General features: G+C 42.4%; 3 protein-coding genes and 1 pseudogene across 5 annotated transcripts in view; 3 read left to right on the top strand and 1 right to left on the bottom strand.

The window, feature by feature from the left end:
* The window catches only part of LOC311241861 (cryptochrome-1-like), a 39,580-nt gene extending 33,374 nt beyond the window's left edge, over positions 1–6,206 (bottom strand). For both annotated transcript variants that reach the window (XR_014620583.1, XM_084330794.1), the window contains exon 1: positions 5,396–6,206. Coding sequence is in view for 1 of the 2 variants with exons in the window: in XM_084330794.1 (XP_084186920.1) it covers positions 5,396–5,559 (164 nt within the window). In the remaining variant the exon portion in view is untranslated. The remainder of the gene's footprint in view (positions 1–5,395) is intronic.
* A 29,591-nt stretch (positions 6,207–35,797) lies between these two features.
* On the top strand, positions 35,798–44,962 carry LOC311241713 (dehydrogenase/reductase SDR family member 11-like; the record flags this gene model as incomplete). The annotated part of the gene is made up of 7 exons (XM_084330590.1): positions 35,798–35,929; positions 38,480–38,689; positions 41,828–41,922; positions 42,663–42,792; positions 44,079–44,171; positions 44,273–44,338; positions 44,921–44,962. 7 exons carry the CDS (start codon positions 35,798–35,800, stop codon positions 44,960–44,962), a joined length of 768 nt encoding a protein of 255 aa, XP_084186716.1.
* Positions 44,963–49,200: 4,238 nt separating this feature from the next.
* On the top strand, positions 49,201–56,762 carry LOC311241712 (dehydrogenase/reductase SDR family member 11-like; annotated as a pseudogene). Its single transcript has 7 exons — positions 49,201–49,352; positions 51,965–52,174; positions 52,805–52,899; positions 53,637–53,766; positions 55,888–55,980; positions 56,082–56,147; positions 56,721–56,762. The product of its transcript is annotated as a dehydrogenase/reductase SDR family member 11-like (transcript).
* A 4,490-nt stretch (positions 56,763–61,252) lies between these two features.
* LOC311241399 (dehydrogenase/reductase SDR family member 11-like) lies at positions 61,253–71,781 on the top strand (the record flags this gene model as incomplete). The annotated part of the gene is made up of 7 exons (XM_084330206.1): positions 61,253–61,384; positions 67,393–67,602; positions 68,252–68,346; positions 69,147–69,276; positions 70,446–70,538; positions 70,640–70,705; positions 71,740–71,781. The coding sequence occupies 7 exons, from the start codon at positions 61,253–61,255 to the stop codon at positions 71,779–71,781; spliced, it is 768 nt and encodes a 255-aa protein (XP_084186332.1).
* Between the last annotated feature and the right edge of the window lie 308 nt (positions 71,782–72,089).

Below are 72,089 nucleotides of genomic sequence, written 5' to 3'. Positions count from 1 at the left end.
TAAGGTGTGTGCGGCACAGAGGTAGGTCCGAAGGATATTTGGACGATGGGGACTTACATGATGGCCTACTGTAGTCGGGTCGGTGAGCGGAGAGACGGTATTATGTTTAGGGATGTCCGATATTATCGGCCGATATCGGCATTAAAATGTGATATCGGAAAATATCGGTATCGGTTTTCAAAAAAAAAAATTAAATAAAATAGAAAATTTAACATTTCCATAACCTTTATTTACCCAGGCAAGCAAGTAAGAACAAATTCTGATTTTATTTATTGTCAAAAGTATGCATAATGTTGTGTTAATTCCACAACAAGAGATATGTAATGTTAATTACCTGAAATTATTACGTTTTTGGGGGGGGGGACCCTGCATATATCGGTATCGGAAATTAAGAGTTGGACAATATCGGTATATCGGTATCGGTAAAAAAGCCAATATCGAGCATCCCTAGTTATGTTATGTTATGAGCTTGTGTTATGATGATTATGTCATGAGGCAGCAACCCGTCTCATGTCGGGATCACCGGCCAGGTCCCGAGGGCGTGCTCTCGTATAACGCTGTGCTTCATGGTGAAACTTGAGAAACTTGAGAAAAACGTATTCATTGATAGGTAACACGACTAAGTGAGTGGACTGCAAAGGGTCTGCTGCCGGCTGCGTGCGCAGAGAGCTATTTATAATGACGTGCAGGATACCAGCGTGGATACTGTTTCAAACCCTTAGTCAGAACCTTCTCACACCGTGTAAAGTAAACACTTGGTATTGAATATAAAAAATGGTAAATGGTCAATTTATATAGCACTTTTATCCAACACGCTTTACAATTTGTTCCTCACATTTTGACCCATTCACTCACACATTCACACCGACGATGGAGACAACCATGCAAGGTGCCGACCTGCTCATCTGGAGCAATTAAGTGTCTTGCTCAAGGATACTTCAACACACTGCCTGGGAGGGGCGGGAATTGAACCGGGAACCTCCGGATTACCAGACGACTGCTCTACCTCCCGATCCACTGTCGCCACAATAGAACTGTTTATATATATATATACCATTTTGGATGAAATAGCACTGTGACAACTGTATTACAAGATAAGAGCATAACAAATTATGTCAAATCACATTATAATTTGTACTGGAAAAGGAAATACCATCCAATACCGTCACACCAAAATTATTATGATGACATGGTCATTGGCCAGAATAAATGGGTGAAATTAAGATTAGTCAACTTTGTCCTGGAAATATTGTAGTATTTTGTAGACACAAATAACATAGCTTCTAAAAGACTTGTGGTTATTTAACCATGACGTTTTTGAATCCGTTTTGAAATCCGTTTGAAATCCGTTAATTGTAATATCCCTAGTCTCAAGCCTCAAGGGTTTAATAACTCAACTTTGATTCAACCACCGCTGAAATGAGAGTCATGTTTTAGTTTTATATTCTTCCATGTAATCTAGGGGTGGGGAAAAAAATAGATACAGCAATATATCGCAATGTTTTGTTTATTTATCTTTTTTTTTCTTTCACTTTTTCTGTATTTTGCTCCCATCCCAATTTAGTCGTTATGCCAATTCCCTTCCTGGTCGTTGCGCGCATTGCCCCACTGTCGGCCTAGGGAGGGTGTAGAATAGCACCTTTCGTGACTTCTTCTGCATTTGTGACATGCCTGCACTGTGATTGCTGGGCGCACCAGGCATATCACAAATGCAGAAGAAGAGCGCAGGCATGCCACAAATGCAGAAGAAAAGAAGAAGCGATTTTGATGCAACGCTGCCTCTGTGATGTTTACACGTTTATAATTTTTTTTTAAACGTTTATTAGCAACGCCGAGCTTTCAAACCATCACGTATCCCTGTCCGAAACCCTCGTGCAACTGTGAGTACCTTTGAAATGTCTCTGTGATACTTGTATAACGAACGGTTCGGGCAGAACCAGTTCTTCATGGTAAATCTAGGTTAGCTTGCTATGGACTAGCAAGTGACTGTGGATTCACTCGTCCAAACCCTGTTGGCGGCGTGCATCACAGTCACGAAAAGGGGCTAGGTGTAGAACTACCACATGCCTCCTCCAATACATGTGGAGTCAGCCAGCCGCTTCTTTTCAGCGAGGACTCTCATTGGGGGAATGTAACGCGTGCGGAGGTTCACGCTATTTCCCCCCAGATCCCCTCCCTGCTGAACAGGCGCCCCGACCGACCAGTAGGAGTCGTAGTTTACAACGACCAGGACACATACCCCGCCGGCTTCCCACCCGCTAACACTGCCAGTTGTGTTAGTAGGGACGACTGACCAAGCCGGAGGTACAGCTGACTGACAGCTGGATTCGATCCCAGAGTCTGTGCGGTGGTAGGCGAGTGCATTCTCCACTGCGCTGAGTGAGTGAGTGAGTGAGTGAGTGAGTGAGTGAGTGAGTGAGTGAGTGAGTGAGTGAGTGAGTGAGTGAGTGAGTGAGTGAGTGAGTGAGTGAGTGAGTGAATAAGGACACACTACTACATGAGTGAATGTTTAAGGGCATACTTTTGAGTGAATGTTTAAGGGCATACATTTGAGTGAATGAATAAGGGCATACTACTGAGTAAAGTAATGTATAAGGGCATACTTTTGAGTGAATGAATAAGGGCATACTTTTGAGTGAATGAATAAGGGCATACTTTTGAGTGAATGAATAAGGGCATACTATTGAGTGAATGAATATGGGCATACTACTGAGTGAATGAATATGGGCATACTACTGAGTGAATGAATATGGGCATACTACTGAGTGAATGAATATGGGCATACTACTGAGTGAATGAATATGGGCATACTTTTGAGTGAATGAATAAGGGCATACTACTGAGTGAATGAATATGGGCATACTTTTGAGTGAATTAATAAGGGCATACTTTTGAGTGAATGAATAAGGGCATACTTTTGAGTGAATGAATAAGGGCATACTACTGAGTGGATGAATATGGGCATACTACTGAGTGAATTAATAAGGGCATACTTTTGAGTGAATGAATAAGGGCATACTTTTGAGTGAATGAATAAGGGCATACTACTGAGTGGATGAATATGGGCATACTACTGAGTGAATTAATAAGGGCATACTTTTGAGTGAATGAATAAGGGCATACTATTGAGTGGATGAATATGGGCATACTACTGAGTGAATTAATAAGGGCATATTTTTGAGTGAATGAATAAGGGCATACTTTTGAGTGAATGAATAAGGGCATACTACTGAGTGAATGAATAAGGGCATACTACTGAGTGAATTAATAAGGGCATACTACTGAGTGAATTAATAAGGGCATACTACTGAGTGAATTAATAAGGGCATACTTTTGAGTGAATTAATAAGGGCATACTATACTACTAGTGAGTAAATTAATGAATAAGGGTATACTATTGAGTGAGTGAATTAATAAGGGCATACCACTGAGCGAAGGAACAAGGGCACAGTGGCACACGACCGGGTGAAGGAACAAGGGCACAGTGGCACACGACCGGGTGAAGGAACAAGGGCACAGTGGCACACGACCGGGTGAAGGAACAAGGGCACAGTGGCACACGACCGGGTGAAGGAACAAGGGCACAGTGGCACACGACCGGGTGAAGGAACAAGGGCACAGTGGCACACGACCGGGTGAAGGAACAAGGGCACAGTGGCACACGACCGGGTGAAGGAACAAGGGCACAGTGGCACACGACCGGGTGAAGGAACAAGGGCAGTGAGTGGCACACGACCGGGTGAAGGAACGAGGGCAGTGAGTGGCACAGGACCGGGTGAAGGAACAAGGGCACAGTGGCACACGACCGGGTGAAGGAACGAGGGCAGTGAGTGGCACAGGACCGGGTGAAGGAACAAGGGCACAGTGGCACACGACCGGGTGAAGAACGAGGGCAGTGAGTGGCACAGGACCGGGTGAAGGAACAAGGGCACAGTGGCACACGACCGGGTGAAGGAACGAGGGCAGTGAGTGGCACAGGACCGGGTGAAGGAACAAGGGCAGTGGCACATAGGGATGGGTACCGAATTCGGTACTTTTGAGGCACCGAATTTGATTTTATTACGGATCCCCATTAGCTGGTGCCATGATGGCAACCAGCTAGTCTTCCTGGGGTCCACAATCTGAATCTGGAATCTGAATCTGAATCTCGAGTCCAGTCAGAAAGACCAAACCTGCATGAGATTTAGAGCATGTAAACTATAAATTAATATATCCAGTCTGCCTTGTGTGGGACCGCGTGGAGCGAATGAGTCCAGAGGAACCCTGTGTACGTTGTCCACGTATTCAAAGCAGGGCACTGTTTTCTCCAACCTAGAATCAGCACAGCCCGGGGGAAAGCCTGTGGGTTTGCCTCACCTCACCTCCAACGCTCCAATGTTTGCCCATACAGGCAAACACTGACATGTCATAATAATAACACCCTATAGTCATTGGCAACCAGCTATCCATTACAAAAAAAACTACAACTAAATGTAAATGTGTGCAAACGGTTTAGAGCCAGTTGGGATATGTCTGAGATTATGTGTAAAATAAATCTGCGTTGTTTTTCTGCGGTGCCCCTTTAAATACCATGCAATGCTCCCCACACATACGGTTATTTATGGCGCGGCCAGGACAGCTGATACAATAACACATTCATAATGTATTGTCTTGCATGTATACACAGTTCGTTCTCTCCTTGCTCATCTGTGTATTTGTCCATCCTAGTAGCCTGCCATCACCACAATAACCTAAACAGTGTAGTGGGGGGAAGACTATTGTTGGGGGACATATTATATTTTTTTCGCATTAGACAGTACCAGGTTGACCATGGAAAACAATTATGGCCAGACGCCGTAGAATACATCATATGGTGGGAAACCATTGAAATATGAAATAAGCAAAGCTCCACCACATGTCCAATTACCATACTAGTGAGAAGCCTCGCTGAGCTCCACAAATCATGTCAAACCCAGATTCGGCTCAAACAAGGGACTAAACACGTTTCGCAATTATGCCACATCAATGTGGAACGCCCTACCCACAGCTGTAAAGGAATGTGAATCACTACCCACTTTCAAAAACACTCTCAAGGAACACCTACGGGAGACTGCAATTCGAAACTGGCCCCTGCAAATGTCCTAACACAACCCCCTCCAATGTACAGTAAATTACCAAGTATGGCTTTGTCAATATTCCAATGTACAGTGTACAGTGCCCCCCCCCCCCCCCCCCCCCCACCCCCTTGAATTGAAAATGGGGGACCCTGATGTAAATAAGACGAAAGTCTTTCTCTGGTCTGCATCCCCTTAACAATTGTATGTATTGAGCTGTACTGTACTGTACCCATTCTGCAATCTGTTAATAAAGTTTTCAATCAATCAATCAATCAATCAATCATACGTCATGTTCTCACCTCCACCTGCTGATCCCGACGTTGGAGGAGCCCGCGAACCAGGGGTCCAGGATGTAGACGCAGCGCACGGTGTCCGCTCCCCGGAGAGACGCCTCGAGAGACGGGTTGTCGTGGAGCCGCAGGCCCTTCCTGAACCAGTGGACCGTGTTATTCACGACGACCATTATTACTCAACTGGACGATTCTTTGTTTTTGTTATGTTTTATTATTCCGATACACAGCAGTACTTATTATTGTGTATATGTCCCAAGAAAAAAAGGGAAAATTAAAATAGGTCAACTGCGCAATCTAAAAAAAAATATATATATATATAATGATAATAATAATGTACAAGCTTGTGTTTTGTATTGCAGTCCAACTATTAATAACCTTGTTCTAATAAAACATTTTCCATCATGTCATATCATTTTAGAAGCTGGCGACAGATTAATAATTTGGCGACGAGACAGCCTGTTGTATAACTTGTTTTTCGGAATAACGAAACATGCATACAAAAAATATACTATAAGGCTTTGACGAGCCTACTGTCTAAGCATTCGTTAAACGATGGCCAATAATACCATTATGCCTCTGAGCTGTAGATCACCGGACACCGCGACAACCGGTTGCTCCTCGCGGCGCTGAAACGGTAAAACTGGTATTTACTGTACTATAATGTAAAATACAATTTCCCAATGGAATATTGATCAATTCGTCGTCCGCATACAAGGTGGACCAATATATACTTAGATGTCGATAAATCCCGTCTCAAGCTCTCACACGTCGTCGTCACCAACAAACAACAGTACAGTACAGTAGATGTTTAGGAATATTCTCTGTAGTATTTTCTGAACGCACTGGACATGATATTATAGTCTCGCCGCACTTACTCTCGCGTGACTCCACCTACACTCTCGCGTGACTCCACCTACACTCTCGCGTGACTCCACCTACACTCTCGCGTGACTCCATCTACTACACTCTCGCGTGACTCCACCTACACGCCGAGGCGCCTCAAGGCGCAACGAGAGAGTGAGCGTGAATGAATGAATGAATGAATGAATGAATGAATGAATGAATGAATGAATGAAAACTTTATTTAACAGATTGCAGAATGGGTACAATACAGTACGGCTCAATACATACGATTGTTAAGGGGATGCAGACCTGAGAAAGACGTTTGTCTTGTTTCCATCAGGGTCCCCCATTTTCAATTCATATAGACATTTATGACATACACAACATACATGACATTTATGGCATAGGGACATATAGGTATTTAGTACTGATACATTTGTGACATAAACGGTATTCAAATATACAGTACTGTTACCCCTAGATCCTGACAGAGTATATACATATGATGGGGAGGGGACTGTACATTAGGGGGGGGTGGGTGGGTGGGAGAGAAATATACATACGGCGGGGAGGGAATATATACATGCGGTGGGGAGGAGACTGTCTATTAGGAGGTGGTGGGGGTTTAGGGCATTTACGGTGGCCAGTTTCGAATTGCAGCCTCCCGTAGGTGCTCTTTAAGAGCGGTTTTGAATGTGGGTAGTGATTCACATTCCTTTACAGCTTTGGGTAGGGCGTTCCACATTGTTGTGGCATAATTGCGAAACGTGTTTAGTCCCTTGTTTGAGCCGAATCTGGGTTTAACATGATTTGTGGAGCTCCCTCTGGTGTTGTGATCGTGGTATTCACTGACCTTTGGGAAGTATTTTGACATGTACATGGGTACCCCGGTCGTATAGTGTATCTTGTAGACCAGGCCCATTGCAAGTTGCTGTACTCTGTCGTCTACTCTAAGCCATCCTAGGTTGTCAAAGTGGGCAGGGGTGAGGTGGGTTCTGGGGTTCAGGTCAAGTAGTAGTCTGACCAGTTTGTTTTGTGATGTTTGTAATTTTGTTTTAAGCGCCTTTGAGGTGCTTTGGTACCATGAGGTGCACGCATAGTCGTAGTACCCTTGAATGAGTGCTCTGTTTTGCCCATGTGTAATGATAGTTTGTTATCAGCGAGCCATATGCAGATTTTGCCTAGTTCCGTGCTGAGGGTTTTTTCAACCTGCAACTTGTTCTTGTCAGAGACCAGCAGGGCTGAGTCGTCCGCAAACAGGAACAAGTTGCAGTCACAGGCTGACGACATGTCATTTGCATAAATTAGGAAGAGTAGCGGTCCTAGTATGCTTCCTTGTGGAACACCACAGCTCACTGTGAGGGGGGGGGGATAGAGTACCGTTTACCTCTACCATCTGTTCTCTCCCCTCCAGGTAGGATTGCATCCAGCTCACTGATAAGCTATCAAAACCAATTGCTTTTAGCTTGTCCATCAGAATGGAGTGATTGACAGTGTCGAAGGCCTTTTGTAGGTCCAGCATGACCATGCCGCAGTATTTGCCCGCGTCCACCTCTTGTTTGATGTGGTCGTTCAAATAGAGGAGGCATGTGTCAGTGGAGTGGGACGTTCTGAAGCCAGATTGGAATTCGTAGATTAGATTTTTTTCCGCCAGGTACTTTTCGACCTGTTCGTAGACTATTTTCTCCATGACTTTCGAGATGGAGGTAAGAATAGAAACAGGGCGGTAGTTGCCTGGGTCTAATTTGCTGCCCTTTTTGTGCAGACGGGTCACTCTCGCAATTTTGAAGTCCTTGGGGACGTGTCCCTGTTTTATAGAGAGGTTTATTATGTGTGTGATGACTGGGGTGATGGCGCCTGCTGCGTCTCTGAGGAATTTGGAGGGGATGTTGTCATGGCCAGTGGCCTTGTTAGGTTGGAGGGCGCTCAATTTTTTGAGTACCTCATCAGTTGTTACCATTTCAAGTTTGAAGTCATCTTTGTGGACCCCTAGGTTTTTGTAGTATTCTACTATGTGTTCTACCCCATAAAGCCCTGAGTGGGAGGGTAGTTTGTTTACCAGTGTTGTGGCTATGTTTGTGAAGAAGATGTTTAAGTAATTGGCTACATCCAGCTTGTCTGTGATGAGCGTGTTGTCCGTCTTTATGTTTATGTTTGAGAATCTGGTTTTAAGTTTTTTACTGCAGCCTAGTTGATTATTGAGTAATTTCCAAAGTTCGCAGGGTTTGTTTTTGTTTTCCTCAGTTTTGTCGTTGATGAAATTCCTTTTTGCGGTTTTGATCATGGTGTTTACGTCATTTCTTAGTCTGTTTCTTTGAATTTTTAGTTCAACCACGTGGGCTTGGAGTTCACTGTTTGAGCTTTTGGAAAGCTTTGTCTGACTTTTATGAAGTTCAGAGCATTTTTTGTCTCTGGTTTTCATAGCGGCCAGTATTTCAGTGTGCATCCATGGCTCAGCGCGATTTTTAACCCTGGTGGTTCTTATGGGTGCCATGTTGTTGAGTATTGCTGTGAATTTGGTTTTGAATCCAAGCCATGTTTCTTCAACCTGTGTATCACTGAGTTCATCTGACCAGTCCAAGCTAGGTTAAAGGCCTCTCTAGAGTAAGTTTTGAGGTCTCTAGATGTGACTGTTTTGAGACAGCCGGCCTTCTGTTTTAGCACATTTAGAACATCTCAGAGTGGAAGAGAGGCGCCTCCAGACTGAAGAAAACATGGAGCGCCACCGCCTACAAGTACAAGCACAAATTAGGTGGATAAACCATGCCATCGGGCGTTTGGACATGGACGTGGGGGACCCTGATGCAGGGGCGTCCATTTGGTACGGCAAGGTATGGCACTCGCCATACCTTGGCAAATAAAAATGTAATTCTTTTTTTTTTTACAATTTTTTATGTTGATTTAGAATTCGAATGTCAACATTATGAACGAAGCTTCGAACTATTTGGTACAGCCCTAGCATGTTTTGATATTGTCAATTATCTCACTTTTACTAGGTGACTTTTGCTGTCCTTTATCAAAGGACAGCAGAGACAAGTGATACAGGGACACAGGTAAGGTCTGGCTTAGTGATTATAATAGTGCAGTTCAGCATTCAGTAACCCATACTTTTTGTGAATGTGTTTTTGATACTACATTCTGTTGAACACACACCTCAAAACCGTACCTAAGGAAAATTGGCTCAATTGCAAAAAAAGTAATAGACAGTTATGATATTACATTCTGCATAATTCGTATGCAAAATATTGTGGTTCCCTGCTTTAGTCTGTTGACACATTTCTATACTAAAAATGCTTGTGTAGTCCTGTGTCATACCTAAATGTCATATAACTGAATTGTATAGAAACAACTCACCAAAAGTGACTATTGCACAACTGATTTGACAAAAATAAATTCACCAAGGGGGGGAGAACCACCCCCTTGACCCCCCCCCCCCCTTGACCCCCCCCCCTCATCGCCATACCTTGCCTTTTTGTTAAAGGACGCCACTGCCCTGATGGAAACAAGACAAACGTCTTTCTCAGGTCTGCATCCCCTTAACAATTGTGTGTATTGAGCCGTACTGTACTGTACCCATTCTGCAATCTGTTAAATAAAGTTTTCATTCATTCATTCATGGAATATTAGCTATTAAACCTGCCATCGGGCGTTTGGAATACAGGAATCTGCTCCGTACGAGACCCCCTATCCAGCGACGACAGGATTATATCACATGGGTCTGCAGCAGACTCTGGAGTAGGAACTCCCCCCTCCATTCAGAGCTCCAACGATCTGGTACCATTAGTTTAGGAACTATAATTAATTCGGACATTATTGCATGTAAATTATATTAGTATAAGGAAATCAGTGTATATGATATGTGTGTTTTATGTTCAACATTAAAGTGATTATTGAACTTGGTATCACTGTCCCCTCACAGTTAATAGAGTGTCCGCCATCTTGTGTATATTTAATATCTGGTTAATTAATAATTTAGTATTTGTCAAGCGCATCATTTAAATACACAAGATGGCGGACACTCTATTAACTGTGAGGGGACAGTGATACCAAGTTCAATAATCACTTTAATGTTGAACATAAAACACACATATCATATACACTGATTTCCTTATACTAATATAATTTACATGCAATAAAGTCCAAATTAATTATAGTTCCTAAACTAATGGTACCAGATCGTTGGAGCTCTGAATGGAGGGGGATGGAGTGAATAGCAAGGGGGAGAGAGAGAGAGAGAAGGATGGAGGCAGTGGCCTCTTGCCTAACTCAGAACAGTGTATTCAACCAAATTGTGATCATAAAATTATCTCAACGAAGATTGTCAAGTAGAAATGTAATTTTGATTAATAAAAAATTCAAACAAATAGGCACAAGTCCATCATCTGTGATAAACCTTCAAAAGTAATTGAGTATTGAGGACAATAGTATCTGGCATTGAACGACCAGATACTAAGTGAGCTCATTTAGAGGGAAATAATCCACATGTGGGCCTGTATCATCAAACAGGAGCAAGTCTGTTGTTGTGACCCTATTAGATTCATTATTCTGTATCACTGTTGTTGTGACCCTATTAGATTCATTATTCTGTATCACTGTTGTTGTTACCCTATTAGATTCATTATTCTGTATCACTGTTGTTGTTACCCTATTAGATTCATTATTCTGTATCACTGTTGTTGTGACCCTATTAGATTCATTATTCTGTATCACTGTTGTTGTGACCCTATTAGATTCATTATTCTGTATCACTGTTGTTGTTACCCTATTAGATTCATTATTCTGTATCACTGTTGTTGTGACCCTATTAGATTCATTATTCTGTATCACTGTTGTTGTGACCCTATTCGATTCATTATTCTGTATCACTGTTGTTGTTACCCTATTAGATTCATTATTCTGTATCACTGTTGTTGTGACCCTATTAGATTCATTATTCTGTATCACTGTTGTTGTGACCCTATTAGATTCATTATTCTGTATCACTGTTGTTGTGACCCTATTAGATTCATTATTCTGTATCACTGTTGTTGTGACCCTATTAGATTCATTATTCTGTATCACTGTTGTTGTGACCCTATTCGATTCATTATTCTGTATCACTGTTGTTGTTACCCTATTAGATTCATTATTCTGTATCACTGTTGTTGTTACCCTATTAGATTCATTATTCTGTATCACTGTTGTTGTTACCCTATTAGATTCATTATTCTGTATCACTGTTGTTGTTACCCTATTAGATTCATTATTCTGTATCACTGTTGTTGTGACCCTATTAGATTCATTATTCTGTATCACTGTTGTTGTGACCCTATTCGATTCATTATTCTGTATCACTGTTGTTGTGACCCTATTAGATTCATTATTCTGTATCACTGTTGTTGTTACCCTATTAGATTCATTATTCTGTATCACTGTTGTTGTTACCCTATTAGATTCATTATTCTGTATCACTGTTGTTGTTACCCTATTAGATTCATTATTCTGTATCACTGTTGTTGTTACCCTATTAGATTCATTATTCTGTATCACTGTTGTTGTTACCCTATTCGATTCATTATTCTGTATCACTGTTGTTGTTACCCTATTAGATTCATTATTCTGTATCACTGTTGTTGTGACCCTATTAGATTCATTATTCTGTATCACTGTTGTTGTGACCCTATTCGATTCATTATTCTGTATCACTGTTGTTGTTACCCTATTAGATTCATTTTTACTTATTACAATTCCATTATGATTTAAAGCAAGAACATATAATTCATCATTATATCCTTAATAAATGTCTCTAAATTGCTACACTGTCTGTCTTCCTTATTGTAACTGTGGCCATTATATGGTTTCATCATTTATATGATATTTCAGTTTGTAAGTGTAATATTTGAGAATGTATTTATGTTTCATTTCTTATTTTCTTTATTATTTAATTTGCTACAATTTATAATATATTCATTTTGACGTCTGGTCATATATGGTGTCCCGTTAGGCTGCTGTCGCGTTTTTATCTTTGGAACTGACTGGGACTGATTAAGACACCTGCGAGCAAGCGGCAGGAATGGTCAGAGACGAGTTGTACAGGCTCTCTAAATTCTAAGAGTGTACCACTATCAAGACTGTTACCAAGAACAGAAGAATAAGACCCCTTTTTATGTAGCATGCAGCCAACGAGGTATTTAAATGTTTGTTTGTATTTTGCTTTGCTGACGTGTTGTTTTCATACCGTGTATATTATTGTTTGTGTTGACCTGACGCGACTTATGTTTCTGTTTAAGTTTTCACGGTGGATTGGAGGACCAAGCTTTTAATAAACCCGTCGAAAGGAAACTACTTGTGTCTGCAGTGCTTGGAAGGAGTTACACTTATGTTGTTCTTCATATCCAGTAGGTGGAGATAATAAGTTAGCCCCTTACGTGACTCTCAGCTGTGCCGCGACCAGGCAAAAAAAAAAGTACCAAGCGGTGATCGGGGGCTGGGGGTGGGTCAAAAATATATCAGATATGAATTTCAAAGATACCCAGCGTACAAAATGGGTTTAACACAGCTTTACAGTGGGGTCTGGAAGCTCGGAGTTGCTAATAAACAGTTTATATCATTGTTACAAAGCGAGTGGTACTTACTGTTCCTAATTTATGCAAATGACATGTCGTCAGCTTGTGACTGCAACTTGTTCCTGTTTGCGGACGACTCAGCCCTGCTGGTCTCTGACAAGAACAAGTTACAGGTTGAAAAAACCCTCAGCTCAGAACTAAGCAAAATCTGCATATGGCTCGCTGATAACAAACTATCATTACACATGGGCAAAACAGAGTCCATTCTCTTCGGTTCAAATAACAAACTCAGCAAGACCGACGGCTTCTCAGTTACAGTGGGTGACAATATTGTCACAAGGAAAGAAGATATTACCTACCTGGGTTCCATCCTAGAGGCAAATCTTTCCTGTGACAAAATGGCATCCAATGTAATAAAAAAAGTCAACCAACGAACTCGTTTCTTGTACCGGATCTCCTCACTGGTAAACAAGAATACCCTGAAGACTCTAGCAGGAGCACTCATTCAAGGGTACTACGACTATGCTTGCACCTCATGGTACCAAAGCACCTCAAAGGCGCTAAAAACAAAATTACAAACATCTCAAAACAAACTGGTCAGACTACTGCTTGACCTTACTCCTAGAACCCACCTCACCCCTGCCCACTTTGACTACCTAGGATGGCTTAGAGTAGACGACAGAGTACAGCAACTTGCAATGGGCCTGGTCTACAAGATACACTACACGACCAAGGTACCCATGTACATGACTAAATACTTCCCAAAGGTCAGTGAATACCACGATCACAACACCAGAGGGAGCTCCACAAATCATGTTAAACCCAGATTCGGCTCAAACAAGGGACTAAACACGTTTCGCAATTATGCCACATCAATGTGGAACGCCCTACCCAAAGCTGTAAAGGAATGTGAATCACTACCCACTTTCAAAAACACTCTCAAAAAACACCTAAGGGAGACTGCAACTCGAAACTGGCCCCTGTAAATGTCCGAACACAACCCCCACCAATGTACAGTAAATTACCAAGTATGGTCTTGTCAATAATCCAATGTACAGTGTTGTTTGTACAGTTGTACAGTGTCCCCCACCCACCCCTCCTACCCAACCCTCCCCCCACTCCTACCCAACCCCCCCCCCCACTCCTACCCAACCCCCCCCCCCCCCACCCACCCAACCACCTCCAATGTACAGTCCCCACCCACCCCTCCTACCCAACCCCCCCCCCCCCCACTCCTACCCAACCCCCCCCCCCCCCACTCCTACCCAACCCCCCCCCCCCCCAACCACCTCCAATGTACAGTCCCCCCCCACCCCCACCTACCCAATCCAATGTACAGTTTCTACGCCTAATGTATATACTCTTTTCTTTCTGGACTCTTTTTGTATCACAAACAGTACTGTAATTGCAAATCTGGTATGTCATGTATGTCATGTATAGATGTAGCAGTACTGTCTATCTGTATGTCATGTATGTCATATATGTTACGATGAATTGAAAATGGGGGACCCTGATGTAAACAAGACGAAAGTCTTTCTCTGGTCTGCATCCCCTTAACAATTGTATGTATTGAGCTGTACTGTACTGTACCCATTCTGCAATCTGTTAATAAAGTTTTCATTCATTCATTCATTCACAGAGCGAGCCGTGTATTTCCGCCATTGGTGTCACCGCGCATGCGCACCAGGCAGCCAAATGCTGAGAGTGACTGCGGTCACTAGAGAGCCCCAGGCTTGCACATCGCAGTCACGTAAGGGGCTAATAATAACTAGGATTAAAGCACTGATATTCAGGATTTGGTCATCTTGAAAAGTCAAGGTGAATTGCGTTGAAGTACCAGGACTAAATCTGTCTGAGTTGTCTGATCCTGCATCACAAAATATGGGACGAGATTCTGTCATGTACCGTATCCGTATAGCCTAATTTATATGAAGTGATTGCATGGACACACTTCTCTTTTGTGTCTCCCCTACTCTGTCTCAGTGTACTCAGTGTTCGTACTCTCTCAATAAAGTAAAAATACTAAGGAGAATAGAGACTGCCTACTCTCCTTTGGGGGGAGGAAGATAGCCAGATAGGCCTAGTATATTGTGATTTTGTTCAAGTGCACATGAAGTGAAATATGTTTGTCTTGTTACTTCACTTGCGTAGATGAACTATATGGCTATATTAAAAAAAATACCCCAAAACAATTCCATTGTTCTCTTGGAAATTGACAAATTTTTTTCACTCATCATCACAAATTTGGTCAAAATGTGGATCTTATTAGAGAAGTCGATTAAGTCTGTAAGGAAGACCATTTTCGAATGAGAACTAGGAGAATATAAAAGAAACAAGTTTTCTACCACGTGGTCAAGCGGCCCGTATCGCAAAAGCCTCACATAGATGGTGTTCAGATAAGACTTTAGAACATTCAAAAGATGTGAAAACAACATCAAATATTATGACTATGTGGTGCCATATACAGTAGCATGTATGAGATGGGCCTGCCTGCAGTACGAGAGCCATGTTATACTGAGAAGGCCGTCACCCTGATACAAAATGCCAAGTAGGTGTTTCTCAAGTCCAATTTATATGGAGCGCCAGGTGTGCTAATGTGTTTCCTTTTAATTATGCAGAACATTTTGACACGTGGTAAGAATTGCCTTGTGCAGATGTAAATAAACAGTCGTCAAGCAAATATACCCCTGTTCAGGCTCTCTGACCAATCACAACTAAAACATTAGATTGATTTGCATATATTCATGATCCATTTGTCACTGACACACAAGCTACATACTCATTTCCTGAGGGAAGCAACAGTTGTGATTGCAGGATCAAGAAAAGAGGGCGTTGTTTGAGCTATGTCATACTGATGTCCTATAGCTGTGATTGGTTGAGTGTCGGAACAGGGGGTATATTATTTATCATCTCCACACACCGGCAACTGTGCATCTGCACGTGTTATTTTATTTGAATCTGTACAAGGCAGCTCTGGCTGTTTAAATTAGTTACATTTTGGTTTTCAAATTTTTCCAGGCATAGAAATTCTAAATGTCATGGCAATTTGTTCATAATCTTCTTTTCACCTGGTCATATGATAAATGTCAAGCTTGGCTGCTGGTATAGAACAAATGACCCAAATAACACATTTCCTGATTAATTGTGTCAGTTTATTGTTGTAACTGGCCAATATAAAGCCTGGGACCTTCAATTAAACACACATCCAAAACCTCTCCTTGTGAATCCTTGTGCTGTGCTAATTACAGCTCGATTAAATGATAAGGTAACAGTCCCAGTCGCTATAGGATAATAAGGTATTGCTATTTTCTTCATCATTTCATGGAGCTGTAATTAACACAACATAAGGATCCAATGCCCCCGATGACATCACTAGTGGCCATATTCAAACTCATTTAATCTCAATAACTCTCCAACTAAATGAATGTGTGCAAAACTGTGTGCAAAATAAATCGGCATTGTTTTTTGGTGAAGTGCAATGAATGAATGTTCTAACTATAGATAATTCAACAATTTTAATAATATTTCTAAACAGAAAGTAATGATGATGGCAGTAACAATAGAGTAAGACTTGGAACATGATCACATCAAGCCAAATAGCTAAATCTAAATAGTAAGAAATGTAGTCAAAAGTCACCCTGTCTTAATATTGTTTGTTTTATTTTGTGATGTCGGCTTCCCCCGTATCAAACCGGCCCTTTCTGTCGGTGTCCCCCCTTGGGTGCGATTGCTTCGTTGGTAGTGTCAGGGTGCGATATCCCGGCTCCGCGAGACGCCCTGCTCGCGCGGTTGGCGAGTCCAGGGTTGGCAACGCACAGCGGGTGGGACCGGGCCGCCTATCTACGGTTCCTGGCGGACCAGCGTCAAGTGGCGGCGGGTGCGCTTTGGGATTATCATCACATATGGCTACAGCCGTGCCATATGTCGAGGTGGATGGAGAGAACGCTGAGGCGAGGACTTGTGTTGCAGTTTTTATTTGCACAACCCCACCCTCCATTTTCAGGTTTGGTACAGACCCTATTGTCAGGGTCAACAGCAGTGACAGCTCTGGCCGACGAGATCCAATCTCTGTTGGCGAAGCAAGCCATCGTTGTGGTCCCAAAGGAGGACGCGATGCGTGGCGTTTCCTCCCGGTATTCTCTGGTGCCCGAGGGGGGGGGGGTCAGACCCATACTGGACCTGTCCCATGGAAGGAGTAATTAGGCTTTTTCTAAGCTCAAGGTCTATATGGGCATCCCTCTCGGAGCGGCGGCGAGTGGATGGTTCTCGGCGTGCTCGGGAGGTTCCGTCCTAGGACGGTTACAGCGCTGTCCGTGATGCGCCTGCTGCTGTGGTCCCTCTTGGCCTCCTCTTCATGAGGAGGATACGGAGGTGGTTTTTTCCAGTATGGAAATGGACCCGGTGTGAGACATGTGGAAGCGGCTGAAGGTTCCCATGTCAGTACTAGGGGACCTCGTCCTCTGGGGTGGGCCTGGGGGGTCCCCGTGGGAAGCAGGCTGTCACACGTCACGGTCTTCACCGACGCCTCCCTCATGGGATGGGGGGGGGGACGTGTCGGGCCAATGCAGTAGGGGGCAGCTGGCAAGACCATGCTGCCCGGTCTGCGCTACATTCAATGTGTTGGAATTGAAGGCAGTCCTTCTGGTCCTCAAACCGCTCGGCCACCTTGTGTTGGGCAAGCATGTTTTGGTCAGGACGGACAACACGACGTCAGCGTCGTATATTGTCAGACAGGGAGGAGTGCGCTCCCCCCCCGTCTGCACCGGGTGGCGGTCGGGCTCTGGCTATGGGCGTTCTCCATCTGCGCTGCCTGAGGGCTCTCCACATCCCCGGCAGGAAGAATGTGGGTGCAGGAGTGGGGACTACATCCAGACATAGTCGGGCAGGTCTGGGACCGATTCCGTGGCCGTCCGGGATTCTGTACACATTCCCCCCCCTTACACCTGATAGCTCAGATGTTGGGGCGGGTACGTCGGGAGCGCGGGATTTGGTCCTGATCGCGCCGGGCCGGGGCTCAGCTGTGTGGTCCCCGGCCCTGATTCAGCTCTTGGTAGCCCCGCCGTGGCCTGTTCCGTGGTCACCGCTGGGGAGTGGCGTATGGTCGAGTGTGGGGGCGGAACGTTGTTCAGCCATCCTCTCGTGGAACATTCCTGCTTGGTGCTCGGCGTCTCAAGCCTGTGGGACGTTCTCTGTCTCTGAGTTGGGACCTCCAACTGGTCCTGGGCCGGTTGTCGGAGGCCCCGTTTGAGCCTCTTGAGCAGGCGCCATTGGATCGGCTGTCTTTTAAGACCGCGTTCTTTTGGCCATCACCTCCGCTTAGCGCGTGGGTGAGCTGTGTGCTCTCTCGGTGCGGCCTGAGTGCCTGTCTATTCGGCCGATAGCGGTGCGACTCTGAGGCCTAATCCAGTCTTCGTGCCAAAGAATATCCAGAGCTCTTTTCGCTCCAGGGATATTGTGGTTCAGGCCTTCGTCCGCCTCCTCATGCTAGTGAGTTGGAGGCGGGCTTTCACCTGTCGTGTCCTGTCCGTGCACTGGGGGTTTACCTCAGGACTCGGGCTCTCAGGGCTTCCGTTCAACTGTTTGTTTGTTACGGTGGCCCTTGCGCGGGTGAAGGCCTCTGCATGCTACAGCAAATTCAAAGCAACTTCGACACAACATCGACAAAGCAACGGTGTTGCAGACACTCTACCTTTATGCTTCTGCAAAATCAACGCGCAGCCTATGTAACATTGTACCCCGTATGTAGCTAGGTTCCCTAGATAGATGACGCTTCCCTTCTCAACCAACCCATTGATAAAAGCAGAAAAATAAGCATAGTTTTTACTTCCGGGCGGGGGGTTTCAAAATAAAAGAGCGAGTCTAAAAGCACCGTAAATACGTTTATTTTTTACAATATCTAACGTTACACGAACCTAAACTAATCTAAAGTTAGTTTAGGTTCGTGTTAACGTTAGATTATGTACAAAATAAACGTATTTCCGGTGCTTTTAGTCGTCGCTCTTTTATTTTGAAATTCCCCGACCGGAAGTATTATAGTGTCTGTTGCTAGCAGCTTAACCTTTGTCAGCCGGTTCTTTGCTTTTTAACGTAACTTCATTCGTTTCCAATGGAGAGGAGAGAAAGACCGGCTCACATGCAGCTCAAACTACCTATTGGAATAAATTAATTGATTGATGTTTAACTTGTCCCTGTGTGTGTCCAGTCATTTCGACTAGCAAACGTTGTATTTAACGTTAAAGTTACCTCAGGATACCATTGTATTTAGCTATGCAGCTAATGTGGATAGCATTTTGTATAGCACCAATGCTAGCTGGCTGGCTACAGCTTTATTTACTAAATTATGGAGGCTTTTTTATCGTCAAGGTAAGAGAGGATTTGTCATGATCAACTGAAGGCGTATGCTATGGAACAATATGTGCTTGGGTTTTCAGAAAAAGGCCAGCTATGTGACGCTAATTATTTAGCATCAACGCTGGCTGGCTACAACAATGGCGGATGGTATTCTCTGCGATACCTATATTATTCTATGACAGCCCCGCCCCCATTCGCTAACCAACCAATCACTGCTACGCAATATCAACGCAACGGTTGTTTAGGTTAGATTTTGGAGACATGTACGCAGATTCCTCGCAACACAGTCTACAAGACCCTAAACAACAACCGCGCTGAAATCGCGCTGATGTTGTGTTGAAGTTGCTTTGAAGTTGCTGTAGCATGTAGAGGCCTTGAGGCGCTGTCCAAGCAGCACCTCTCACATTGGTTGTGCGGGGGCGTTGCCTTTTGCTGCACGTTGGCTGGAGAGGTCCCCCCTCGGGCTGCTGCCCTGTTAGGGGGGGCCTCGGTGGAGGACATCTGTGCTGCGGCCTTCTGGTCCTCCCCGGGGTCCCTTCGTTAGGTTTTACCTCGTGGACGTGACTGGGGGTTCTGTCTCCCAGGCGGTTCTGAGGTCTGGGACCTCTCATGCGTCCCACCAATGGTGGGCTAGCAGGGGTGTGTGGGTGTGTGCCACGGGGTGCTGTGTGCCACGTGGTCCCGCCTGTGCTGTGCATTTTCAGGGGTGTCTGGTTCCCCCTTTTTTCGCACTTTGGTGGAGTTGACTGCCTCCCCCCCTTCGTTAGGTCGGGCGGGTGGACAGGACTCCCCTCCTCCCTGGTTGGGGCTTACGGGTCCTCAGGGGGTACACTTGTCGGGCCACGCGTCTGCTCTGCCCCATATCTCATAATGGCGAAGAGCGAGACGCGATTGGCCAGTATGATAATATAACGAAAGGTTATCCTATAACCTAGTTATATGAATACTGGCTGAGCGTGTCGCTCTTAGCGCCCTGAGGTCTCTTGGATGGGTTTTCAGTGTTGGAAACTTTTTCTGAGGAAGGTAGAGTGTGACCATGTCCGGCGTCATATAGTAGGACGCGGGGCGTGGCCTGGTCACGTGTATGTGAGTGCATTTGTTTGTTCGTGAGCACATTAGGTGCTAGGAGATAAGAGATATCTCATAATGGCGAAGAGCGAGACGCTCAGCCAGTATTCATATAACTAGGTTATAGGATAACCTTTCGTTATGTATACTGCACTTATTTTCAGATACATTTCCAGCTTATGTTAGAAAGAGGAAATTGATACATTTGTCTGTTACAAGCCAAGAGAGTGATAGCTCGAAACTGGAAGGAGATACAGAGACCAGGAGCTAAACAATGGTTAAAGGAAGTGTCAGAAAACTTAGCAATGGAAAAGCTAACATACATACAGAAGGGAAAAACAGAACAATTTGAAAGGACATGGACGTCATTTCCTGTGAGAATCTAAAGGAAAGGGATAGGAAAACAAGAGAGGTAAGGGATAGGAAAGGGGAGAAAAAGAAAAAGGAAAAGAAACAAAAAAAACAAAAAATAAAAAAAACAGATGAGGGTAGAGAAGCCGAAGAAAGGTTTTTATTTTTTATTTTTATATTTATTTATTCTTTATTTTTATTTTTATTTTTGTGATCTCTTATAATTTATTTAATATTTGTTTTTATTATTGTAATATGTCTCTGTGAATGTCAATTCAAATTATGATTAGGGAAGGGAGGGGATTGAAGGGTGTATTTTTTCTTTTCGTCCTGTGTTAATGTCTGTATATATGTATATACGTATGAAAAAAAGAAAAGAAACTGCAAATAAAAATATTGTTTAAAAAAAAAAATGCACTTTGATCAGGTGGTCTATAACAGGGGTTCCCAAACTTTTCAGGCAGCGACACCCAAATAACGGTGTCAGAGAGCCGCGACTCCCACTATTATAGGAGGTCAATTATTATTAAATTTTTTTACATTTATTATATATATTTTATTTTTTATAAATGGAAATGTATGGTTGAAACATGCAAACGTTCAAACGCACACACACTAATAAGCATTGGAGGCTTTTAACCAGGGCCGGACTGGGGAAATCATTCAGGCCAGGAAATATAGTGCAAAATATAGCCCCAGTCAGTCAGGTCCCCCACCAGGAAATATTTTGTTACAAAGACTTCATTTCCTGCATTCTGGTGCAGGATTTTTTTTATTTATCATAATTCTATCACAAACACTGGCATCACAAATTATTGTTAAAAAACAGGCTAGCATGTATGATTAGCAACAACACTGATTTTGATGGATTTTCAGTTTTTTTGTAATGTCAGATTGAAAAAAATACAATCTTTTATTCAACTTCAGCCCTGATCATAACACCACATATTCATTTTATAATTCTAACCCTTTAAATGCCAGTGTGTGTGATGGCATATATTTGCAATATATCAAATGCAAAGTAGATTTTTCTGGGGGGGATTATTACAGGCTAGCATGTGTCAATGATTAGCAACAACACTGATTTTGATGGATTTTTTGTTTTTTGTAAGGGTCCCGCCTCCACCAATCACATGCGGCTCCCTTTGTGTGTGTGTGAGAGCAAGAGAGAGAGAGAGATAGTTCTCCAACTTGTGTGAGTTGCAGTGATCTCCTGGTTGTTCCCCATCTAACTATTGCGCTGCTGCAACTAGAAACACTGGCCTGGCCTGCTTCTAAGTTCAGTGGCCTGACTGCATAATTTTTTTAATAAAAAAAAAAATATATATATTATCATCTGGCGACCCCCCCCCCCCCCCCCACTTTGGGAACCCCTGGTCTATAACATACTCCCAATAGCACTGGTTTCGTTTTTGTCAGGTGAATGTCCAGCTGCACAACTTCAACTTCATCAACCACGTCTGTCCTGACAGTAAAATTTATATAATTTCTCACAAAAGCACAGACCCCCCCTCCGTTACGACTGCGATCCTTTCGGACTACAGAGTAATTGGGTATATTTCCATTTCTGAATCACTGATACTGGGATCAAGCCAGGTCTCTGTAAAACAAATAACTCACACCTTTGTTTTATAAGCCAGCAGACGAATCTCATCGATCTTTGGTGGTAAGCTCCTCACATTCAGGTGCATGAAGTGAAGTCCTTTCGGCCTGAAGACTTCTTCTTGGCTCGGGCTGCTGCTGTAGCCTGGACGCGTCTATGCTTTTACCAACGCGTTCGTGTTTCCGGGTTCCCGTTTTGCGCTCTGATTGGCCACTGACCTACACTAGTACGCCCCCCCTCGCTATGAGCGTAGCAGGACGCTGAAATGCAAATGTGTATCACAGTACCGCCTCCAGGAACAGCTGTTTCCACGTGACTTTATGTGCGCTAAAGTTCTGGTAAGTTTAAAGTGCTTAGAAATGCCAGTAAATGCCGGTTCATTCATGCTTTGAGGCACGCTTCCTGACAGGATTTTATAATATTGTATTTTATAATAACAATTCATGACAGCTTGTATAGATCAACTGGTTAGTCCCCTGCCTGTGGACCATATGGTCCCTGGTTCTAATCTCTTGGATACTTCTTTTTTTTCTGTAACGTTAATTAATTTATCCACTCTGGTTCATAAGATAAGATATTCCTTTATTGATCCCCTTGGGGTAATTCAGCCATCATAGCAGCATGGGGGGGGGGGGGGGGGTACACAGGTAGTGAAAACAACACAAGCAGTGTAAACAAATAAGTCAATAGAATTGACTATCTAACCAACTGAAATATACAGTATTCACAGTATCACAGTATTCACATAAGGTGCAGTATGCATAAGGTGGTGTTATTGTCCTTTTTGGGACACCAGAGTGGATAGATTATTTAACGTTACGAAAAAATAAAAAGTAAGCAAGAGATTCAAAACGGGGACCATATGGTCCACAGGCAGGGCACTAAGCAGTTGAGCTATACAAGCTGTCATAAATTGTTTCCATCATTTATACTTTTCAAGTGCCAATTGCGGTCGTCGTCCATTATTTGGCATTAATAAATCAGATATCATGCGTGTGTGCTTTTGTGTGTGCGCTCTCGCGCTGACTCGTTAATCCTTTCCCTACGCATATTCAATCAGATATCATGCATGTGTGCTTTTGTGTGTGTGCTCTCGCGCTGACTCGTTAAGCCTTTCCCTACGCATATTCATTTCTGGAGCATTTCTTTATCCACTCTGGCGTGATGGTGTATTGTACTCGGAAATCACTTCCTGTTGAATGAATCGGTTGAGTGCAGCGCCGACTCTCTACTTACGAGGGGGATGTACTAGCGTAGGTCAGTGGCCAATCAGAGCGCAAAGCGGCAACCCGGAAACACAAACGCGTTGGTAAAAGCATAGACGCGTCCCAGCACTCCCATCTGACCATGTCCTCCACCACCAGGCCTAGTCCAGGCTAGGACATGGTCAGATGGGAGTGCTGGGACAGTTAAGTTGAGAGGGCTGTGGGAAATGTCTGCAGAGTGTAAGATTCTGATCAAACTGGCCAGTATCACATCTTCGTCTGTTTGGCCCTCCATCCAATTCCTCTGCGTTGTGTACTTTTAATGGTCCTGACGTCTCCGATACTGGTAGATAAGATCCTTATCTCCCCCCCGTTAGTGCAATCCATAAACCATAATAATTCTCCACTTGCGTAAGAATTCGACACTCCGACACCGTGAAATACCTTATGAGGAGAAGCGTTGTTTTATTGCTATAAACAGAACCTCATAATCAGATGTTATCAGATGTTATCAAATTGTATCATCCTTGGAGAGTCTATTCTAATGATCTTTCGGTGTGTTCTATTGTCCCTTTGCTGTTATGTCCAATAGTGGTCAGGCCTGGTCGTTAGCCTGAAACCCTCCTCGTGTTAGCCGAAGCTACTGTAATGATGATGTGGCATTCTCCCTTCCCCCCCCCCCCTCCGTGGTGGAGGAGGAAGAGTCTCTCCTGGTTCCTTCCCTCTTAGTCTCAGTCAGATTTTAGTCTGCCTTACACCCGGAAACACCGTTCGACTCATAGATATTCATCGTCGCAACGACGGCCCCGCCTTCTGGTTGTCATTCGACGTGTTGTCATGACAACTGCTAACCTTTCACACATTAAAATGCAGTTTCATTCACTGTTGCATTAAGATGAACCTCTCTCCCTCCTGCTCTGGGAGACAGTACACTCTAATCTCAGATGTTCTAATGAGGAATGTAAACAAACATTCTCTCGCTGGCAGTGTGGCTCACAACAATCACCCTGCTCTACTGAACCACCGTCCGCATGCACTTCGACCTCTCTGACCCGGCACCGTTTTAGCTGTGGTCACTCCCCCCAATCTATACATCACATACATTGAATAAACCCTGTTTCTCTCATTCCCCCCTTTGATTCTTAATCAACCTTCAGAATCAACAGACTACTTGGTTTTTCAATTAATTATACACAAAAATAGACTCATAACAATGAGGGCCCCGCCGTCTGCTGTTTTGCCTTGTTGTTTTCCATTACCCGCATCACACCTAAACCAGAAAGGATGAACAACGGTCATGGAGGAGAGAGAGAGAGAGAGACAGAGAAAAACACAGATTGCAACTTTCCAAACGACACACCTAAACCCTTCGGCCCCCCCTATTCGGTACCCCACGTCCAAATCAGAGCGCTCCCTTCCCTCTCTTACAGTACACCTCCCATCTCGGGCCGGTCCCGTCTTCTAGGGCAAGGGCCCCTTTCAGTGACGGCTCCTTTCCTGAGCTGGTCCCCCTCCCAGGGCGCGGTCCCCTAGGCAAAAGTGTCTCCCCTGGTCTGCTACTGCTCAGTGTCTCTGGCTGTCCTCTCCACATCTGCTCCTCCACCGCCGCCGTCTCCTCTCTCTCGTCGTGGATGATCTGTGTACCAGGCTGCCGTGCCTGGCCCCTGCGGCTTCCTCCTCCTCCAGTCTGTCTCCTGGCCATCTCCATCGCTGTCGGTGTCATTCCCCCCTTGAAAGCAGAAACACAACACCGGCAGTCGTCTGTCCATTCGACTTCCCTTGTTTTGCTATTAGTCTACCACCTTCTCCACACCCATATCTAATCCTACAGGGCTGTTCCCTGTTTTGTTGTCTTCCGGCGTGACACCAGCAGCTAAACGATACCCACTCGGCGCTCTACGTTTGTCCCACGGGTGACCCCCAGCGCGCGCCAGTTCTTTCTGGTGACGTGTCCCCTCAAGACTCTGCCTATTTATTAGGTGTGAGAAGGCCCCACTGGAATTCAAACTCCCTCTTTAATTCCATAATTAACCCATTCTAATAACTGCACCATCTCTATATCTAATATTATTATTATAATAATAATCCACTCTCTGTGCTCATTAGATTGACTATTGAATCACTCCCCCACTCCGCCACTAGATGGTCGTACAGGCCTATATCTAAATATTCACCTATGGGTAATGAAAACTCCCCAGCACTACCCCCCCTCCGCCACTAGGTGGCGACCTACTCCTCCTCCATGGTGGTTTAGTTGACGTGTCATTTCCTGATTCTAAACCCCTCGTGGCTCTGCGGCCATTTTGACTCGGTGCAAATGGCTACTCTCTCAACAAATGAACGCTGCCCTTCCTTCCAAGGCCTAAAAACACAGCTGTTTTTCCTCTCTTTCCTATCCATTATCAGGGGACGCTTTCTCAGACTAATACTCTTGCCTGATCGGACATAATACACACTGGTACAATCTCCTTTCGACTTTCCTTCTGTTATGAAAACAGTCCCGCCATCAACAATTTTTCGATCTGATTCAGCACCCCCCCCCCTCTCCTCATCTCGCATTTACCCTCCTTAAACCAAAACTGTGCAGCCTGCCTCGTTTGCTTTTCATTCTCTGTAGATAACACCCTCGATTTTCAAAACACCATGGCTCTCTGTTCATATTATTACAGCTGGCTTCTCTGTCACTACTTATTTACGGATGCACTATCTTCGTTCGTTTTTATTTGGCTTAAAAGATCAAAACAACCGTGTGCACAGTGAACTCACATTTTTGATCGGAGCGCTGTTTCCCCTACAGCGCTGGTTCGCCTCCTGACCGCTCGACTCGCCGCTCTCTCCCAGGGCTGGCCGGCCTTGCTCGATCATGATTCTCCCACACATTGATGACTGTTGTCCACTGTCGCCCCACTATTGAAAAAGTATTTATCCGTTGTTCTTATCTCTTGCAAATCCGGCTGTCATCAACAACCAACTGTTCCCGTTGTTTTAATCTCTTGCAAATCCGGGTCACGGCACCAACTGTAAGATTCTGATCAAACTGGCCAGTATCACGTCTTCGTCTGTTTGGCCCTCCATCCAATTCCTCTGCGTTGTGTACTTTTAATGGTCCTGACGTCTCCGATACTGGTAGATAAGATCCTTATCTCCCCCCCGTTAGTGCAATCCATAAACCATAATAATTCTCCACTTGCGTAAGAATTCGACACTCCGACACCGTGAAATACCTTATGAGGAGAAGCGTTGTTTTATTGCTATAAACAGAACCTCATAATCAGATGTTATCAGATGTTATCAAATTGTATCGTCCTTGGACAGTCTATTCTAATGATCTTTCGGTGTGTTCTATTGTCCCTTTGCTGTTATGTCCAATAGTGGTCAGGCCTGGTCGTTAGCCTGAAACCCTCCTCGTGTTAGCCGAAGCTACTGTAATGATGATGTGGCATTCTCCCTTCCCCCCCCCCTCCGTGGTGGAGGAGGAAGAGTCTCTCCTGGTTCCTTCCCTCTTAGTCTCAGTCAGATTTTAGTCTGCCTTACACCCGGAAACACCGTTCGACTCATAGATGTTCGTCGTCGCAACGACGGCCCCGCCTTCTGGTTGTCATGCGACGTGTTGTCATGACAACTGCTAACCTTTCACACATTAAAATGCAGTTTCATTCACTGTTGCATTAAGATGAACCTCTCTCCCTCCTGCTCTGGGAGACAGTACACTCTAATCTCAGATGTTCTAATGAGGAATGTAAACAAACATTCTCTCGCTGGCAGTGTGGCTCACAACAATCACCCTGCTCTACTGAACCACCGTCCGCATGCACTTCGACCTCTCTGACCCGGCACCGTTTTAGCTGTGGTCACTCCCCCCAATCTATACATCACATACATTGAATAAACCCTGTTTCTCTCAAGAGGGATGTGGATTCTGCACCCAGAACGGGTGTTAATAAATACTTCAATCAAATCAATCAATCTGCATGACAGACAGTACAGTGAACCGTGAATCGAATCAGTGAATCGGATCATTGGCGTGAGCGTGAATCGAATCGCTCACTCACTGAAATGATCCGTTTGGGCACATCACTATCTGTGTCGCGTTGAAGATGACGTCACGGCGCCCCAGCTACACTGACGGAGGGGGGTACCGTCTTTATATATATCTATGGGGGGGTACTACCGAGCCGAGTAGGTACTGTGCAGAACGTGGAAAAGCGGCATAAGAGAATACTTCATAATGTTTCATGCAATTAAAAAGTAAATATATATATTAGTGCTGTCAGGCGATTAAAAAAATGAACATTTGTGGTGATGTCATAGCCCAACATTCTCAATCAATCAATCAATCAAATTTATTTATAAAGCACATTTCACATGACGCGTGTCAACCAAAGTGCTGTACAGAGGGTAAATACACAAGATACATATAGACAACAATCACACTCCGTTTTATGGGAGGGCACACAGGCAAACACATAGAAAAACAGGGCATGAGTCAGTGAACGGGAAAGGCTAGTAGGTAGAAGTGGGTTTTGAGCCTCGATTTGAAGGCATCTATCGAGGGGGCGAGCCTAATGGAGGTGGGGATGCTGTTCCACAGTTCAGGGGCTGCAATAGCAAAGGCACGGCCCCCCCTGAGCTTGAGGTTAGACCTCCGGACTGTCAGGAGCCTCTGATCGGCTGACCTGAGGGACCTGGTGTTGGAATAGGGGGATAGGAGGTCTGAGATGTAGGAGGGTGTGTGACCATTAAGGGCTTTAAAAACAAATAGGAGAACCTTAAAATCTATCCTGTAGCGTACTGGGAGCCAATGAAGGGAGGCAAGGACAGGGGTGATGTGGTCTCTCTTGCGGGTTCCGGTCAACAGTCTGGCAGCAGCGTTTTGTACCAGTTGTAAGCGGGACAGGGAAGACTGGTTAATGCCTATATAGAGGGAGTTGCAGTAGTCTAATCTAGATGAAATGAAGGCGTGGATGACTCTCTGAAGGTCTGCAGGGGAGAGAAGGGCTTTGAGTTTGGCAATGGTGCGTAGTTGGAAAAAACATGCCTTTACCACTGAGTTTACTTGTCTGTCAAATTTAAATTGTGGATCAAAAATGACACCTAGGTTCTTGGCATACGGCTTGACCAGGGAGGACAGGTTGCCAAGGCTGTTGGTAAGGGTGGTGACAGCGTCTGGGGGACCGAAGAGGATTATTTCGGATTTGTTTTGATTTAGTTGTAGAGAGTTTTGTGCCATCCAACATTTAACATCATCCAGGCAGGATATGAGACTGTTAAGTAGAGACTGGTTGTTGGGTTTCAGGGAAACATAAAGCTGTGTGTCGTCAGCATAACAGTGAAAAGAGATGTTGTGCTTCTGAATGATTGGACCAAGGGGTAGCATGTAAAGGGAGAACAGGATCGGGCCAAGGATGGACCCTTGTGGGACCCTACAGGAGAGGGAGGTTGAGGGGGAGGAGCAGTTGGCGATGTTGACAGCAAAGCTTCTATTTGTGAGATAGGAGGAAAACCATGCTAATGCAGTGTCACTGACACCAACCCCATGTTGGAGACGATCTAATAAAATGGTGTGATCAACAGTGTCGAAGGCTGCACTGAGGTCAAGCAGCATTCAAATAGAGCAGTCACGGTTGTCAGCGGCGAGGAGTAGGTCATTTGACACTTTAAGGAGGGCTGATTCTGTGCTATGGCCAGTCCTGAACCCTGACTGAAATGTCTCCAGGATGCTGTTCTGGTGCAGGTAGGGAGACAATTGGCACAGAACAACCTTTTCAAGTATTTTTGACAGAAAAGGAAGATTGGAAATGGGCCTGTAATTACTGTGCAGGGTGGGGTCAAGGTTTGGTTTTTTCAATAGGGGCTGGACTACTGCATGTTTAAAGCAGGATGGAACAGTACCAGTTGCCAGGGAGCTGTTAATAATTGAGAGGATGCTGGGACCGGTTGTGTGAAAAACCTGTTTCAGGAGAGCAGTGGGAACAGTGTCAAGGGGGCAGGTCGCAGGTTTCATAGAGGAAACTATCTCTGTGAGGGTGAGTAGACTGATGGGCTGAAAGCAGGTCAGTGTGGATGAGCAGACCAGAGGGACAGCTACATTACGTGTGGGGGGTGAGATGTTCCTTCTGATATCTTCAACTTTCAAATTCTAGAACATCGAACATTCTAGAACATTTGTGGTGATGTCATGACCGAACCTTCTAGAACATTTCTATACAGTATATTCAGCAATTCTCTCAGCCAGGTCAGTGTGCATCTTTGGACCACCATTTGGATATCTTTGTTTTACACTGGAGTGGCTGTGGACATAATTCTTCTTTATCAACGAACGTACTACTCACGAGTAAGTAATTGTAACCAGTCATAGTACTGTATCTACAAAACCTTCTGTTGAATCATCTTCCATTGATTAATTTGCTTAGATTTTTCAGGTATAATAATAAACTTTATAATAAACTTTATTTGTAGACCACCTTTCATACAGAAACTGCATCTCAAAGTGCTTCACAACAGAAAAAAGACAGGCATAAAATGAGCACATATGAGACATATAAAATCTGTTTTTCACATTAGGATCTAACATCCCAACAGGCCACCTTGTTTATGGTTTGATTCAGTTTTAAATAGACAATAATAAAAAGATGCCAAAGATGTCCATCATTATCATTTAGTTGTGGTCAATGTGTTACTCATTCAGTATATATATATACATAAATTAAAATAAACACAACCATTTTATGCCTGATATTCTATATTCTATAATCATATTTCAAATTGCATGTGTCCGGATGGCAGAATTCAGTACTTGTAGGAGCCAAAGCTATATTTAGGCAGGGGTGTAAAAAGTACCCAGAAATTATACTTAAGTGAAAGTATGGGTACCGTCTCAAAATATGACTCAAGTAAAAGTCAAAGTATCTGGCTAAAAACACACTTGAGTAAAAGTAAAAAAAGTCCTACTTTTAAATGTACTTAAGTACTAAAAAGTAAAAGTACATTTTTCTTTTTAAAGGGATAGACCAGGGGTCTCAAACTCATTCCATCGTGGGCCAAGTTTTCATTTTAACTATACATTGCACCAGGTGAGTTATAGTTGAAGAGGTGAGCCAATTAGTGAAATCATCAGCTGGTGTTTAGGCAAGGTTGGAATGAAACCAAGCATACACTCTGCCCACAATGAGATAGACAATGCTGAAATGAAAGAACAGAGGACACTTTTTTTGCATTACAATTATTTAATGCACTTCTCCATTGAAGGTAAACTAACATGGACGGCATTCACATCACAGCATGAATAATATCACAATATTAAAAACAGAATGGTGTATCCTGAATAATATCACAATATTAACCACAGAATACTGGATTATCCGGAATAATAGCACAATATTAAAGGCAGAATACTGGAGTACCCTGAATAATATCACAATATTAAAGACAGAATACTGGAGTACCCTGAATAATATCACAATATTAAAGATAGAATACTGGAGTAAACAGTATTCTGGAGTGTCCTCCCTCAAATCATATGATCTTACATCATCGACAAAGGTCGTTGGACTTTTGACGAGGCCCCCCTGGTTCTGATGACCTGGCTTTAATGTTCTGGGTTATGTCATCATGTCCTGCTTTTGTACACATTCTACCTTGAATATTGTTTGATGAAGATAAACACAACCTTTCCCACAGAGGTCTGTTAATGTTAATATGTTACAGAGCTCGAAGGGAAGCTGATATCACTGATTTGTAGATCAATAGTAATTATGTAATTATGATCTTATGGTATAGAAACTATACATTTTCTACTACAGTACCCTGAATAATATCACAATATTAACCACAGCATAATGCGGATCTGACTGTCTATTCTTCTGATAGCAGGTGTTTAATCAAAGATCCCCGCTTTCTAGTGTTGCACAAGGACCAATCAGCATGGGTATGGGCGGGTTCATTTTCCATTGATGGGGATTTGATTGGCTGTTTACCTACGGTCACAGGATTAATAACGTTAACGTTAGTTCGGCCAGATAAACAATTTAAATATACTAATTAAAATGGTTGGACCTGTGAGATTTGTACTTTGTAGGTCTGCATTTTAAATGTAAGGAGTAAAAAGTATGTTTTTTTTCTCTGAAATGTAATGGAGTAAAAGTACAAAGTATACAAACCTAATAATACTAGAGTAAAGTACAAATCTCCCAAAACAGTACTTAAGTATTGTAACGAAGTACAATTACTCAAGTACTTTACACCCCTGTATTTAGGTTATTGTATTATATTATTGTCATAATAGAACATTCTAGACAGTGGCGGCTCGCCACCGGGGGCGCTAGGGCGCCGACCCACCTGTTAAATGAGAGAAGAAGAAAAAAAAACTTGTTTGTTTTTTGTTTTATAGCCCTATAAATAATATAAACATGTTTAAAATGAATAATATTTACTCATTTTAAGTATGTTTGTGTTTCCAATGCACAATATAACTTAATTTTACAAAGATTAATAATAGTTTTCCTGAACAGGAAGTGACGATTCTGTCTGATATAGACCTTTTCATTACCGTAGCCGCAGGCATTTCTCCTCGCCGTATTTCTCTCTGGGCTAGGCGCAATTGCGCCTGGAGTGCGCGTGCCCGCCGTGCACTGGTTCATCGCTGTATCCGTCGCAGCCACACGCTTTGCGTTGAATATGATGTATTATGATGGAACTCGGGCGCTGGTTTGAAACGACCTAGCAAGCAGCCGAGCGTCTAAAAGCTTTCTGATTGGCCGACGCGGTACTTTCCGTAACCGCAGTTTGCAACATGAGTTTATGCTGTTGTTGTGTTGTGTGATGCAGATATTTGTCTTGGAGCGTGATGGCAAGTTCTTTCAACGGTTAGGCTTATAGGCACTCTTTCAAAGTTGGTTAAGGTTAGAGTTTGTCTTAGAGCATGGCGATAGAACACCAGGTAGTTTGCAGGCTGTTCGAGGCGGACATGGACAAAGGCACTCACAGTACTTGTTGGCTATTAACAAGCTTTATACAACGGCATGCAAATTTCTCGATTCTGATTGGCCATTTACACGTCTTTATTGGCAACAATCCACGGTCCTGGGCTCAGGACCCGCCCACAACCGAATCACATATCACTCCCCGGCTCACTCCGGGAGAAAACAAGATCGCGGACAACAAATGGTTATGTTGAAAGCACCATAACGACTAAATATGAAGCGATTCTGTCAAGGGGAATGTGTTAGTCCTTTAAACAATGTTGGATGATGTAATTGATGGGTCTTGAGTCAATCTAGAACAAAAGAAAAATCGCGGATTGATTGATTGATTAATTGATTGATTTAAATGTCTTCCTTCCTACTTTCTACTGACTGCAGCGTTCTCTCTCACACTGTCCGACGCTGGCGTACCCACAAACACACACACACACATACACACACACACACACACACACACACACACACACATACACACACACACGCACGCACACACACACACACACACACACTGTGACACACACACACACACACACACACACGCACACACACACACACACACACACACACACACACACTCCTGTCTGCAACAGCGGGGGAGTCAGACTGAGAGAGAAGCAGCGCTGTTTTAAGTGAGCATGGTCTATTGAATTGATTGATTGGTTGATTGCTAATTTTATTACTGTACCCCTGGTTTCCAACTGGTTAAGTTTAGGCTAAAAGAAATAAATAAAAAAATAGGGCGAAGAAAACGTTTTTTTCCTATAGGGCAAAGAAAACGTTTTAATTTGTTTTACCTACTTTATATAGAAGCATCTAAGAATGAAGTTCTATGGAAAGTAGGTCTGCATTCCCTTAACAATTGTGTGTATTGAGCCGTACTGTATTGTACCCATTCTGCATCTGGTAATACAATTTTCAATCAATCATTCCAATAATACACAGTTGGATGTGTTAGTTGGTTGGATGCACTTCAAGCTGCTTCCACATGAGGCAACTTCTCTCAATCATTCCAATAATACACAGTTGGATGTGTTAGTTTGGTTGGATGCACTTCAAGCTGCTTCCACATGGAGGCAACTTGTCTTTTTTGTAGTTGTGGGAACTACTTTTTCTGGCGGATGGTTTTTTCAATAAATCTTCGATTAATGTGTGTTTATTGTATAGAAATAAGGTTGGATGAATCTGGCAGTTGTATAAAAGCTTTACACCACTTGTAGTCGTGATTTGTGACCAATAAACCATGCCTAGGGGGGTCTAACGACCACCCCTAGGCATGGTTTATTGGTCACAAACCACTCCTGCGCGTGATGTAATGCTTAAATATTATGGATGCAGTGTGGAGGGACATGCATGGACAATGGATGGACATCAACACAGGCTGGATGGACAATGCCATGGAGTGGATATAGTACTTTATCAACAAGCCCTTCTGCCAACAACAAGGTAGATTAGCGATCTCTCTCTCTCTCTCTCTCTCTCTCTCTCTCTCTCTCTCTCTCTCTCTCTCTCTCTCTCTCTCTCTCTCTCTCTCTCTCTCTCAGCCACTCAGATAACGCTTCTCTCTCTCTCTCTCTCTCTCTCTCTCTCTCTCTCTCTCTCTCTCTCTCTCTCTCTCTCTCTCTCGCTCTCTCTCTCTCTCTCTCTCTCTCTCTCTCTTTCTTTTGGATTGAAAATACGTGGATTATGGCTTGTTCAATATCGTCTATGTTTGAATGAATGAATGAATGAAAACTTTATTAACAGATTGCAGAATGGGTACAATACAGTACGGCTCAATACACACAATTGTTAAGGGGATGCAGACCAGAGAAAGACGTTTGTCTTGTTTACATCAGGGTCCCAGATTTTCGATTCATATCGATAGTTTAATAGCTAGCCTTGGCTCGTTTAACAATATGCAAAATATGTGTACAGCCCTGTACTCATACTGAAGTTATTCTTGGTATATAATACTACATATACTAGGTCTGATTGTGTAACGAATCGATTCCACGTCGCGCTGTGTGTGAGAGAGAGAAGGAGAGAGAGGGAGAGATCTGCGTGTGTTTGGAGACGGAGCGAGTTTTGTTTCTAACTTCTCTATTTATATATTGTGTTTCAAGTTGTGAATTAGACTATACTTTATTTGACTGGTTGTGTGTTGTTGTAGTAACAGCTGAGCGACTCGTTCATAAGAGCCGATTCATTGCCGTGAGCGTGAGTCGAATCGCTCACGGCTTGCCATGAGTCGGTTGCGTGGTACTGTACATGTTTGCAAAATGTTTTGGTATAGCGCCCCTAGTGGAGACAGAACCAGCAGCCGCTACTGATTCTAGAACATTTGTGATGTCACAGTATGATGTCATGGTCGAACATTCTAGAACATTTGTGATGATGTCATTGTTCTAGATTCTAGAACATCGAACATTCTAGAACATTTGTGGTGATGTCATAGCCGAACATCGAACATTCTAGAACATTTGTGGTGATGTCATGACCGAATCTTCTAGAACATTTCTATACAGTATATTCAGCAACTCTCTCAGCCAGGTCAGTGTCAGGTCTGGTCAATTTGAGCATGGTGTTATTCACAGTCAAAGATAAAAAAAAAATTTATTGATATTCTCATTTGGTTCATTACTATTTACTCAACCCTAGTAACAGACACACTGGGAATACATTGCCTGAGATCCATAGATGGCCCTAGAATCAGATACAATACCAAGCACATGCAAATGCAGGGACTATTTTAATCGTCATGTTGGCGTGACTATACTTCAAAGGGTTAAATCGGGGGCGCCCCCCAGTGGCGAACCACATAGCGCGCTCAGTCGCGGCACGGCCGACCCGGGTTCGACTCCCGAACCTGTCGTTATTTGCGGAATGTCCTCCCCCCACTCTGTCTCCCATTCCTCCTCTGTCTCTCTCTACTGGACTGCCCAGTAGAAATAAAGTGATAAAACGCCAAAAAATAAATCTTTAAAAAGGGCTAAATCAAGCATTTTTAAGGGCTTTAGAGGAAATGTCAAAATATCGTGATGTACATCGTGTATCGTAACATAGCCAAAAAATATCGTGATATCATTTAGAGGCCATATCGCCCAGCCCTAATGTACAGTCTCCTCCCCATCATATGTACTGTATATATTTTCTGTTAGGATCTCTGGGTAACAGTACTGTATATTTGCATATCATATACGTCACAAATGTAACAGTACTATATACCTGTATGTCATGTATGTCATAAATGTCATGATGTCATTGTGTATGTCATAAATATCACTATGAATTGAAAATGGGGGACCCTGATGTAAACAAGACAAACGTCTTTCTCTGGTCTGCATCCCCTTAACAATTGTGTGTATTGAATTTGAGCCGTACTGTATTGTACCCATTCTGCAATCTGTTAAATAAAGTTTTCATTCATTCAGCTTTTAGTTTATCTTCAAAGATTCCCACCTCGCTCGACTTTGGCTGACACCATGGATCGCTGGAAGGGTCGAGTGGCTCTGGTGACCGGAGCGTCGGTCGGGATCGGGGCGGCTGTTGCCAAGACACTCGTTCAACACGGCATGACCGTCGTGGGCTGCGCGCGGAACGTGGAGAAAATAGAGGTGCGTGATTCTATTCAATTCCATGGATTTTTGACATAATGTAGACTGTTGAATGTTTTTGATGAACGTATTACTACGCTGTGTGTTTTTCTGCGCCTCATTTTGGCTACATTATATGCTAAGCATTCTGTTTTATGTTGCACCCTTGAATTGATTGAAAAACTTTGAAAATGGGGGACCCTGATGTAAACAAGACGAAAGTCTTTCTCTGGTCTGCAACAATTGTGTGTATTGAGCTGTACTGTATTGTACCCATTCTACAATCTGTTAATACAATTTTCAATCAATCAATCAATTGCAGAATGGGTACAATACAGTGACTACGGCTCAATACAAACAACTAGCCAGTAAGAGGATGCAGATTGCAGACCAGAAAAATACTTTCGTCTTGTTTACATAACTTATCATAAGGGTCCTCCATTTTCAAGTCATCAAGACATTTATGACATACACAACAATTACAACTATACGGTACTGATACCCTGGTCCACCTGGGGGCCGTAACATTATTCACTTTTCATGTAATTCACTTCAGATAGTAACAAATACATACAAAGTAAGATATTGTTTAGAGATGCAAGAAAACATGCTTAATCCCATTTGGAAGAGTAATGCTGCAAGTTCCGTTTTCTCATAATGGTACAGCGTGGAGAACTAGCAGGTAGCAGGTGTAATCTTCTAAGCAGATATAAGCCTACTTCAAGTGTTACTGGACTGTGCCAAAGTGCAGAAGGAATAAGTAACTCAATCATATGATACAATAACCTATAACTCCTCCAAGCAATGGAACTGCCTGCCATTGCTATTGTGAAAGATTGATCACCCAATAGCCTCTTTTATTTAGCTGCTTATCCTATGCCTATTGCATAATTCTTCTAATTATTTTCATTGGATGATTTAGATTTTTGAAATTATATGTGGATAATAATGTATCTTTAGGGGTGATACATGTTTCCTATAAGGCTTTTACAATCTTGGCAAGCCAAAACATCTGGAGTGAAATAAAAGGAAGATTTTGGCCTTATATTATAGGATCAAGAAGACAGATGCAGTATGTCAATTAACCTCTTGATGGAAGGAAAAAGGAAAAAAACATGGTCTGGGTGAATACTCCTTTCTGAATGGCCGGCAGGTGTGCATTAAAACTGTTTAATGTACACATAGTTTGGCTCAAGTTTATCATCTAAATTCACCTGCTACCCAACCTGCAACCATAGCAACATTAACACTTTGCCGCCCAACCACGAGTTAACTCGTGTTTCGATTCCACCCGTTGAGGACCAGTTAACTCGTGGCAAGTTGTTATTGTTTTATTCCATATTAATAACGGTATTAACGTCCCCGATCGACTTGCAGGATCTACCCGCATATTTGATTTCCGAAACATGCAATACCGGCCAGATCCTCTTAGGGGCGCCATCGCTCCACTGCAGTATCATTGAGGCCGAATGGGGAAATTATTTTTTTTATTGTCTAGGGGCGTTTCATATGAGCCTGGATCCCAGCCGAACATCCTCCATCTTTGATCACGTTACCGAACGCAGATTTCAGCCTGGAATAATGGGATTTATGATCAGCCAATGGACATATCGATCTACCAGATTCCGATGAATAATGACGAAATGATCACATGGGCTGACGGTAGGATACTATTCACCCAAATTACAGCCGGATTGGACATTGTTGTTGCTAATCAATAATAATATTAATCGGCGTCCCCCGCCGCCCCCATTTCATCCATAGATGCTCTGTAATAGTCTGGATGCTAAGCAGTTTGTTTTATTTCATTCGTATATATACAACAGAAATGGCGTTTGATATAACGTGACTAGCCTTTAGCCTCATATCTAGCTTCCCAGAAAAAAGACGAGACGAAAACTGCGATAAAGCTTATATTCACGCCGCTATAAAATGACAACCAACCGATGGATTTTTATTTTCTTTAAGCCATTATGAAGGCACGGTTTATGCACTCAAGTGACAATGAGAATGGACAGATAGCAATACTATAAAGTATATATATAGCTGTTAGAAAGTACATCGGTTTGTTGACAAACCCTGGTCGTCCAGAACCATATTACACTGCAAACCGTGGTTGCCAATGTGAAGAGCACAGCTGTCAACGCCTACTTGTTCTCAACTACGGCGAAGCACAGCTTGATAAACTAACAACCAGGAAGGAAAACGCACAATGGCAAGTGCAAAACTTTCACCAAAAATGTACAAATGCTTTTATTTTATATTGTTGGCAAATTACCATGGCATAAACAGAAGGAATCAACTTGTAGATGTACGTTTTAAGGCACTTGGCTGCATCCACGTTGTGCCTTAAAACTTAACTTTATTCTGAATACATTTGTGAATACCTCTCCTACCTAATTTGAGCATTTTGTGCATTTTAGTTTTGTATATATTATATATGTTTTACGTATATTGTTTCTGGTCTTTTGCTGTTTTGTGAAGCACAATCTCAGGAGGGTCACACAGAACCAAAGCATTTCACTATAATGTACATGTACCTTATATGTGACAAATTAAACTTGATTTCAGAAACTGGCAGCAGCGTGTCAAAGTGCCGGGCACAGTGGCACCCTGGTTCCCTTTAAATGTGACCTCTCCAACGAAGAGGAGATCCTGTCCATGTTCTCTGCCATCAAGACCCAGCACCAGGGTGTGGATGTCTGCATCAACAACGCTGGCCTGGCTCACCCAGAACCACTGTTGAGCGGCAATACCAGCGGCTGGCGGAACATGATGGATGTAAGTGTGGATTTCTTTTTTTTTAAATAACAAGGACATTTTTAAGTATGTCGCTTGCAATACTTGCAATGGGGAACTGCGACACTGGATGGAAGTCTCTGTGATGGGTCAGTCTACCAGGAGTCGTCACTTGCCCATTAGGCTGAGAGGGAGGTTTGCCCTGAGAGGTTATTCTCGAGGTTCGAAGGGGCAAAGTGGGTATCGAACGGGAAGGAAGACTGTCAGGTTTTAAACTGTGTGGATAATCAAAACGGGGAAGGTAAAGGCGGTTTTAAACTGTTAAACAGTAATTCAGAACGATTTTTATTGCACTATTTTACTCAGTCTACTCTATTTTACTCTTTTTATTGTCTATTTTTAAACTGCAATATAATCAAACCAGAGACAAGGTGGCCAACAAGGGATGTTGGATCCTAATGTGAAAAACTGATTTTATATGTCTGCACTTTATGTGCTCATTTTGTTCCGTTGTGAAGCACTTTGAGCTGCAATTCTTGTATGAAAGGTGCTATACAAATAAAGTTTATTAGTATTATTAGTGTGGGTGACCTGGCGAAGCCAGGTCGCCACCCACACTATAGATATCTATACTCTTTTTTATTCTTTCTTTATTCCACCGATTTTGCCAACACCACTCGTGCCAGAGCGTTCGCGCCCCATACACGTGAAAGGTATCAAAACGAGCGGCCTGCCTATGGCAACAGCGGTATTCGAACTTGTAAAGTTTCACCGCACCGTCTGGCTACGAATCGACTTTAAACGGTAACATTTCGGAAATGCATTGCAATTTAGAGTGCGAGATCCACCGAATTTGCAAACACCGCTCGTGCCAGAGCGTTCGCGCCCCATACACATGAAAGGTATCAAAACGAGCGGCTTGCCTATGGCAACAGCGGTCTCCGAACTCGTAAAGTTTCACCGCACCGTCTGGCTACGAATCGACTTTAAACGGTAAAATTTCGGTCCCATTGGAAATGCATTGCAATTTAGAGTGTAGCAGCTGAAATAATCTTTTTTCCCCTACCTTGGGTGAATTGCGAGTGTGATCTCAATTTTGGACGTAGAAATAAAACAAACACATCAAAACGATGACACGGCTGTCAGCCCGCTCACAAAAGAAAAATAAATGGAATTGGACATTTCTATCTCAACTGACGACCATTTGTTTGAAGGTTCTCCTCTGCATTGACCGCAATCGCACTCTAGAAATCTCTTTTTTCACACTATTTTTTAGCCTTCTGTTCCGATCGCCGAAGGAGTGCCACAATATCGCACGAATGCCACAATATCGCCTACTCATTGTAGTGCTTCTGTGCGAGTCACAACGCTTCATCTCTTATAGTTTTCTTTTAATCAACGTGACAATGCAGTCATGTAAAGAAAATTCAGAATATGCAAGTCATTGTGCTCACGGCTGATTGGTTCAGCCTTAACAGCTGTGAGGCTCAGGGCTCATGGCTGAGCTGACCTGCCAATGACATCATCCACTTAACCCATCATTGCCCATCACTGTGTTGCAGTACTGAATTGCTGGACAGCGCCCTCTGTCTTGTGGGTTGTGTCATTGTACTCAGTAGGGATATCCTCTTTCATTTTTCATTGGTCGATGTTGACCACCTTTCATTGGTCGATGTTGACCACTCCCCCGATAATTAGACCACGCCCCCTTAGGCCACACCCCCTCAGTGTATCTCTTGAACCGTTTGTCGTAGAGACTTGCGGATTGTGCCATTGGTCGATGTTGACCACCTTTCATTGGTCGATGTTGACCACTCCCCCGATCATTAGACCACGCCCCCTTAGGCCACACCCCCTCAGTGTATTTCTTGAACCGTTTGTCGTAGAGATTTGCGGATTGTGCCATTGGTCGATGTTGACCACCTTTCATTGGTCGATGTTGACCACTCCCCCTGTTGACCACCTTTCATTGGTCGACGTTGACCACTCCCCCGATCATTAGACCACGCCCCCATTAGGCCACACCCCCTCAGTGTATCTCTTGAACCGTTTGTCTTAGAGACTTGCGGATTGTGCCATTGTACTCAGTAGGGATATCCTCTTTCATTTTTCATTGGTCCATGTTGACCCCCTTTCATTGGTCGATGTTGACCACTCCCCCGATCCTTAGACCACGCCCCCTTAGGCCACACCCCCTCAGTATATCTCTTGAACCGTTTGTCGTAGAGACTTGCGGATTGTGCCATTGGTCGATGTTGACCACCTTTCATTGGTCGATGTTGACCACTCCCCCGATCCTTAGACCACGCCCCCTTAGGCCACACCCCCTTTCAAAAACTCGGAAAAATCCAAAAACTCGGAAAAATCCAAAAACTCGGAAAAATCTAAAATCCGAAAAAGTTCAAAAACTCGGAAAAATCCCAAAACCCGAAAACTCGGAAAACTCGGAAAAATTCGAAAACTCGGAAGAATCGAAAAAGTTCAAAAACTCGGAAAAATCCAAAAACTCGGAAAATTCCGAAAACTCGGAAACATCAAAAATCCGAAAAAGTTCAAAAACTCGGAAAAGTTCGAAAACCCGAAAAGTCGGAAAAATCCAAAAACTCGGAAAATTCCGAAAACTCGGAAACATCAAAAATCCCAAAGTTCAAAAACTCGGAAAAACTCTGAAACAAAAGATCCGAAAAAATTCAAAAACTCTGAAAAGTCCGAAAACCCGAAAACTCTGAAAAATCCAAAAACAAAAAAAATTCCGAAAACATCAAAAATCCGAAAAAGTTCAAAAACTCGGAAAAGTCAGAAAACCCGGAAAAATCCAAAAACTCAGAAAATTCCGAAAACTCGGAAACATCAAAAATCCGAAAAAGTTCAAAAGCTCGGAAAAGTCAGAAAAAAAATTAAAACTCGGAAAAGTCCGATCTTCAAATGGTCTATGTTGACCACTCCCCCGATCCTTAGGCCGCGCCCCCTTTTTGTATCCTTTGAACCGTTTGTCATAGAGACTCACGAGAGACCCTCTCCCCCATTGGCCGGCGGTGCACAGGCGTCACCCACACTTTCACAATTTCCCCCGTGCGGAATTGTCTAGTTAATACTATAATGCATTTCCCTGAAGGTAATCTATTGCACAGTGTTGTTTCTAAGCTGGATGTCTTTGGATAAGTGCATTGCATCTTGCAGGTGAATGTCATCGCATTGTCCATATGCACACGGGAAGCATACCAGTCAATGAAAGATAGAAAGGTCGATGATGGACACATCATACACATGAACAGGTACAATGCCACAACTCTTACCTAACTGAGAGAGTTATCTTATTCTGGGTTCCCCTCCGGCCTTGAGGACCGCTGAATAATTGTCAACTTTACCCGCACTCCACCTCTGCTTCCAAAGAATGCATGTCGATTTCAAATCTCACTAGTCTCAAACTTACTTACAGTCATGTCTTAATATTAATAGACCACCGGTGATCGGGGCTCAACCAAAACAGGGTTTTTGGATCAAGTACTAAGACTAACGTTCTGGGAGCAAGATTACACACTGTTGACTTCCTCGCTCACATCCTTGCTTGCATAGAATCTTGCTTCCAAATAAAAATTGGGGTGACAAGATGCTCTGATAATTGAGCTGAAATCTGATGTTGATTTTCACAACAAATTTATTTTAAAATATTTAAATTCATGGCACAATTCATAATTCTGTTAGAGCTGAAAATATCTGTGGGTGTCACTATAAAGTCACTGTTACACCGTTGCCACACAGTAAGTGTAAAGAGTAACTAGAACCATATAATTATAACCATGTCGTTTCTCAAGCATGTGGCATGTGTTTGTTTGTTATTGCAGCGGGAGCGCCAACATACCATTCTATATATTACCAATATTTGTATTCTTATAATTATCTTTATGTTTATTATCCTAGGTGTCAAGGATAGATGGTAGACTGTTATTTGACAATAATACTGCTGTCCCTGTTTGTCTGTCGGTCATAATATATCTCTCTCTCTCTGTTGTAGCATGAGCGGACATCAAGTAAGCGCACATGCCGATGTGCATTTCTACTGTGCGACCAAATACGCCGTGACAGCCCTGGCGGAGGGCCTGAGACAAGAGTTACGCGAGGCTAAGACCCATATTAGAGTCACGGTAAGAATTGTTATTAATTCCCCGTCTTTGTTTATAAAAAGTCAAAAGAATAATAAAGACTTACCGTCCCCACTCAAAATATTGTCCAATCGAAGCATAAGAGAATGAAGAAGTCGTTATTAGTCATGCAGCAACACACACGTGCAACATGGGCGACACACATGCAACATGGGTGACACACAGGAACACATGCATTGGGTCGTCACTGAAATGCCTCTCTGCGCTTGACCCATCCCGTCGTCCTTCCCCCCGAGGGCATCCGGGAGCAGATATGGGCTTCGGCATGGGCTGTGGCATTGGCTTCTGCGTGCACCGCACCCCGGGCACCAATCCAAGTGCTCCTGTCCCGTCTTCGTCAGGGACGTGGCAGCACTGGTGATCTGTTCTGCATTTTGATTGGCTGTACATTGGAGGTGGTTGGGTGGGTGGGGTTGGGTAGGAGGGGTGGGTGGGGAACACTGTACAACTGTACACGCAAAGCTGTACATTGGAATATTGACAACCATACTTGGTCATTTATTGTACATTGGAGGGGGTGGGTTAGGACATTTACAGGGGCCAGTTTCGAATTGCAGTCTCCCGTAGGTGTTCTTTGAGAGTGTTTTTGAAAGTGGGTAGTGATTCACATTCCTTTACAGCTTTGGGTAGGGCGTTCCACATTGATGTGGCATAATTGCTAAACGTGTTTAGTCCCTTGTTTGAGCCGAATCTGGGTTTAACATGATTTGTGGAGCTCCCTCTGGTGTTGTGATCATGGTATTCACTGACCTTTGGGAAGTATTTTGACATGTACATGGGTACCTTGGTCGTGTAGTGTATCTTGTAGACCAGGCCCATTGCAAGTTGCTGTACTCTGTCGTCTACTCTAAGCCATCCTAGGTTGTCAAAGTGGGCAGGGGTGAGGTGGGTTCTAGGAGTCAGGTCAAGCAGTAGTCTGACCAGTTTGTTTTGAGATGTTTGTAATTTTGTTTTTAGCGCCTTTGAGGTGCTTTGGTACCATGAGGTGCAGGTCGTAGTACCCTTGAATGGGTGCTCCTGGCAGAGTCTTCAGGGTATTCTTGTTTACCAGAGAGGAGATCCGGTACAAGAATCGAGTTCGTTGGTTGACTTTTTTTTATTACATTGGATGCCATTTTGTCACAGGAAAGATTAGCCTTAAATGGATTTGTAAAATGGCACTGTCGTGGCAGTGTTAGGCTACCTGTTAACACAAGTACACTGAAGACAATGACAATGAAGTGTGCACATTGTAAGCGTGGTTGTATTTTGTTCCACTCCTGTTGCAGTGTGTATCTCCGGGTATGGTGGAAACGGAATTTGCCAATCGGATGTACAGTCGGAACCCGGAGAAAGCTGCCAATGCATTTACTACAATAAAGGTAACCTATGTAATGCTTCTGTTGTGGTCTACACGGGAATCTAGTAAATTCTAGACACCAACCCGAAAAAGGAAAAATCCATCCCCTGTCTTCTTTTTCAGTGTTTGCAAGCAGAAGACATCGCAAGCGATGTCGTATATGTGTTGAGTGCCCCTCCACATGTGCATGTAAGCAGCCGTCTTGCCTTCTGTAATGAGTTAACACAAGATAAGATAAGATATTCCTTTATTCATCCCCTTGGGGAAATGCAGGCATCGTAGCAGCATGTGGGAGGGGGGGGGGGGGGGGGTGGTACAGGTAATAGTAGAAGACATAAATACAGGCAATAAAATTAGAGTACAGTAAGGTTAAAATAGGTAGCGTAAACAATATAATTAACTCTGAATATACGCATCAGAGCAAGTAGGCAGTGTGATCAAAGGTGCAGATGATGGTCTGTATCAGTTGTATTATACATTACAATATGGTTACAATAAACACTAGAGTCTAAATATATACTGTGAGTAAGTAAAGTATACAGTATACACAGGTGCAGTATACATGAGGTACCCTAACTGGCGTGATATACATAATTCGTTATGTGTTGTAGTCCATGCAGTTTAGGTGGGAGTCGGACACTCATTGGTCAGACATTCCTAGTAGTTCTCGAGTTCTGCTGCCGTTAGTAACATGTGGGCCAGACTAGGTTTGTTGCTGTTTTACCTGAATATTAATGTTAACCATTTATTAATTGAACTTTCTTTGTGCAGATTGGAGATGTTCAGGTGCGACCTGTGGAGCAGGTGTTCTAACGGAAAGAAGTGACTCACGCTACGCACCTGGAAATGATTGAATTAATGCAATTACGCCTCATCGGTTTGGGATTTATTTCTAGCAAACAGTTTTTTTTTAACTGATTCTCTTTTTCTTCTTTTTTATCTGATCATATCGATGAGATTTGCACAGTGTTATGGTATTTCCTAGACCTTTTTGCGGATGATTGATGACTGACATTTCTATACATTTCACTTGAATCCTAATAAAGATTTCAAAGTTAGTTTTCGACTCCTCTTTCTCTAATCTGTGCCGGTTTAATTATTGACAAATGCAAGCAGTGGTAAAAATGAAAAGTGGATAAACTATGAACTCCAGTCAGTGGTCACAATAATGTTAACTACCAGTGTAAAAGGTGGCATCATTAGAATAGACTCTTCAAGGACGATACAATTTGATAACATCTGATAACATCCGATTATGAGGTTCTGTTTATAGCAATAAAACAACGCTTTTCCTCATAAGGTATCTCACGGTGTCGAAGTGTCGAATTCTTACGGAGGTGGAGAATTAGTATGGTTTATGGATTGCACTAACGGGGGAGATAAGGATCTTATCTGCCAGTATCGGAGACGTCAGGACCATTAAAATGACACAACGCAGAGGAATTGGATGGAGGGCCAAACAGACGAAGACGTGATACTGGCCAGTTTGATCAGGATCTTACAGTATATTCAGCAATTCTCTCAGCCAGGTCAGTGTGCAGCTTTGGACCACCATTTGGATATCTTTGTTTTACACTGGAGTGGCTGTGGACATAATTTGTCTTTATCAACGAACGTACTACTCACGAGTAAGTAATTGTAACCAGTCATAGTATTGTATCTACAAAACCTTCTGTTGAATCATCTTCCATTGATTAATTTGCTTAGATTTTTCAGGTATAATAATAAACTTTATAATATACTTTATTTGTAGAGCACCTTTCATACAGAAACTGCATCTCAAAGTGCTTCACAACAGAAAAAAGACAGGCATAAAATGAGCATATATGAGACATATAAAATCTGTTTTTCACATTAGGATCTAACATCCCAACAGGCCACCTTGTTTATGGTTTGATTCAGTTTTAAATAGACAATAATAAAAAGATGCCAAAGATGTCCATCATTATCATTTAGTTGTGGTCAATGTGTTACTCATTCAGTATATATATACATAAATTAAAATAAACACAACCATTTTATGCCTGATATTCTATATTCTATAATCATATTTCAAATTGCATGTGTCCGGATGGCAGAATTCAGTACTTGTAGGAGCCAAAGCTATATTTAGGCAGGGGTGTAAAAAGTACCCAGAAATTATACTTAAGTGAAAGTATGGGTACCGTCTCAAAATATGACTCAAGTAAAAGTAAAAGTATCTGGCTAAAAACACACTTGAGTAAAAGTAAAAAAGTCCTACTTTTAAATGTACTTAAGTACTAAAAAGTAAAAGTAAATTTTTCTTTTTAAAGGGATAGACCAGGGGTCTCAAACTCATTCCATCGTGGGCCAAGTTTTCATTTTAATTATACATTGCACCAGGTGAGTTAGTTGAAGAGGTGAGCCAATTAGTAAAATCATCAGCTGGTGTTTAGGCAAGGTTGGAATGAAACCAAGCATACACTCTGCCCACAATGAGATAGACAATGCTGAAATGAAAGAACAGAGGACACTTTTTTTGCATTACAATTATTTAATGCACTTCTCCATTGAAGGTAAACTAACATGGACGGCATTCACATCACAGCATGAATACTATCACAATATTAAAAACAGAATGGTGTATCCTGAATAATATCACAATATTAACCACAGCATACTGGAGTACCCTGAATAATATCACAATATTAAAGATAGAATACTGGAGTAAACAGTATTCTGGAGTGTCCTCCCTCAAATCATATGATCTTACATCATCAACAAAGGTCGTTGGGCCTTTAATGTTCTGGGTTATGTCATCATGTCCTGCTTTTGTAAACATTCTACCTTGAATATTGTTTGATGAAGATAAACACAACCTTTCCCACAGAGGTCTGTTAATGTTAATATGTTACAGAGCTCGAAGGGAAGCTGATATCACTGATTTGTAGATCAATAGTAATTATGTAATTATGATCTTATGGTATAGAAACTATACATTTTCTACTACAGTACCCTGAATAATATCACAATATTAACCACAGCATAATGCGGATCTGACTGTCTATTCTTCTGATAGCAGGTGTTTAATCAAAGATCCCCGCTTTCTAGTGTTGCACAAGGACCAATCAGCATGGGTATGGGCGGGTTCATTTTCCATTGATGGGGATTTGATTGGCTGTTTACCTACGGTCACAGGATTAATAACGTTAACGTTAGTTCGGCCAGATAAACAATTTAAATATACTAATTAAAATGGTTGGACCTGTGAGATTTGTACTTTGTAGGTCTGCATTTTAAATGTAAGGAGTAAAAAGTATGTTTTTTTTTCTCTGAAATGTAATGGAGTAAAAGTACAAAGTATACAAACCTAATAATACTAGAGTAAAGTACAAATCTCCCAAAACAGTACTTAAGTATTGTAACGAACCACATAGCGCGCTCAGTCGCGGCACGGCCGACCCGGGTTCGACTCCCGAACCTGTCGTTATTTGCCGAATGTCTTCCCCCCACTCTGTCTCCCATTCCTCCTCTCTCTCTCTCTCTACTGGACTGCCCAGTAGAAATAAAGCGATAAAACACCAAAAAATTAATCTTTAAAAAGGGCTAAATCAAGCATTTTTAAGGGCTTTAGAGGAAATGACAAAATATCGTGATGTACATCGTGTATCGTAACATAGCCAAAAAATATCGTGATATCATTTAGAGGCCATATCGCCCAGCCCTAATGTACAGTCTCCTCCCCATCATATGTACTGTATATATTTTCTGTTAGGATCTCTGGGTAACAGTACTGTATATTTGCATATCATATACGTCACAAATGTAACAGTACTATATACCTGTATGTCATGTATGTCATAAATGTCATGAATGAATGAATGAATGAAAACTTTATTAACAGATTGCAGAATGGGTACAGTGCAGTACAGCTCAATACATACAATTGTTAAGGGGATGCAGACCAGAGAAAGACTTTCGTCTTGTTTCCACCAGGGTCCCCCATTTCCAATTCATCGTAACATATATGACATACATGACATACAGATAGACAGTACTGCTACATCTATACATTTATGACATACCAGATTTGCAATTACAGTACTGTATTTGTGATACAAAAAGAGTCCAGAAAGAAAAGAGTATATACATTAGGCGTAGAAACTGTACATTGGATTGGGTAGGTGGGGGTGGGACTGTACATTGGAGGTGGTTGGGGGGGGGGGGGGGGGGGTAGGAGTGGGGGGGGGGGGGGGGGTGTTGGGTAGGAGTGGGGGGGGGGGGGGGGTTGGGTAGGAGGGGTGGGGGACACTGTATAACTGTACAAACAACACTGTACATTGGATTATGGGACTGTACATTGGACTGTACATTGGAGGTGGTTGGGTGGGTGGGGGGGGGGGGGTGGGTAGGAGGGGTGGGTGGGGGACACTGTACAACTGTATAAACAACACTGTACATTGGATTATTGACAAGACCATACTTGGTAATTTACTGTACATTGGCGGGGGTTGTGTTCGGACATTTACAGGGGCCAGTTTCGAGTTGCAGTCTCCCTTAGGTGTTTTTTGAGAGTGTTTTTGAAAGTGGGTAGTGATTCACATTCCTTTACAGCTTTGGGTAGGGCGTTCCACATTGATGTGGCATAATTGCGAAACGTGTTTAGTCCCTTGTTTGAGCCGAATCTGGGTTTAACATGATTTGTGGAGCTCCCTCTGGTGTTGTGATCGTGGTATTCACTGACCTTTGGGAAGTTCACTGACCTTTGGGAAGTCATGTATGTTGTGTATGTCATAAATATCACTATGAATTGAAAATGGGGGACCCTGATGTAAACAAGACAAACGTCTTTCTCTGGTCTGCATCCCCTTAACAATTGTGTGTATTGAATTTGAGCCGTACTGTATTGTACCCATTCTGCAATCTGTTAAATAAAGTTTTCATTCATTCAGCTTTTAGTTTGAAAACTTCGGACCGGAAGTCCACACGATCCAGGTGTCAGTGTCACATGTTAAGTGTATTTAGTTAGTAGACTAATCGATAAGAAACATCTTCAAAGATTCCCACCTCGCTCGACTTTGGCTGACATCATGGATCGCTGGAAGGGTCGAGTGGCTCTGGTGACCGGAACGTCGGTCGGGATGCGTGTTACGCGGTCGGGATCGGGGCGGCTGTTGCCAAGACACTCGTTCAACACGGCATGACCGTCGTGGGCTGCGCGCGGAACGTGGAGAAAATAGAGGTGCGTGATTCTATTCAATTCCATGGATTTTTGACATAATGTAGACTGTTGAATGTTTTTGATGAACGTAGTATTACGCTGTGTGTTTTTCTGCGCCTCATTTGGCTACATTATATGCTAAGCATTCTGTTTTATGTTGCACCCTTGAATTGATTGAAAAACTTTGAAAATGGGGGACCCTGATGTAAACAAGACGAAAGTCTTTCTCTGGTCTGCAACAATTGTGTGTATTGAGCTGTACTGTATTGTACCCATTCTACAATCTGTTAATACAATTTTCAATCAATCAATCAATTGCAGAATGGGTACAATACAGTGACTACGGCTCAATACAAACAACTAGCCAGTAAGAGGATGCAGATTGCAGACCAGAAAAATACTTTCGTCTTGTTTACATAACTTATCATAAGGGTCCTCCATTTTCAAGTCATCAAGACATTTATGACATACACAACAAGATATACAACTATACGGTACTGATACCCTGGTCCACCTGGGGGCCGTAACATTATTCACTTTTCATGTAATTCACTTCAGATAGTAACAAATACATACAAAGTAAGATATTGTTTAGAGATGCAAGAAAACATGCTTAATCCCATTTGGAAGAGTAATGCTGCAAGTTCCGTTTTCTCATATTTGAGGTACAGCGTGGAGAACTAGCAGGTAGCAGGTGTAATCTTCTAAGCAGATATAAGCCTACTTCAAGTGTTACTGGACTGTGCCAAAGTGCAGAAGGAATAAGTAACTCAATCATATGATACAATAACCTATAACTCCTCCAAGCAATGGAACTGCCTGCCATTGCTATTGTGAAAGATTGATCACCCAATAGCCTCTTTTATTTAGCTGCTTATCCTATGCCTATTGTATAATTTTTCTAATTATTTTCATTGGATGATTTAGATTTTTGAAATTATATGTGGATAATAATGTATCTTTAGGGGTGATACATGTTTCCTATAAGGCTTTTACAATCTTGGCAAGCCAAAACATCTGGAGTGAAATAAAAGGAAGATTTTTGGCCTTATATTATAGGATCAAGAAGACAGATGCAGTATGTCAATTAACCTCTTGATGGAAGGAAAAAGGAAAAAAACATGGTCTGGGTGAATACTCCTTTCTGAATGGCCGGCAGGTGTGCATTAAAACTGTTTAATGTACACATAGTTTGGCTCAAGTTTATCATCTAAATTCACCTGCTACCCAACCTGCAACCATAGCAACATTAACACTTTGCCGCCCAACCACGAGTTAACTCGTGTTTCGATTCCACCCGTTGAGGACCTTAACTCGTGGCAAGTTGTTATTGTTTTATTCCATATTAATAACGGTATTAACGTCCCCGATCGACTTGCAGGATCTGCCCGCATATTTGATTTCCGAAACATGCAATACCGGCCAGATCCTCTTAGGGGCGCCATCGCTCCACTGCAGTATCATTGAGGCCGAATGGGGAAATTATTTTTTTTATTGTCTAGGGGCGTTTCATATGAGCCTGGATCCCAGCCGAACATCATCCATCTTTGATCACGTTACCGAACGCAGATTTCAGCCTGGAATAATGGGATTTATGATCAGCCAATGGACATATCGATCTACCAGATTCCGATGAATAATGACGAAATGCTGCCGGCGATCACATGGGCTGACGGTAGGATACTATTCACCCAAATTACAGCCGGATTGGACATTGTTGTAACACGCAAGCGATCGATCAGTTGAATGTGGCTACTTGAACGCACACTGTATTGCTAATCAATAATATTAATCGGCGTCCCCCGCCGCCCCAATTTCATCCATAGATGCTCTGTAATAGTCCGGATGCTAAGCAGTTTGTTTTATTTCATTCGTATATATACAACAGAAATGGCTTTTGATATAACGTGACTAGCCTTTAGCCTCATATCTAGCTTCCCAGAAAAAAGACGAGACGAAAACTGCGATAAAGCTTATATTCACGCCGCTATAAAATGACAACCAACCGATGGATTTTTATTTTCTTTAAGCCATTATGAAGGCACGGTTTATGCACTCAAGTGACAATGAGAATGGACAGATAGCAATACTATAAAGTATATATATAGCTGTTAGAAAGTACATCGGTTTGTTGACAAACCCCGGTCGTCCAGAACCATATTACACTGCAAACCGTGGTTGCCAATGTGAAGAGCACAGCTGTCAACGCCTACTTGTTTTCAACTACGGCGCAGCACAGCTTGATAAACTAACAACCAGGAAGCAAAACGCACAATGGCAAGTGCAAAACTTTCACCAAAAATGTACAAATGCTTTTATTTTATATTGTTGGCAAATGACCATGGCATAAACAGAAAGAATCAACTTGTAGATGTACGTTTTAAGGCACTTGGCTGCATCCACGTTGTGCCTTAAAACTTAACTTTATTCTGAATACATTTGTGAATACCTCTCCTACCTAATTTGAGCATTTTGTGCATTTTAGTTTTGTATATATTATATATGTTGTACGTATATTGTTTCTGGTCTTTTGCTGTTTTGTGAAGCACAATCTCAGGAGGGTCACACAGAACCAAAGCATTTCACTATAATGTACATGTACCTTATATGTGACAAATTAAACTTGATTTCAGAAACTGGCAGCAGAGTGTCAAAGTGCCGGGCACAGTGGCACCCTGGTTCCCTTTAAATGTGACCTCTCCAACGAAGAGGAGATCCTGTCCATGTTCTCTGCCATCAAGGCCCAGCACCAGGGTGTGGATGTCTGCATCAACAACGCTGGCCTGGCTCACCCAGAACCACTGTTGAGCGGCAACACCAGTGGCTGGCGGAACATGATGGATGTAAGTGTGGATTTAATTTTTTTTTTTAAATAACAAGGACATTTTTAAGTATGTCGCTTGCAATACTTGCAATGGGGAACTGCGACACTGGATGGAAGTCTCTGTGATGGGTCAGTCTACGAGGAGTCGTCACTTGCCCATTAGGCTGAGAGGGAGGTTTGCCTTGAGAGGTTATTCTCGAGGTTCGAAGGGGCAAAGTGGGTATCGAACGGGAAGGAAGACTGTCCGGTTTTAAACTGTGTGGATAATCAAAACGGGGAAGGTAAAGGCGGTTTTAAACTGTTAAACAGTCATTCAGAACGATTTTTATTGCACTATTTTACTCAGTCTACTCTATTTTACTCTTTTTATTGTCTATTTTTAAACTGCAATATAATCAAACCACAGACAAGGTGGCCAACAAGGGATGTTGGATCCTAATGTGAAAAACTGATTTTATATGTCTGCACTTTATGTGCTCATTTTGTTCTGTTGTGAAGCACTTTGAGCTGCAATTCTTGTATGAAAGGTGCTCTACAAATAAAGTTTATTAGTATTATTAATACTATAATGCATTTCCCTGAAGGTAATCTATTGCACAGTGTTGTTTCTAAGCTGGATGTCTTTGGATAAGTGCATTGCATCTTGCAGGTGAATGTCATCGCATTGTCCTTATGCACACGGGAAGCATACCAGTCAATGAAAGATAGAAAGGTCGATGATGGACACATCATACACATGAACAGGTACAATGCCACAACTCTTACCTAACTGAGAGAGTTATCTTATTCTGGGTTCCCCTCCGGCCTTGAGGACCGCTGAATAATTGTCAACTTTACCCGCACTCCACCTCTGCTTCCAAAGAATGCATGTCGATTTCAAATCTCACTAATCTCAAACTTACTTACAGTCATGTCTTAATATTAATAGACCACCGGTGATCGGGGCTCAACCAAAACAGGGTTTTTGGATAAAGTACTAAGACTAACGTTCTGGGAGCAAGATTACACACTGTTGACTTCCTCGCTCACATCCTTGCTTGCATAGAATCCTGCTTCCAAATAAAAACTGGGGTGACAAGATGCTCTGATAATTGAGCTGAAATCTGATGTTGATTTTCACAACAAATTTATTTTAAAATATTTAAATTCATGGCACAATTCATAATTCTGTTGGAGCTGAAAGTATCTGTGGGTGTCACTATAAAGTCACTGTTACACCGTTGCCACACAGTAAGTGTAAAGAGTAACTAGAACCATATAATTATAACCATGTCGTTTCTCAAGCATGTGGCATGTGTTTGTTTGTTATTGCAGCGGGAGCGCCAACATACCATTCTATATATTACCAATATTTGTATTATAATTATCTTTATGCTTATTATCCTAGGTGTCAAGGATAGATGGTAGACTGTTATTTGACAATAATACTGCTGTCCCTGTTTGTCTGTCGGTCATAATCTCTCTCTCTCTCTCTGTTGTAGCATAGTTGGACATCACGTACATAACAGTGCCGATGTGCATTTCTACTGTGCGACCAAATACGCCGTGACAGCCCTGGCGGAGGGCCTGAGACAAGAGTTACGCGAGGCTAAGACCCATATTAGAGTCACGGTAAAAATTGTTATTAATTCCCCGTCTTTGTTTATAAAAAGGAAAAAGAATAATAAAGACTTACCGTCCCCACTCAAAATATTGTCCAATCGAAGCATAAGAGAATGAAGAAGTCGTTATTAGTCATGCAGCAACACACACGTGCAACATGGGCGACACACACATGCAACATGGGTGACACACAGGAACACATGCATTGGGTCGTCACTGAAATGCCTCTCTGCGCTTGACCCATCCCGTCGTCCTTCCCCCCAAGGGCATCCGGGAGCAGATATGGGCTTCGGCATGGGCTGTGGCATTGGCTTCTGCGTGCACCGCACCCACAGGCACCAATCCAAGTGCTCCTGTCCCGTCTTCGTCAGGGGGGGAGAACATGCAAACTCCACACAGAAAGGCCCGGGAGATACCCCACCTGGGTACCCGGCAACCTGGTCCCCAAGCGGGAACCCATGGGAAACCCATGACTTTCTTGCTGTGAGGCGACAGTGTTAACCACTACACCACCGTTTTGATTGATTGATTGATTGATTGATTGATTGAAAACTTTATTAACAGATTGCAGAATGGGTACAATACAGTACAACTCTCTTTTGATATTTTTATTGGTTTTTTTAAAAGATTTTTCACATACAGTTACTTACATTACAAAACACACATTGGGACAGAAGGGGGGGGGGGGGTCCTCCAGTTCATCTATGCCGTCATGCCAGCAAAAACAGATCAAAAAGAAAGACAAGCAAAAAAAGGAAATCTAACCCAGACATGCACTGCACAGTACTGCACTTGCCTCGAGCCCATTCACATGTAGGCATACATATATATACATATATTATTTTTTTCTATCCAAAGTCTGTCCATACAATGGGGCATTGGGCCTTTAGAAGGATCTGAGAAATTGTAGCAGGAAAGTAGTCCAATAGTGGGGCCCACACATCCTGAAAGGAAGCGTTGTTGCCTCTATGCATTGCACAGTACAGTACAACTCAATACACACAATTGTTAAGGGGATGCAGACCAGAGAAAGACTTTCGTCTTGTTTACATCAGGGTCCCCCATTTTCAATTCACCAGGACATATATGACATACATGACATACAGATAGACAGTACTGCTACATCTATACATTTATGACATACCAGATTTGCAAATACAGTACTGTTTGTGATACAAAAATAGTCCAGAAAAGAGAGTATATACATTTGACGTAAAAACTGTACATTGGAGGAGGTTGGTTGGGTGGGGGGGGGGGGGGGGCTGTACATTGGAGGTGGTTGGGTGGGTGGGGTTGGGTAGGAGGGGTGGGTGGGGAACACTGTACAACTGTACACGCAAAGCTGTACATTGGAATATTGACAACCATACTTGGTAATTTACTGTACATTGGAGGGGGTTGGGTTAGGACATTTACAGGGGCCAGTTTCGTATTGCAGTCTCCCGTAGGTGTTCTTTGAGAGTGTTTTTGAAAGTGGGTAGTGATTCACATTCCTTTACAGCTTTGGGTAGGGCATAATTGCGAAACGTGTTTAGTCCCTTGTTTGAGCCGAATCTGGGTTTAACATGATTTGTGGAGCTCCCTCTGGTGTTGTGATCATGGTATTCACTGACCTTTGGGAAGTATTTTGACATGTACATGGGTACCTTGGTCATGTAGTGTATCTTGTAGACCAGGCCCATTGCAAGTTGCTGTACTCTGTCGTCTACTCTAAGCCATCCTAGGTTGTCAAAGTGGGCAGGAGTGAGGTGGGTTCTAGGAGTAAGGTCAAGCAGTAGTCTGACCAGTTTGTTTTGAGATGTTTGTAATTTTGTTTTTAGCACCTTTGAGGTGCTTTGGTACCATGAGGTGCAGGTCGTAGTACCCTTGAATGAGTGCTCCTGCCAGAGTCTTCAGGGTATTCTTGTTTACCAGAGAGGAGATCCGGTACAAGAATCGAGTTCGTTGGTTGACTTTTTTTATTACATTGGATGCCATTTTGTCACAGGAAAGATTAGCCTTAAATGGATTTGTAAAATGGCACTGTCGTGGCAGTGTTAGGCTAACTGTTAACACAAGTACACTGAAGACAATGACAATGAAGTGTGCACATTGTAAGCGTGGTTGTATTTTGTTCCACTCCTGTTGCAGTGTGTATCTCCGGGTGTGGTGGAAACGGAATTTTTCAATCGGATGTACAGTCAGAACCCGGAGAATGCTGCCCATGTATTTACTACAATAAAGGTAACCTATGTAATGCTTCTGCTGTGGTCTACACGGGAATCTAGTAAATTCTAGACACCAACCCGAAAAAGGAAAAATCCATCCCCTGTCTTCTTTTTCAGTGTTTGCAAGCAGAAGACATCGCAAGCGCCATCACATATGTGTTGAGTGCCCCTCCACATGTGCATGTAAGCAGCCGTCTTGCCTTCTGTAATGAGTTGACACAAGATAAGATAAGATATTCCTTTATTCATCCCCTTGGGGAAATGCAGGCATCGTAGCAGCATGTGGGAGGGGGGGGTGGTACAGGTAATAGTAGAAGACATAAATACAGGCAATAAAATTATAGTACAGTAAGGTTAAAATAGGTAGCGTAAACAATATAATTAACTCTGAATATACGCATCAGAGCAAGTTGGCAGTGTGATCAAAGGTGCAGATGATGGTCTGTATCAGTTGTATTATACATTACAATATGGTTACAATAAACACTAGAGTCTAAATATATACTGTGAGTAAGTAAAGTATACAGTATACACAGGTGCAGTATACATGAGGTACCCTAACTGGCGTGATATACATAATTCGTTATGTGTTGTAGTCCATGCAGTTTAGGTGGGAGTCGGACACTCATTGGTCAGACATTCCTAGTAGTTTTCGAGTTCTGCTGCCGTTAGTAACATGTGGGCCAGACTATGTTTGTTGCTGTTTTACCTGAATATTAATGTTAACCATTTATTAATTGAACTTTCTTTGTGCAGATTGGAGATGTTCAAATTCGACCTGTGGAGCAGGTGTTCTAACGGAAAGAAGTGACTCACGCTACGCAACTGGAAATGATTGAATTAATGCAATTACGCCTCATCGGTTTGAGATTTATTTCTAGCAAACAGTTTTTTTTTAACTGATTCTCTTTTTCTTCTTTTTTATCTGATCATATTGACGAGATGTGCACAGTGTTATGGTATTTCCTAGACCTTTTTGTGGATGATTGATGACTGACATTTCTATACATTTCACTTGAATCCTAATAAAGATTTCAAAGTTAGTTTTCGACTCCTCTTTCTCTAATCTGTGCTGGTTTAATTATTGACCAATGCAAGCAGTGGTAAAAATGAAAAGTGGATCAACTATGAACTCCAGTCAGTGGTCACAATCATGTTAACTACCAGTGTAAAAGGTGGCGCTTCACAAAGCAACAGGCAACAAACTGAGACACATGGTCAAAACCTTTATTTAAACTCAAAAGGCAACTGAGGTTTCCCTCATTTACAGTCATGTTGAGTGTACATACAGAAATAAGCACACAAAAAATATAATATATATATAAAAAGACAAAAGTAAGGATATCAAATCATGTACAACTTCATTCAAATGTTTCCTGGAAATTGACTATATTCACACAGTGGCCATCTTGCTCTTATGTCATGCTCAGGTTGGGATTCCTTTCCACCATGTTCACACTTGTGGAGGAAAAAATTAAAAGGAATCCCAACCTGAGCATGGTACAACAGAAAAATGGCTGCTGTGTGAATATGGTCAATTGGATACCTTAAAGGAAAACTCCAACATTTTGGGAAATTAGCTTATTTAACATCTTCCCTGGAGTTAGACAAGAAGATACATACATTTTTTGTCTCTGTGCGTGCATTTAGCTTTGGGAACAGTCACTCCGTTAGCGTAGCTTAGCTTCATCACTGGAAGTGGGGGAGGACAGTAGCCTGACGTTCCCTTACAGCGTATAGGCCTACAGTCACCAAATACACTCCAAATACAACTCAAACGTTCATGTAAACATGTTGTGACCTGTGTATTTACCACATGGAGAAATAAAAAATAATTGAATTAGACAATTACATTTTCTAAGCAAATATACTCAAGTGCTTAGGCAAAAAATAGTTCAGAGTATATTTGCTTAGAAAACGTAATTGTCTAATTCAATAATTTTTTATTTCTCCACGTGGTAAATACACAGGTCACAACATGTTTACATGAACGTTTTGGAGTTGTATTTGGTGACTGTAGGCCTATACACTGTAAGGGAACATCAGGCTATTGTCCTCCCCCACTTCCAGTGATGAAGCTAAGCTACGCTAACAGAGTGACTGTTCCCAAAGCTAAATGCACGCACAGAGACAAAAAGGGTATGTATCTTCTTGCCTAACTCCAGGGAAGATGTTAAATAAGCTAATTTCCCAAAATGTTGGAGTTTTCCTTTAAAGCAAGGGTGTCAAACTCATTTTCACAGAGGGCCACATCAGCATTATGGTTGCCCTCAAAGGGCCAAAGACCGTATAAATATTAATTAATGTAAAATAAATGTAGCTACTCATTTACATATTGTTAAACATGTTGTTTCTGTATTTATTACTTATTCAAGTTATACATATTGCATATGCATTTGCATAGATGTAAAAATATATGTTAGCTTATGTTATTTTAACAAATAATTTTAGTTTATCAGAACCCCATATTACTCCATTAATCAATCAAACCATTCAAGTAAATAACAAAGAAGAAGATCATCAAATACAAGCTATGACATTAAGTTTGTTCAAAACCTTTTTGTCACAGTCAAGAGGGGCAGAACTAACAACTGAGCTGCAAAGAACACGTGGGACAGATGTAGCAGATGTTACAAAAACAAATGGCTGCACACAACCTTGCAGAGGCCATACATCCAACTAATGGAAGATAGTTTAATTAACTTTAATTAACAGATTGCAGAATGGGTACAGTACAGTACAGCTCAATACACAAAATTTTTAAGGGGATGCAGACCAGAGAAAGACTTTCGACTTGTTTACATCAGGGTCCACCATTTTCAATTCGTAATGAAATTGCTATTATGTGTCTGCATGAACACACAACTGTGACTGTACTCAAAAATAACAAAATAAGGGTTGTCTCAGTTCACAACTATATTGGTCAAGTTTTGGGTGGGACTTGTTTGCGTCCCTACAGCTTCTTATTCAATTGAGCGAGATGCTCGGTTATGTCACACAGCCAGTTTGCATCTGACAGTTCAGACAATATTTCTTCAACCCTTTGTTACCTATTCCGCCTGGATCTTTTTTGTATTTTGGGCTGTAAAATTGTCAAAGAATGTCTGAGGAGTAAGTGCTTTTGGCTTTTTTCCTTTGTTACTTCATCAATACCTCAGATGTTCAACATATATGTAAGAATGTGTAATAACTAAGGCTGTCAAAGTTAAAGCTTTATTAACGCATTAACCCACAATTATTTTAACGCCGCTATTTTTGAACCCAAGATTAATGTTTAATGTTTCTGAGCTCTTGGGGGGCCACATCAAATGACGTGGCGGGCCACGAGTTTGACACCTATGTTCTAGAACATCGAACATTCTAGAACATTTGTGGTGATGTCGATGTCATGACCGAACCTTCTAGAACATTTCTATACAGTATATTCAGCAATTCTCTCAGCCAGGTCAGTGTGCATCTTTGGACCATCCATTTGGATATCTTTGTTTTACACTGGAGTGGCTGTGGACATAATTCTTCTTTATCAACGAACGTACTACTCACGAGTAAGTAATTGTAACCAGTCATAGTACTGTATCTACAAAACCTTCTGTTGAATCATCTTCCATTGATTAATTTGCTTAGATTTTTCAGGTATAATAATAAACTTTATAATAAACTTTATTTGTAGAGCACCTTTCATACAGAAACTACATCTCAAAGTGCTTCACAACAGAAAAAAGACAGGCATAAAATGAGCACATGAGACATATAAAATCTGTTTTTCACATTAGGATCTAACATCCCAACAGGCCACCTTGTTTATGGTTTGATTCAGTTTTAAATAGACAATAATAAAAAGATGCCAAATATGTCCATCATTATCATTAAGTTATGGTCAATGTGTTACTCATTCAATATATACATAAATCAAAATAAACACAACCATTTTATGCCTGATATTCTATATTCTATAATCATATTTCAAATTGCATGTGTCCGGATGGCAGAATTCAGTACTTGTAGGAGCCAAAACTATATTTAGGTTATTGTATTATATAATTGTCATAATAGAACATTCTAGAACATTTGTGATGGCACAGTATGATGTCATGTTCCGAACATTCTAGAACATTTGTGATGATGTCATTGTTCTAGATTCTAGAACATCGAACATTCTAGAACATTTGTGGTGATGTCATAGCCAAACATCGAACATTCTAGAACATTTGTGGTGATGTCATGACCGATTCTTCGAGAACATTTCTATACAGTATATTCAGCAATTCTCTCAGCCAGGTCAGTGTCAGGTCTGGTCAATTTGAGCATGGTGTTATTCACAGTCAAAGATACACATTTTTTGTATTGATATTCTCATTTTGTTCATTACTATTTACTCAACCCTAGTAACAGACACACTGGGAATACATTCCCTGAGATCCATAGATGGCCCTAGAATCAGATACAATACCAAGAACATGCAAATGCAGGGACTATTTTAATCGTCATGTTGGCGTGACTATGCTTCAAAGGGTTAAATCGGGGGCGCCCCCCAGTGGCGAACCACATAGCGCGCTCAGTCGCGGCACGGCCGACCCGGGTTCGACTCCGGAACCCGTCGTTATTTGCCGAATGTCTTCCCCCCACTCTGTCTCCCATTCCTCCTGTCTCTCTACTGGACTGCCCAGTAGAAATAAAGCGATAAAACGCCAAAAAATAAATCTTTAAAAAGGGCTAAATCAAGCATTTTTAAGGGCTTTAGAGGAAATGTCAAAATATCGTGATGTACATCGTGTATCGTAACATAGCCAAAAAATATCGTGATATCATTTAGAGGCCATATCGCCCAGCCCTAGACTCTCCTCCCCATCATATGTACTGTATATATTTTCTGTTAGGATCTCTGGGTAACAGTACTGTATATTTGCATATCATATACATCACAAATGTAACAGTACTATATACCTGTATGTCATGTATGTCATAAATGTCATGATGTCATTGTGTATGTCATAAATATCACTATGAATTGAAAATGGGGGACCCTGATGTAAACAAGACAAACGTCTTTCTCTGGTCTGCATCCCCTTAACAATTGTGTGTATTGAATTTGAGCCGTACTGTATTGTACCCATTCTGCAATCTGTTAAATAAAGTTTTCATTCATTCAGCTTTTAGTTTGAAAACTTCGGACCGGAAGTCCACACGATCCAGGTGTCAGTGTCACATGTTAAGTGTATTTAGTTAGTAGACTAATCGATAAGAAACATCTTCAAAGATTCCCACCTCGCTCGACTTTGGCTGACATCATGGATCGCTGGAAGGGTCGAGTGGCTCTGGTGACCGGAGCGTCGGTCGGGATCGGTGCGGCTGTTGCCAAGACACTCGTTCAACACGGCATGACCGTCGTGGGCTGCGCGCGGAACGTGGAGAAAATAGAGGTGCGTGATTCTATTCAATTCCATGGATTTTTGACATAATGTAGACTGTTGAATGTTTTTGATGAACGTAATTACGTTGTGCGTTTTTCTGCGCCTCATTTTGGCTACATTATATGCTAAGCATTCTGTTCAAGTTTCAAGTTTCTTTAATAGTTGTCATACAGAAGTACAGAATACTTTCATACAAAATGCTTCTTACTGTTACGCTCCAGAGACTGTGCTAGACAAGATAGTATCAAATAACATAGTATAGCATGTAGTTTAGAAGAAGAAAATGAGGTCACAGTGTTCGGTATAGACATATGTACAATGTTCTGAGTTACCATATAATATACAATACTATGCAGTGTACTAATGTACAGTACTATATAGTGCAAAGCAGAAATGGGATGAGGTACAATTTAGGTACAATTTACAGTAAGGTGTACGAGTTGTAGTGCAATCCTTCATCAATAAATATAAAGTGTGGGGAGTGGGTGCTACAGTGTGTTTGTTTAAAGTGGGTGTGTGCTATAAAGTGTGTGGAGTGGGTGCTACAGTGTGTTTGTTTAAAGTGAGTGTGTGCGTGTGGATGTGTGTGCTATGTGCGTTTGGTGGTTGTTGTTGTGTAGGGGAGGATCTATGGTGGTTGTTGTTGTGTAGTGTTCATTCATTGTTCGTTTAGCAGCCTGATGGCCTGGGGATAGAAGCTTCTTCTGAGTCTTTCTGTGCTCGCCTTGAGACTCCGGTATCGCTTGCCTGACCGCAGCAGTTCAAAGAGGCAGTTGTTCGGGTGACTGGAGTCTTTAATGATTCTCTTAGCCTTGCCCTTGCAACGCTTGTTGTAAATGTTCTGGAGGGTGGGGAGCCCCCCTCCAATTGTGCGTTCGGCTGAACGTGTCACTCTTTGTAGTCTGCTTCGGTCTTGTGCAGTGCTATTCCCAAACCAGGAGGTGATGTTGCCGGTCAAGATGCTCTCTATTGTACATGAGTAGAAGTTCTTAAGGATCTTCTGACTGACTTGGAACTTCCTTAGGCGCCTGAGGAAGTAGAGGCGTTGTCGTGCCTTCTTCACAACACTGTCAATGTGTGTGGTCCATGACAAGTCCTCGGATATGTAGGCTCCGAGGTACTTAAAGCTGTTGACTCTCTCAACCGGTGCCCCGTCGATGCTGAGGGGGCTGTAGTCCTTGACCCCCGACCTCCTGAAGTCCACAATCATCTCCTTTGTTTTGCTGACGTTCAGGGAGAGGCTGTTTTCCTGGCACCATCCCGCCAGGACCTTGACCTCTTCCAGGTAGGCCCTCTCGTCGTTGGCAGAGATCAGGCCCACCACCACTGTGTCGTCAGCAAATTTGATGATTGTATTGCTACTCCGCTGAGCCACTGTTTTATGTTGCACCCTTGAATTGATTGAAAAACTTTGAAAATGGGGGACCCTGATGTAAACAAGACGAAAGTCTTTCTCTGGTCTGCAACAATTGTGTGTATTGAGCTGTACTGTATTGTACCCATTCTACAATCTGTTAATACAATTTTCAATCAATCAATCAATTGCAGAATGGGTACAATACAGTGACTACGGCTCAATACAAACAACTAGCCAGTAAGAGGATGCAGATTGCAGACCAGAAAAATACTTTCGTCTTGTCTACATAACTTATCATAAGGGTCCTCCATTTTCAAGTCATCAAGACATTTATGACATACACAACAAGATATACAACTATACGGTACTGATACCCTGGTCCACCTGGGGGCCGTAACATTATTCACTTTTCATGTAATTCACTTCAGATAGTAACAAATACATACAAAGTAAGATATTGTTTTGACTAGAGATACAAGAAAACATGCTTAATCCCATTTGGAAGAGTAATGCTGCAAGTTCCGTTTTCTCATATTTGAGGTACAGCGTGGAGAACTAGCAGGTAGCAGGTGTAATCTTCTAAGCAGATATAAGCCTACTTCAAGTGTTACTGGACTGTGCCAAAGTGCAGAAGGAATAAGTAACTCAATCATATGATACAATAACCTATAACTCCTCCAAGCAATGGAACCTTGGTGTTGTCCTCGACGACCAGTTGAACTTCTCTGCTCACATTGCAGCGACAACCAGAACCTGCCGATTCCTCCTGAGCAACGTCAGAAGGATCCGCCCCTTCCTGACAAAAGAAGCCACCCAACTCCTTGTCCAATCAACAGTCATCTCCCGCCTCGACTACTGCAACGCACTGCTCGCTGGCCTCCCGGCCACTGCCACTAAGCCTCTTCAACTCATTCAGAACGCAGCGGCCCGCCTGATCTCAAACCTACCGAAGTCGGCCCATGTCACCCCACTTCTTAGGGACCTGCACTGGCTCTCCATTGCTGCACGAATCCGCTTCAAGGCCCTCGACCTAGCATACCGTGCGGCAAAGGGAACTGCTCCCGCCTACCTCCGGTCAATGGTCTCTAACTACACACCCTCAAGACCCCTACGCTCTGCATCTTCTGGCCGCCTCAGACCTACTCCTATCCAAGCTCCGGGAGGCAGGGGTGTAGCTCCAGATTCTGGGCCCCATGAAAGATTGTATTTGTATAGTGAATGCGAGTAAGCGGAAAAAAATGTGGCCATTTCTTTATTGATGAAAACGCATAATATGGTTTTTACCTATACATTCGGATCAGCAGTTCAGCACCTGCACTGTTGGTGGGTGAGCCTAGTAAAGGATGTCGCATTGCGTTCATCTTCAATGAATGGACCAATGCAATAGTCTACCAAAGCCCCCCCTCTCTCTATATATATCTCACACACACACACACACTTCAGAAACAAACATAGTATCAATGAGAGCATCAATAATACACCTGAGTGATGTCTAGTAAAAAAAAAAAAAAGAAAAAAAAATCTTTTTTTTTTGGGCCCCCCCCAGTGCTGGGCCCTTGGAATCATCCTAAGCTACCCCCCCCCCCCCCCCAGCTACGCCCCTGCCGGGAGGGTCATCAAAGAGAAGTCACCTATTCTCAGTCCTTGCCCCACAATGGTGGAATGAACTACCCACCCCAGTTATGACAGCCGAAACACGTCCAATCTTTCGCCGTCGACTAAAGACGCACTTCTTCAACCATTATCTGAATTTAAAAAAAAAAGAAAAAAGAAAAAAATCTAACCCTAACTAACCGTACTGTCATGCACTTGTCCTAATAAACTAACCTACACTGTAGCACTCAACACTTTGATGAACATTGTTGCTCAGCTGATAGAGTTGTGCCCTTCCTGATGGCTTGTCGTACAGAACATGTAAGTCGCTTTGGATAAAAGCGTCAGCTAAATGACTAAATGTAAATGTAAATGTAAACTGACTGCCATTGCTATTGTGAAAGATTGATCACCCAATAGCCTCTTTTATTTAGCTGCTTATCCTATGCCTATTGCATATTTTTTCTAATTATTTTCATTGGATGATTTAGATTTTTGAAATTATATGTGGATAATAATGTATCTTTAGGGGTGATACATGTTTCCTATAAGGCTTTTACAATCTTGGCAAGCCAAAACATCTGGAGTGAAATAAAAGGAAGATTTTTGGCCTTATATTATAGGATCAAGAAGACAGATGCAGTATGTCAATTAACCTCTTGATGGAAGGAAAAAGGGAAAAAACATGGTCTGGGTGAATACTCCTTTCTGAATGGCCGGCAGGCAGGGCCGGACTGGGGAAATAATTCATACCGGGAGATATAGCGCGAAATATAGCCCCAATCAGGCCACTTTTTAAGCCGGGGGTCCCCCACCAGGAAATTTGTTGTTACAAAGACTTAATTTCCTGCATTCTGGTGAATGTTAGTGCATGTGAATCACAAACTAATGAGCCAACAATTGCTTAGTACAATGTACTGTTATGGACCTCAAATAAAACTGTTGTGGCACTAGCAATGCTACTCTCTCCACCTTCAAAAAGAAAAAAGCAAGAGCACAACATATTTTTCTATTTACTATTATAATACAGTTAACCACTCTCTCCTGTAAGGGCCTTTCTTTTTCTTTGTTTTATCCCTCTCTCCTCCACCCTTTCTCTTTCTTCCACTGTCCATCTTGACATCAACGTTAATTGACTTTCGCTCTACTGTATCTCTCCCGAGTCCCTCACTACCTGGCTCACTGCCTGGCTGTTATTCTGCATCTGAGTGCCGTCTGCCATTCCATTCGCCGCCTCCGCTGTCAATCAGTTGTATCGCCTGGTCCCGCCTCCACCAATCACAAGCGGCAGCACGGCTCCATTGTGTGTGTGTGATCCGCGTGAGGGAGAGAGTCAGATAGTTCTCCAACTCTGTCGCAGACAGTGAAATCCTGGTTGTTCCCCACCCACCTAGGTTATCTAACTATCGCGCCGCGCCGCCGCCACAACTAGAAACAATGGCCTGGCAAAAAAAAAATAATAATAATAATATTATTTTTTTTTGTTTTTGTTTTTTTTAATATTTTTTTTTTTAATCTGTGCAGGCCAGGCCACCGGGAAAACTCCCGGTGCTCCCGATGGCCAGTCCGGGCCTGCCGGCAGGTGTGCATTAAAACTGTTTAATGTACACATAGTTTGGCTCAAGTTTATCATCTAAATTCACCTGCTACCCAACCTGCAACCATAGCAACATTAACACTTTGCCGCCCAACCACGAGTTAACTCGTGTTTCGATTCCACCCGTTGAGGACCAGAGCCACGAGTTAACTCATGGCAAGTTGTTATTGTTTTATTCCATATTAATAACGGTATTAACGTCCCCGATCGACTTGCAGGATCTGCCCGCATATTTGATTTCCGAAACATGCAATACCGGCCAGATCCTCTTAGGGGCGCCATCGCTCCACTGCAGTATCATTGAGGCCGAATGGGGGGAAAAAAAAATTTATTGTCTTGGGGCGTTTCATATGAGCCTGGATCCCAGCCAAACATCATCCATCTTTGATCACGTTACCGAACGCAGATTTCAGCCTGGAATAATGGGATTTATGATCAGCCAATGGACATATCGATCTACCAGATTCCGATGAATAATGACGAAATGTTGCCGGCAATCACATGGGCTGACGGTAGGATACTATTCACCCAAATTACAGCCGGATTGGACATTGTTGTAACACGCAAGCGATCGATCAGTTGAATGTGGCTACTTGAACGCACACTGTATTGCTAATCAATAATATTAATCGGCGTCCCCCGCCGCCCCCATTTCATCCATAGATGCTCTGTAATAGTCCGGATGCTAAGCAGTTTGTTTTATTTCATTCGTATATATACAACAGAAATGGCTTTGATATAACGTGACTAGCCTTTAGCCTCATATCTAGCTTCCCAGAAAAAAGAGGAGACGAAAACTGCGATAAAGCTTATATTCACGCCGCTATAAAATGACAACCAACCGATAGATTTTTATTTTCTTTAAGCCATTATGAAGGCACGGTTTATGCACTCAAGTGACAATGAGAATGGACAGATAGCAATACTATAAAGTATATATATAGCTGTTAGAAAGTACATCGGTTTGTTGACAAACCCTGGTCGTCCAGAACCATATTACACTGCAAACCGTGGTTGCCAATGTGAAGAGCACAGCTGTCAACGCCTACTTGTTTTCAACTACGGCGAAGCACAGCTTGATAAACTAACAACCAGGAAGGAAAACGCACAATGGCAAGTGCAAAACTTTCACCAAAAATGTACAAATGCTTTTATTTTATATTGTTGGCAAATGACCATGGCATAAACAGAAAGAATCAACTTGTAGATGTACGTTTTAAGGCACTTGGCTGCATCCACGTTGTGCCTTAAAACTTAACTTTATTCTGAATACATTTGTGAATACCTCTCCTACCTAATTTGAGCATTTTGTGCATTTTAGTTTTGTATATATTATATAATGTTGTACGTATATTGTTTCTGGTCTTTTGCTGTTTTGTGAAGCACAATCTCAGGAGGGTCACACAGAACCAAAGCATTTCACTATAATGTACATGTACCTTATATGTGACAAATTAAACTTGATTTCAGAAACTGGCAGCAGAGTGTCAAAGTGCCGGGCACAGTGGCACCCTGGTTCCCTTTAAATGTGACCTCTCCAACGAAGAGGAGATCCTGTCCATGTTCTCTGCCATCAAGGCCCAGCACCAGGGTGTGGATGTCTGCATCAACAACGCTGGCCTGGCTCACCCAGAACCACTGTTGAGCGGCAATACCAGCGGCTGGCGGAACATGATGGATGTAAGTGTGGATTTTTTTTTTTTTTTTAAATAACAAGGACATTTTTAAGTATGTCGCTTGCAATACTTGCAATGGGGAACTGCGACACTGGATGGAAGTCTCTGTGATGGGTCAGTCTACGAGGAGTCGTCACTTGCCCATTAGGCTGAGAGGGAGGTTTGCCCTGAGAGCGAGGTTTCCCCTGAGAGGTTATTCTCGAGGTTCGAAGGGGCAAAGTGGGTATCGAACGGGAAGGAAGACTGTCCGGTTTTAAACTGTGTGGATAATCAAAACGGGGAAGGTAAAGGCGGTTTTAAACTGTTAAAACAGTCATTCAGAACGATTTTTATTGCACTATTTTACTCAGTCTACTCTATTTGACTCTTTTTATTGTCTATTTTTAAACTGCAATATAATCAAACCACAGACAAGGTGGCCAACAAGGGATGTTGGATCCTAATGTGAAAAACTGATTTTATATGTCTGCACTTTATGTGCTCATTTTGTTCTGTTGTGAAGCACTTTGAGCTGCAATTCTTGTATGAAAGGTGCTCTACAAATAAAGTTTATTAGTATTATTAATACTATAATGCATTTCCCTGAAGGTAATCTATTGCACAGTGTTGTTTCTAAGCTGGATGTCTTTGGATAAGTGCATTGCATCTTGCAGGTGAATGTCATCGCATTGTCCTTATGCACACGGGAAGCATACCAGTCAATGAAAGATAGAAAGGTCGATGATGGACACATCATACACATGAACAGGTACAATGCCACAACTCTTACCTAACTGAGAGAGTTATCTTATTCTGGGTTCCCCTCCGGCCTTGAGGACCGCTGAATAATTGTCAACTTTACCCGCACTGCACCTCTGCTTCCAAAGAATGCATGTCGATTTCAAAAGATCTCACTAATCTCAAACTTACTTACAGTCATGTCTTAATATTAATAGACCACCGGTGATCGGGGCTCAACCAAAACAGGGTTTTTGGATCAAGTACTAAGACTAACGTTCTGGGAGCAAGATTACACACTGTTGACTTCCTCGCTCACATCCTTGCTTGCATAGAATCTTGCTTCCAAATAAAAATTGGGGTGACAAGATGCTCTGATAATTGAGCTGAAATCTGATGTTGATTTTCACAACAAATTTATTTTAAAATATTTAAATTCATGGCACAATTCATAATTCTGTTAGAGCTGAAAATATCTGTGGGTGTCACTATAAAGTCACTGTTACACCGTTGCCACACAGTAAGTGTAAAGAGTAACTAGAACCATATAATTATAACCATGTCGTTTCTCAAGCATGTGGCATGTGTTTGTTTGTTATTGCAGCGGGAGCGCCAACATACCATTCTATATATTACCAATATTTGTATTATAATTATCTTTATGCTTATTATCCTAGGTGTCAAGGATAGTTGGTAGACTGTTATTTGACAATAATACTGCTGTCCCTGTTTGTCTGTCGGTCATAATCTCTCTCTCTCTCTCTCTCTCTCTCTCTCTCTCTCTCTCTCTCTCTCTCTCTCTCTCTCTCTCTCTCTCTCTCTCTGTTGTAGCATCGGCGGACATAGCGTAGTTACCTTTGCCGATCTGCATTTCTACTGTGCGACCAAATACGCCGTGACAGCCCTGGCGGAGGGCCTGAGACAAGAGTTACGCGAGGCTAAGACCCATATTAGAGTCACGGTAAGAATTGTTATTAATTCCCCGTCTTTGTTTATAAAAAGTAAAAAGAATAATAAAGACTTACCGTCCCCACTCAAAATATTGTCCAATCGAAGCATAAGAGAATGAAGAAGTCGTTATTAGTCATGCAGCAACACACACGTGCAACATGGGCGACACACACATGCAACATGGGTGACACACAGGAACACATGCATTGGGTCGTCACTGAAATGCCTCTCTGCGCTTGACCCATCCCGTCGTCCTTCCCCCCAAGGGCATCCGGGAGCAGACATGGGCTTCGGCATGGGCTGTGGCATTGGCTTCTGCGTGCACCGCACCCACAGGCACCAATCCAAGTGCTCCTGTCCCGTCTTCGTCAGGTGGGGGAGAACATGCAAACTCCACACAGAAAGGCCCTGGGAGATACCCCACCTGGGTACCCGGCAAACCTGGTCCCCAAGCGGGAACCCATGGGAAACCCATGACTTTCTTGCTGTGAGGCGACAGTGTTAACCACTACACCACCGTTTTGATTGATTGATTGATTGATTGAAAACTTTATTAACAGATTGCAGAATGGGTACAATACAGTACAACTCAATACACACAATTGTTAAGGGGATGCAGACCAGAGAAAGACTTTCGTCTTGTTTACATCAGGGTCCCCCATTTTCAATTCACCAGGACATATATGACATACATGACATACAGATAGACAGTACTGCTACATCTATACATTTATGACCTACCAGATTTGCAAATACAGTACTGTTTGTGATACAAAAAGAGTCCAGAAAAGAGAGTATATACATTTGACGTAAAAACTGTACATTGGAGGAGGTTGGTTGGGATGGGGGGGGGGGGGGGGGGGGGGGGGCTGTACATTGGAGGTGGTTGGGTGGGTGGGGTTGGGTAGGAGGGGTGGGTGGGGAACACTGTACAACTGTACACGCAAAGCTGTACATTGGAATATTGACAACCATACTTGGTCATTTACTGTACATTGGAGGGGGTTGGGTTAGGACATTTACAGGGGCCAGTTTCGAATTGCAGTCTCCCGTAGGTGTTCTTTGATAGTGTTTTTGTGGCAGTGTTAGGCTACCTGTTAACAATAGTACACTGAAGACAATGACAATGAAGTGTGCACATTGTAAGCGTGGTTGTATTTTGTTCCACTCCTGTTGCAGTGTGTATCTCCGGGTGTGGTGGAAACGGAATTTCTCAATCGGATGTACAGTCGGAACCCGGAGAAAGGTGCCAATGCATTTACTACAATAAAGGTAACCTATGTAATGCTTCTGCTGTGGTCTACACGGGAATCTAGTAAATTCTAGACACCAACCCGAAAAAGGAAAAATCCATCCCCTGTCTTCTTTTTCAGTGTTTGCAAGCAGAAGACATCGCAAGCGCCATCACATATGTGTTGAGTGCCCCTCCACATGTGCATGTAAGCAGCCGTCTTGCCTTCTGTAATGAGTTAACACAAGATAAGATAAGATATTCCTTTATTCATCCCCTTGGGGAAATGCAGGCATCGTAGCAGCATGTGGGAGGGGGGGGGTGGTACAGGTAATAGTAGAAGACATAAATACAGGCAATAAAATTATAGTACAGTAAGGTTAAAAGTAGCGTAAACAATATAATTAACTCTGAATATACGCATCAGAGCAAGTAGGCAGTGTGATCAAAGGTGCAGATGATGGTCTGTATCAGTTGTATTATACATTACAATATGGTTACAATAAACACTAGAGTCTAAATATATACTGTGAGTAAGTAAAGTATACAGTATACACAGGTGCAGTATACATGAGGTACCCTAACTGGCGTGATATACATAATTCGTTATGTGTTGTAGTCCATGCAGTTTAGGTGGGAGTCGGACACTCATTGGTCAGACATTCCTAGTAGTTTTCGAGTTATGCTGCCGTTAGTAACATGTGGGCCAGACTATGTTTGTTGCTGTTTTACCTAGGGGTGTCCGATATTATCGGCCGACCGATATTATCGGCCGATATCGGCAGTAAAATGTGATATCGGAAAATATCGGTATCGGTAAAAAAAACTAAAAAATATATATATTTTTTTTAAACATTTATTTAACCTTTATTTACCCAGGCAAGCAAGTAAGAACCAATTATTATTTTATTTATTGTCAAAAGTATGCATGTTGGTTTAATTCAACAACAAGAGATATGTAATGTTAATTTTAACTTTTTTAATTATCATATTTTGCACAGATAATGCTTACATTTAGAAAGCCTTTTGAATGCATCCAGTGAAATTATTAGTTACCTGAAATTATTCCGTTTTTTTGGGGGGAAACCCTGCATATATCGGTATCGGTTGATATCGGTATCGGAAATTAAGAGTTGGACAATATCGGAATATCGGTATCGGTAAAAAAGCCAATATCGAGCATCCCTAGTTTTACCTGAATATTAATGTTAACCATTTATTAATTGAACTTTCTTTGTGCAGATTGGAGATGTTCAAATGCGACCTGTGGAGCAGGTGTTCTAACGGAAAGAAGTGATTCACGCTACGCAACTGGAAATGATTGAATTAATGCAATTACGCCTCATCGGTTTGAGATTTATTTCTAGCAAACAGTTTCTTTTTAACTGATTCTCTTTTTCTTCTTTTTTATCTGATCATATTGACGAGATGTGCACAGTGTTATGGTATTTCCTAGACCTTTTTGCGGATGATTGATGACTGACATTTCTATACATTTCACTTGAATCCTAATAAAGATTTCAAAGTTAGTTTTCGACTCCTCTTTCTCTAATCTGTGCTGGTTTAATTATTGACCAAAATGCAAGCAGTGG

The sequence above is a fragment of the Notolepis coatsorum genome (genome assembly GCF_963971535.1).
Source record: "Notolepis coatsorum genome assembly, chromosome: 15".
NCBI classification, from domain to species: Eukaryota; Metazoa; Chordata; class Actinopteri; order Aulopiformes; family Paralepididae; genus Notolepis; species Notolepis coatsorum.
Note: the sequence above shows the minus strand (reverse complement) of the source record. Positions and strands in the feature narration are given on the sequence as shown.